The sequence below is a fragment of the Anomaloglossus baeobatrachus genome, chromosome 7, assembly GCF_048569485.1.
Source record: "Anomaloglossus baeobatrachus isolate aAnoBae1 chromosome 7, aAnoBae1.hap1, whole genome shotgun sequence".
Lineage (NCBI taxonomy): Eukaryota > Metazoa > Chordata > Amphibia > Anura > Aromobatidae > Anomaloglossus > Anomaloglossus baeobatrachus.
Genome location: NC_134359.1, coordinates 20,802,713 through 20,874,801, shown reverse-complemented (window position 1 = coordinate 20,874,801; position 72,089 = coordinate 20,802,713). Strand labels below are relative to the sequence as shown.

Sequence of the window (72,089 nt, the reverse complement as noted above, 5' to 3'; positions counted from 1 at the left end):
AGCCTGAGACGTTGACACAGTTTTTACGGTAAACCAAACGGCTGGATAGACGGTCCCACGGATGGCTGCACTTGCTCTCCCAGTAGGTGACAGTGATGTCCCTCTTCCTTGCACCTTTGTTTACTTGTTGGTTGCGATGGGTCCCCACCGGTAACCCGCTCCCCGGCTTCAAGCTGGACAGGAGGAGCTCTACTCTTTGCCCGCAGGGGCTGGCCCTAAGAAACTGGTGCCTTGGCGGTGGCGGTGTCTCTCCTACTCTGGTTGGGCTGTTGCCTTCAATCGGGACTTGGTTGTTTGGGGATCTACGTCTCCTTCACTGACGGATTTGGCAAATTATGGCGACTCCTAGCCTTGCCAGGGTCCGAGAGGCCCCTGCCCTGGTGCTGACTGTCCTTCGGAACACTGCTCCAGACCGCCGGGCCACTACCCGTCCGCGGTCCTTCCAGGAACTTCCAAACGGTCCCCCTCCAGACAGTCACCGCCGTTGCTGACCTTGCTGACCTGTCCTGCACACAGCTGGACTACTTCAGGCTCTCTTTCTGTCACCACTCTTGCTTTCCTCCTTTACCACTTTACTTCACTTCCTTAGCTCATCTTAGCTGTTTACTCCTTCACTCCCTGAGCTTATCTGCCTGGTTTCTCCCGCCTCCAGAGCTGTGTCCTCCTTGGTGGGCGGAGCCAACCACCTGGCCCACCCCCTGGTGTGAATCATCAGCCTCTGGAGGAAGGCAACAAGGATTTTTGGTTAGCTTTGGTGTTCCTAGCTGGGATGTAGGGTGTGGTGGTGTGTGACCTGTGTCCCCTGGCTTGCCCAGGGCGACACACCCACACCGGGGCTTGCACGGTCACCGGGCCGGTGGTATTCGGGGTCAGGCTGTGAGTGGCCCGACCCGGCTTCCGTGACCCCCGGCGGGTTTCAATAAAAAGGAAAGTCCGACCGTCGGTCCAGTGTTACAAGGGGGTCGGAAGGAGGGTAACGGGGGTCCCAGGAGAGGGGGGGGGGGGGGCTTGCCATCGCTCTCCCCCAGGAAACGGTACGGGACGGGGACGGGGGATGCTTGCAGCGCCACCCGTGGTTTACGGCCAGATGTTCAGCCGCTGCTGCGCGGTCTCTCTCCGGGGCAGATGTTACGGGCAGCCGGATGGAATCGCTCCCCACGAGTGGAGCAGGGGAGCCCCGGGAGGTTAGTGAGACCCAGGGCAACGGTCCTCAGGGACACAGTGCGGCGGCATTACTCACAGCAGTCACGGTGTGCGGTTCCATTTCTTTATTTAAAGTCAGTTTCACATCGCACCCGGGTGCTGGTCCTCGCCGCCTGTAGCCTTTGGTCGGTCCCGGGCAGGTAGGAGGAAGGGGTGTCTGGTGAGGTGTTCTGGGGGGGAGGGGGGGGGGGGGGGGGGGTGTCTCTCCCTTTCGGTGCGTTAGTGACGTCCCCGTGGCATAGAGCATCTTGGGAACTCGCCGCCTCTCTCATCCCCGGTAGCGGACCCACACAACCGCCACCGGGTACAACTTTCTCCAGGGATCCCCAGTCCTCAGCTCCATTCCCCTCCTCTAGGTGTTATCAGCCCTGGTCTCGTGGCATCTCCTCAACAGGAGCTGTTCTCTGGTTGTCTGCACTCCCTTGCAGCCTCTGACGTTCTGACAAACTGTGTTCTGCACTAAACTCACTCCTATTCAGGCCCCCCTCCCCTCGGTTGTCATGGGGACCTGCCTGTGTCCAGCCACCTGCTCATTAAGGCTAAGTTCACACATCCTGTGTTTTCAATCCGTCAGCAACGGATCAGTCATTTTCAAGATGTCAACTGATGCAACTGATGTGTTTTTCACAGGATTCCTTTCACAGGAATCCTGTGAAAAAACGGATCAGTTGCGTCCGTTACATCCGCTGTGCGTCCGTTTTTTGACGGATCAGTCATGATCCGTCTGTGTTTGGGACAGCCCAGTGGGCGTGCCAAGCATGCTGGGCATGCTCAGTAGAGCATGACGGAATCCTGCGCTGGATTCCGTTGTAAGACGGATTACGACGGAATCCAGCACCATAGACATGCATTACAAGCTTGACGGATGGCGACGGATTCCTGCGCGGTGCGTTAATTTTGACGGCCCGAAAAACGTTACATTCTGTGTTGCTCCCCGCTCGGCGGTCAGTCAAAAACGACGGACCGCGACGCAGCGGATGCAACGCAGTGTCATCAGTCGCAATCCGTCACTAATAGAAGTCTATGGGGAAATACAGGATTCCTGCAAAATATTTTGCAGGATTCCGTAATTCCTCAAGGCTACGGATTGTGACTGATGCAAAACACAGGATGTGTGAACTTAGCCTAAGGAGACAGGATGAGTCATGGTCTCAGAACAAACTTCATGCTGCAAAAGCCATTAACTCCTTCCTGCCAGTGTGATATTAGGGTGTGTTGTGGGGACTCTTCTTCCTCCTGCCCGGGAAAAATGGGGTAACATTTAATACCCTGCAACGACCCGTTTACAGGGGCGTTACAGCAGTACCCAAATTCAATTATATTGTGTAGTAACAGCCATCTCTGGACAGAGACCCTACCTGATTCATAGATACGGTCTCAGAATCACTGACTTTTGGGCACAGTAGCTGGGCAGCATATCCTATACCTGGGTGCAGCAGCACAGTATCACAAATATGCTTAGATGCACTGGCAAAGCAGCACTACTGTACACTGAGACATTGCATCTAATCCCATGGTGATACCTTTGCACTTCATACAGTATCATTTTATGTAAAAGTGTTTGCATTTGGCTACATGCACACGCTGCAGTTTTTTCTGCAGCCAAAACTGTACCTTGTCAGGTTGGACACACACACCGCTAAGGCTGCTTTCACACATCAGTTTTTTTTTTCACCGTGCAGCACATTCCAGCAAAAGAAACTGATGCAAATGAGCATGCGCAGTTCAGAAATACGGAACCGGTGTCCATAGACTTCCATTATAAAACACGGCGGATCTGGCGCAATGCAGTTTTTCACCAGAGACAACGTTCCCCTCAATGTTCCATCCAGCCACTGCACAAACAAATGTTGCCGGATCTGGCAAAAGCCAGATGCAACGCAACGCCAGGCGGCACAATCCAGCGCTAGTACAACTCTATGGGGGAAAGAACGGATCTGGCAGCAATAAACGCCAGATCCATTCGTTACCGGATTGTGCCGCACGGCAAAACGGTGTGAAAGCAGCCTAAGATGCAGATAAAATAAATAATCAAAATAAAATAAGTTTTTGGATAATTTCCAACCTTCGGAGGACTTGAAGTTGCAGATTAATTTATCCTATACACAGAGCAGGAGACTCTGCACAAGCAATGTGGATTTATAGCAGCAACAATCCAAGCTCAGATGGGGCTCTGCAGTTACAGGCAGATTCCACAGAAAGATTAATTGTATAAAAAGCAGGTTGTTAAAAACCTATAAACAAACACTAATAAATGCAGCCATCAATCTCTGACAGCCATATGTAACCGCTCACCAGCAGGGGGCGCAGCATGTCACACACCCAGGACATGATCAGTAGCCCCCAGTGAGAAGCTATAACAGGGAAGGGTCTGCTGCCCCCCCCCATGCTTGTCATTACAGGGGTTATGATAAAGTTAGCATAGGAGATGATGATTGTCACTATACTTAGCAGTGCATCAGCAATAGTAAAGCCTCCATGGTGTCTACTCACCGGCTGCAGCTCCCGATGTCCCAGATCATAAAACCCTCCTTCAAGCTCCACCAGTCACATGACCAAGTCTACTGCTCCACCCTTCTTATACCGCTGCTCCTCATTGGCTGATATGTGGAGCCATCTGATTGGCTGATGTAAAGATCATTTACAGATCATTACTGAACTCTGCAGCTGATTGGACGATTGCTGGGTGCGGTCTCGGTGCAGACGTCTCTTCCAATGAGATGTGGAGGGAAATCACAGCCGGAGCCTCCTGTGCAGACATTGGTCATATACAAACAGCGGCATCTGCGGCAAACGATAACGGTCTGCGAGGTGACACCATTAACCTCTTCCAGACCAGGCAATTTTTCCATTTTGCACTTTTGTTTTTTTCCTCAGCTTCTTCCAAGAATCATAACTTTTTTTTTTTTCCATTTTGTTTGTCCAAGTAGACGTCTGAGGCCCCACTCACACTTGCGATATTTTGACGCAAACGGAATCCGTCAGTAATGTAGTACAGTTCATTTATTTACAGTGGAAGCGTTACTATGGTGCGTGTGTCATGCAGTACCCGCTTGTGTCCACACGATGTCGCGCTTCCACTGTAAATAAATGAACTGTACTACATTAGTGACGGATTCCGTTTGCGTCAAAATAGCGCAAGTGTGAGTGGGGCCTGAGGACTTGTCTTTTGCAGGACGAGGCGTAGGTGTGAATGTCGCCTTTCATTTTACCAATGTGCAAGAAAATGTGAAGCTAAATTGTGAAAAACGCTGCACTTGTACATTGTTCATTGTGCGGGCAGTATGATGATGGCGAGACCAAATTTGTAGTTTTTTTTTAAAGTTAATCATGTAGTAAAAAAAATTATAAAAAAAATGTTGTGTCGCTATTTCCTGAGACCCCTCCAGTTTTCACCTTTATTCCGGGGTCGGCGCGATGATGGCGACACCAAATTCATGTGGTTTTGTTTCTATTTTGCAAAAAATACTCTGAAAAAAACAAAACCTGTTTTGTGTCCCTGGATTCTGAGCCAAAAGTGAAAGGGTTTTTCCCTGTAATGGATTTGTATCAGGGTCAGTTTTTCAGTTACCGGATGGAGCATTCATTGGTCTCATATTCAGATACATATTAGGCCTGCGACACACATCCGTGCCTCCGGTACGTGTTTGGCATTTTTTACACGTACCGGCGGCACGGAGACATGTACAGCAATGCTACCCTATGGTAGCAGGCACACACACGTAAAACCACACGGAACGTGTGTCCGTGTGCGTTTGTACGTGTGTGCGATTTTCAAAGCGCTGATGTGTCGCCCTGGGCAAGCCAGGGGACACAGGTCACAACACCACCACACCCCACACTCCAGGTAGGCACATCACAGCTAACCACAAATCCTTGTTGCCTTCCTCCAGAGGTTGATGATGCACACCAGGGGGTGGGCCAGGCGGTTGGCTCCGCCCACCGAGGAGCTCACAACTCTGGAGGCGGGAAAACCAGGCAGATAGCTCAGGGACGAGCTTGAGTGAACAGCAGAGTAGCCCAGGCAGGGCAAGAGTGAAGTGGAGTTAAGGAGAGGAGTTAAGAAAGTGAAGGTGAAGGTAGTAAAGGAGGAAAAGCAAGCAAAGTAACAGAAGAGAAAGACAGCCTGAAGGGCCCAGCTTTGTGAGGGCCAGAACAGCAAGGTCAGCAACGGCGGTGACTGTCTGGAGGGGGACCGTTTGGAAGTTCCTGGAAGGACCCCGTTGGCTGTGTGCCCGGTGGTCTGGAGCAGTGTTCCGAAGGACAGTCAGCACCAGGGCAGGGGCCTCTCGGACCCCGGCAAGGCTAGGAGTCGCCAGATTTGCCAAATCCGTCAGTGACGGGGACGCAGATCCCCCAACAACCAAGTCCCGATTGAAGGCAACAGCCCAACCCGTATTGGAGAGACACCACCACCGCCACGGCACAAGTTTCTCAGGGCCAGCGCCTGCGGGCAAAGTGTAGAGCTCCTCCGGCCCAGATTGCAGTCGGGGAGCGGGTAACCGGAGGGAATCCACCGCTACCATCAGTCAACACAGGTGCAAGGAAGAGGGACATCACCGTCACCTACCGGGAGTGCAGGTGCAGCCGTCTGTGGGACCGTCCTACCAGCCGTTGGTTTACCGTACAAACTGTGTCCGTGTGTCAGGCTGAGTGAGTACCATAGTGCCGCAAGGCACAGCGCTGCCCCCGCGTCCCTGCACCCTCCAGGCCATACACTTCACATCTCATCACCGGGCCCCGGGATCACCAACCCCTACCCACGGAGGGGCAACACAACACCTGGCTGCTCCGCATCACCATCCCCGGGATCCCCATCCAGAGCAGCGGTGGTGCAATCACCACAACCGTGGGTGGCGTCACGAACTATAACAATCCCCACACCCAACAAACACCCCCTTTCACTCACGGGCGAGGAGTGTCGCTCGAGAAACCCCGGGATCCGGCCCACGGCTCGAGCCACCAGGAGCAGCTGCCGGACCCGAGCAGAAGGGGTGAGCGCGGTGTGCTGACACCCTCCTCCCCGCCCGCGACACTGACATGTCAGTGTTTTCTCCGGCAGCACGGGTGTCACACAGCCTGCACCCGTACCACACGGGTGTAGTGTGGATGCGGTCCCGTGTGACACGCACCGGAGAAAACACACGTGTCAGTGGAAAAAAAAAACAAACATTAACTCACCTTCTCCAGCCCTCCTGTCTCTGCCGCTGCTGCCTCTTGCTGCCGACCGCCGCTCATTAATCTCATAGAATATTCACTTCACTGCCTGGCAGCAGCAGCAGCGGGGAGACGGGAGGGCTGGAGACCGAAGATCAGCACCACGGACAGCAGCGCGGACATCAGGAAGGACCAGGTGAGTATAATAATTACCGGTTCTACGTGTGCTATCGCGGATAGCACACGTAGAACACACGTGGCCCGCACGTACCAGAGACACGTACTTACCTGCACGCAACACGCAGGGAAAATACGTGTCTCTCGGCACGTGCGTGAATTTCACGTGAGTGTGGCAGAAGCCTTAGGCTGTGATCACATTGAGTCTTTTATTCAGTGTTTTTATGCAAAAACTCCAAAATCCTCCTCAAAAACCAGGAGATTTCACTAAAAAAACTCAACAAAAAAACGCAGTCTAGACTTTTCCACTAGTTTTTTTTTTCTAATCAGAAATGCTCTAAAATCCTCTTCAAAATTTGCTTCATAAACTCCTGTGAATCTATTTCAAGTCTATCCACTTTGCTGTTTAAGTAATGTTTTATTTTCTGAAGAGGATTTTTTTTAAAAAAAGCTACTCCGGGTAAAAACAAAAAAAAAATAAAAATAAAGTGCATTTCAATTCTTTGAAATGGATTTTGAAGGAAAACTCTTCAAACCTCGCAATGTCCAATCAAAAAGATGCAAAAAAAAAAAAAACTTTCAGGAAAAAAATTCTTTAAATTCGCTTCTCAGGGGACAAAAAGAAACTGCTCCAAAACGTCTCCAAAAAGTAGTTTCTGCTTCTAAACTCATGGTTTTTAAATTAATGAAATAAACTGTGTGAACATCGCCTTAATTTTTTGATGACTTTTTATTGTAATTTTTCAGTGGTGGAACAAATGAACAAAAAAAAATAAATTCAGTAATTAAAAAAAAAAATACAAGAACTCACCGTTCAGCATAATTAGTATGACATTTTTTTTCTACATGACGATATGATTATACCACATTTATTTATTTTGTTTTACTAATTTTGCTAACAAAAAAAAAGTATTAACAAGCCCTAGTGCAGCTCCATCAATGTAAAAAAACCCTGTGATAATGGGGACACTGTGTGTGTGTGTGTGTGTGTGTGTGTGTATAAAAAAATATTCACCATTTAAATAAAAAAAAAATGCACCCTGTAACGACAAAACCTTAAAAAAAATTGCAAAATGTAATGTTTTTCTTGCAATTTTCCCACAAGTGAAATGGTTTTCTAATTTTTCAGTAAATGGTAAAAAAAAAAATTATGGCTCATTCAAAAAGGAAAGGAGAAACCAAAAGGGCAAAAATGGAAAATTGCCTATTTGTGAAGGGGTTAATGGCGTCACTTCACAGACTGATGTCATCTATGTAGATGCATACGACCAATGTCTGCACATGAGGCTCCGGCTGTGATTTCCCTCCACACCTCAGGCCTCTTTCACACTTCCATGCAGTTAACGCATGTGTGTGACGGTCCATGGGGCAGGTCAGTTTGTCCTTGTGTATGTTTTCCGTGTGCTGTCTCTGTGCTAGCCGTGTGACATCCGGATAGCAGAGGGACAGCATGAGCTGGTATACTTACCTGTCTCCAGCGCTGCTGTCACTTCCGGGTCTGCGGTGAGTGCAGCGAATATGCATGAGCACAATGAGCAGACCAGGAAGCAACAGCAGCGCCGGAGACAGGTAAGTATAAAAAAATTATTATTTTTTAAGGGACAGATGTTTTCTCTGGTACATGTGTGTGTGTGCCCCGTGTGATGCCCGCGCTTCCGGAGAAAAACAGACATGTCACTGTGTGGAGCACAGGGACACATGTATGCTCCACATGGACATGTGGTGAAAACATGCACTTGTGCACAAACACTTTGATTTTAATTTTAATGGGTCTACGTGTGTCCATCTCTCCGGTATGTGTGGAAACGGACACCACACGTGCTGGAAACACGGCTGTGTGAATGCGGCAATAGGAAGAGCCGTCTCCAACATGACCGCACCCACCAATCAGCTGCAGTTTAAGGCCTCTTTCACACATCCATGTCTCCGGTACCTGTTTGGTCCTTTTCCTCACGTATCGGAGACACGGGCACACGTAGACTCATTAAAAGCAATGGGTCTGCGCTCACGTGCGTGCTCTGCCATGGACCATGTCTACGTGTGGAGCATACGTTTGTCTGTGTGCTCCACACGTCAACATGTCCGTTTTTCTCCGGCATCACGGGTGTCACATGGAACGCAAACGGACCACATGGAGGTGTTCCGTGTGGCACGCGCTGGAGAAAACACACGTGTTTGAGAGAAAAAAAAACACTTTACTCACCTTCTCCAGCCCTCCTGTCTCTGCCGCTGCTGTCACTTGCTTCCGACCGCCGCTCATTATGCTCATTGCATATTCACTTCACTGTGGCTGGAAGCAGCAGCAGCGGGGAGTCGGCAGGACCGGAGACCGAAGACCAGCACCACGGACAGCAACGCCAGGGACAGGTGAGCAGAAAATTCCTGTTCTCCGTGTGTTATCACGGATAACACACAGAGAACACACGGGTGCCATAAACACGGCTCATGGAGGGCAAAACGCACCTTTGACACGTCCATGAAAAACATGCATGATTTTCACGAACGTGTGAAAGAGGCCTAAGGCTGCTTTTACACATCAGATTTTTTTATGGCATCAGGCACAATCCGGCAAAAAAACTGATGCGACGGATCCATCGAAAAAACGGATCCATCGCACCAGTTTTTTTTATATCCCTTTCTTCTGATTTTCGACGGATCCATTGTAAAACTGAGCATGCTCAGTTTAAAAAAACGCAATCCGTCGCTGCACTGCATTTTTTGCCGTATTATGATGGATCCGGCGCCCATAGGCTTCCATTATACAACACGCCGGACTTGTTGGCGTCCGTTTTTTTTTTTTTGTTTTTCAACAAAAAAACTTTACTTTTTCACATTTTTCTTTTCCTCAGGCACAAACCGGATTATGCCTGATGCGACGGATCTGTCGCACATTGTGACAAATCAGGCAAAAAAACGGATCAGTCTCATTTTTCCCCTTCCGGCGAGAGAGTTGTTTTTTTTTTCTTTCCAGAAGTGAATTTACATATGTTGTGGTGCTGATCTTCGGTCTCCAGTCCTGCCGACTCCCCGCTGCTGCTGCTTCCGGCCCGCAGTGGAGTGAATATGCAATGAGCATAATGAGCGGTGATTGGAAGCAAGTGACAGCAGCGGCAGAGACTGCAGCGCTGGAGAAGGCGAGTATAGAAATTCTTTTTTTTTTTTTCTTCACAGACACATGTGTTTTCTCCGGTGCGTGTCACACGGATCACATCCGTGTGCGGTCCGTGTGACACCCATGATGCCGGAGAAAAACGAACATGTCTACGTGTGGAGCACACGTACACACGGTCCATGGCAAAACACGCATGTGCGCAGACCCTTTGATTTTAATGGGTCTACGTGTGCCCGTGTCTCCGGCACGTCAGGAAATGGACCAAACACGGAGACACGGACGTGTGAAGGGGGCCTAAGGGCTCACTCACACTTGCGCTATTTTGACGCAAACGGAATCCGTCACTAATGTAGTACAGTTCATTTATTTACAGTGGAAGCGCGACATCGTGTGGACACAAGCGGGTACTGCATGACACACACGCGCCATAGTAACGCGCTTCCACTGTGAATAAATGAACTGTACTACATTAGTGACGGATTCCGTTTGCGTCAAAATAGCGCAAGTGTGAAACTAGCCTAATATTGACCTATAGATAATCTTTAGAGCAGCCAATCAGATGGCTGCACATGTCAAGCCAATGAGGAGTAGTGATATAAGAAGGGTGGAGCGGTGGAGGTGCTCATGTGACTGGTGTGTTCCTTGCAGGGAGGTTTGGGGCTGAGGCAGCTGGACCTGTAGGCTGGTGAGTAGATACCTTGATTGCTGTTTGTAGTAGGGAAAGTGGAGGTGCTTCTGATCGCTTGAGACTTGGGGTAAAGGCTGGGGGTAGATGTTATTTATCTTTACCTTTTGCCTCTTATAACAAATCTTATACATTTTCTAGTGTGTATCTGCCATCTGTCCAGGCCAGTAGTGGTTGGAGTGAGCTGATTCCTGCTGTTAACCATTTAGATACTGCTTTTAATCACTTTATCTCTACTGGCTAACACGGTACAAAGATATATTTTTACTTTAATCACTGTAGTAATTATAGAGAATCGTATATATTTTTTTTTTTTTCTTTGTCACAAGGTCTGAATGCCAGTTTATAAAGCCAGTGAGGTTCCCATAGACTTGTATTACGTTGTGATCTCTGGCATGCTCCATGACACACTGGAGCTGCCGGCAGATCACAAGTCCCCCAAAGACTGACTGGAGCGACGCTAGAACACTATGGAGATGGCAGCGGGGGAATGCATTTAAAGCACCGCTCCAGTACTGAGGGGATCTAGATACTGTGTGAAGGCTCTACACCAGCACAGTCATTCTTCAGCTGCCATGGCTAACCACAATTGTGTTTTGAAGGTTCACATCAGTACATGGGATGGTTCTACCCAGACCTTGCATCTTCTGCTGTGGTTTCAGGGGTTAAAACCAGCAGTCAGAGCTCAGACCTTGTCCCAGCTGCTAAAGGCAGATACGGGCTGTGTATCACGGCTCCATACATGTGGCCCCAACACTGAACATGCACAATGTTAGGAAAGGGGGTAAATGATACCGGTGACCTGCAATTACAGCCTCAGGAGATGGGAGGTCCTTGTAGGAGAACTCTGGGCCAGTATCTATAGGTTTGAGGTGTTTCTGTGACCTACAGAGGGGAAACTGACAATGTGAATGATGAGGTTATGGATAGAACAGTGGTCAGCGGCACCGAGCTTTCTGGTGAAATGGTTGCAGCAGCCCCATACACCGTCTGAAAAATGTCTCTATCTTGGAAAATCAGATGAAGCCAGAGCCTGCTCATGGTCTGTGACCGGACGGTGGAGACACTGGTGACCCAGGATCTGGCCTGGTGGCTAATTCTTGTGAACTTTAGGAAATGTCATTGTTGCCCAGGGTTATGGGGTACTCTGTCCCAGGCGGTGTATAACTGGGGAATGTCACTTTGGTGGTCGTTGCCCGGTCCCGTGCCCTGGGTGCTTTTGAAAAGTGGGTAATATTCACAGGGGATGAATAATGTTCACACATGACGCCACTTGCGGCTATGTGGATGGAGCCGCCGCTGCAGTTTTCACTACTGGGGCTGGTGTTAGTGGCAGCCTGGATGTTAGGCCCTCCACAAGCAGGGCCAGGTCCCAGGGGATAGGTGATGCAGATGGGTGTTGAAAGAAGGTAGACCACACAAGGGGTTTCAGTGTAACTGGTTCTCTTACTCACAGTAAGCTGGTAACTGGTCACCCGAGGAAGGCTGGTCTTAACCGCAGGTCCCTGTAGTCCCAGTGCTGGTTTACTGACCTGGTGGCTTCTTTCCCCTGCACCTGTCTTTGGTTGGTGTGGGCCCCGTGGCTTGGAGCGGCTGGGGATCCCCTCCTGGTCGTCTTCTACAGCAGTCCATATGACATTAGCGTGAACCCTGTGGGGTTGGAGTCTCTGGTCCTGTCCCCGGTTCTCCTGTTGCTACAGTATCCCAAACGTCAAGCTCAGTGAGGTCCTTGATGGTCCCCTCACTGTGCAGATTTTATCAGGTCTGCCTGGAGTGTTTACCTGACCTAGGATTCTGTACCCCGTTGGTGCGTAGTTCTGGGAGTACTCCACCGACAACTAACCGCCTGGGTCACTGTTCCACTCTCGACAGTCCTTCCCTTCACCTTCACTGTCATCTCTCGACGACTACACTCTCACACTGTCTCCCCCTCCCACCTGGTGGTGGTAGTGGACTGGATTGGCTCCACCTCCTAGGTGACCATCCATTGGTCCGACTCTAGCCTTGTACCAGTCTATGGGAGGGGGGTTCAGGGATTATCTGGATTGTTTGTTACTGGCACTGGTCTTCTGGGTCCCTAGGGGGCAGGCCCTGCATCCTGGTGGGGATGCAGTACCTTGTAGCTCCCTGATGGCTTCAGGGGCGCTACATCAGGAGCTTTCTTGGTACACTAAATTATCAACTGCTGTACCTTCAAAAATAGATGTATGCTACATGCTTGATTGGGGGAGGGAGGGTTGTTGTACAGAAACTTAAGGTACCGTCACACTAAGCAACATCGCTGCTGAGGCACAACTTGCTAGCGATGTTGCTTAGTGTGACATCCAGCAACAACCTGGCCCCTGCTCTGAGGTTATTGCTGAATGTCCTGGACCCTTTTTTTAGTTGTTGCACTCCCGCTGTGAAGCGCACATGGCTGTGTGTGACAGCGAGAGAGCAACAACTAAATGTGCAGGCAGCAGGAGCCGGCTTCTGCGGACGCTGGTAACCACGTAAACAGTGGGTAACCAAGAAGCCCTTACCTTGGTTACCCGATATTTACCTTCATTACCAGCGTCCGCCGCTCTCGGCTGTCAGTGCCGGCTCCCTGCACACATAGCCAGACTACACATCGGGTAATTAACCCTATGTGTGCAGGGAACAGGGAGCCGGCACTGGCAGTGTGAGTGGTGGACGCTGGTAACTAAGGTAAACATTAGGTAACCAAGGTAAGGGCTTCTTGGTTACCCGATATTTACCTTAGTTACCAAGCGCAGCATCGCTGGGGGCTGGTCACTGGTGAGATCTGCCTGTTTGACAGCTCACCAGCAACCCGAGTAGCGACGCTCCAGCTATCCCTGCCAGGTCAGGTTGCTGGTGGGATCGCTGAAGCGTCGCTTAGTGTGACAGTAACTTTAGTGTGGTCATTCTTCTTCAAAATCTAAATGTTTTTACTTTTGTCTTTTTCCATTTCTTTCAGGATCACAATCATGAGTGGAAAAATTGTCCCCAAGAACCTGGCCAAGGGAGTGGACTTCTGTGGAGTGGACAAATATTATTACATTGTCCGCTCTGATCTTGGTTGCTACATGAGATCAACCAACTTCAACAGTGGAGATAATCTGGAGATCTTCAGCCTGCATCCTTCATGTACAGGGTGAGATCATTACTTAGCTACTAAAGACAACCTGTTCTACATAATCAAGGGAAAAGATTATCGCCGTGTGAAGGACATGACCACTGATGAAGATGCCATCGTCTACCCCTTACACAAGAACTGCCAAGGAGGAGAACACTACCTGACTGCTTTTGGTCACTTCTATATCATCTATCCAGGGAGAGGTGTCTACCGTAAAACTACAAATATGTGTGAGGATAAGGACAGTATAGAATATCCTCTGCACCCCAACTGTAGGGGTGGTCTTTACTATTTTGGTGTTTCTGATTTCTATTACTTTGTGAAGCCTCATGACAAGTGGGGGATCCAATATGTAAAAAGCACTGACTTCTCAGTTAATGAGAATTCGCACATCTTCTCCTTCCATCCCAGTGTCATCCCCTTTCTTCCAGGAGGTCTAGGCCTTAGTAAGGGGTCAGCGTACGGTGAATGGTCATGCATCAAGACCATCAGCAATGTTTCCCAGACCCCTATGGAGTGGAAGAAGAGCATCCGCAAGAAGATTGGGTATGAGAAGGAGAAGATGTCTAGCATAACGCACAACTGGAAGGTGTCCACTACTGCCTCACTAGAAACCGGTGGTTTGACTAAATTAATTGTCAAGAGTCAGTTTTCCCTGACGGCTGAATATGGTGGCTCCAGTGTCAATACTGAGAAAGAAACATGGAGTGAAGCCACTGAAATTGAGGAGACCATCTCTGCAACTCTGAAACCGGATCAGAAAATCTACGTCTGGTCCTACCAGCTTGGCCTGGGTAAAGAGCCTGTGCTGTACTGCCGGGATATGAGAATTTTGGCTAAATCAGACCCTCCAACTGACGTTCCATTACCCCCTGCTAAGAACTAGTAAAACAGGCAACAGCTTCGAGCATTTACAGATAAAGGAAATTGTCAACCATTGGTGGATGCTTAAGTGCACCCTGTATAGCAAGGGTCTAAGTGAATAACCGGTTTTGTTAACTCGTAATTTAATAAAGCAATGTTTGGATCAACATTTCTTGCTTTACAGTAGTCATACAGGACAGCTCGACCCTACTAAAACCAGGGACATGGGCACAGGGGTAACTTTCCTCTTGGGTACTGGTGGCTGGGACAAAGCACTAGTGCTGCAGATGGAGACTGCTTCATAAACAAACTGCCAGATGAGTTGTATACCCACATCAGTCTGCTTGTTCAGATTCCTCCAATATCAAAGCCTTAAGGTGGTATCACGCGATATATCGTAGCGTGTGACATGTTGTCGGGGGTCACGGATTCCGAGACGCACATTCGGCATCGTTAAACATATCGTAGCGTGTGACAGCTATGAACGACTGTGATCGAGCAAAAATACTCACCTTATTGTTGCTCGTTGACACGTCGTTCTGGGGGGGTTAACGACTTTGTGCATTACGGGCAGATTGTTGCCTGTGCCGCACAAACTATGGGAGCGGGTGCGATCGCACGATATATTGTCCCGTGTAACGCTGGCTTTAGGAGACTAAATGGTTTAGTAGGGCCTCCTATTATCCTAATTTCACACTGCACCAAAAGTGTACCTGGGATGTCACTCCAGGTGGAGGCAGGGCTTCATAGGAGATTGCTGTGTAGCTACAAGGGGCACAGGGTGTGATGGCACTGCTCAGAGGAGCTTACCTGGAGCTCCTAGCACCATATATTGGTTTATGCAACATTTTTGATATAGTTAAAGCGCACCAATCACTGGGATTTTCATATAAAAGCTACACTGGCATGATCAGGCTGATTCTCTACATACCATTAGTGGTCAACTTGGATGTTTAAGCTTTCAAATCTAACAAAGTAAAGATTAAAAAATTGTCAGGCTCTTGAGTGGCAGTTGCAATGGAGCAGATAATAGCTGGGTAAATATTTCATATGGACTCATACACACTCTTTACAAAGAGGGTGTCGAATAAGGTTCATACTGGTATGTCCTTGGTCTCCTTCTGCTTTCCGTAGGCTCCAGCAGCGAAGCCACTCTATTCCCTGCACATCTCTTTTGATCAGAGCAGAAGATGTTCATGCCTAGACAGGTGCAGGTGGATCAGAGACGGAAGATCCACCTGTGCCTGTTAACCCCTTAGATTGCGCAGTTGTCGCGGGCAGGGAGAACGCTGCTGGTCGCTCGCCAACGCTCGGGTCCGGCACTGCTGTGGCTGCTCAGTGGGCCGGATCCGGGAACTTGAGCGGCGCTCCTCGCCCGTGAGCGAAAGGGGTGGTTGGTTTGGGGGATTTAGTCCGTGACGCTACACACGGGTCGTGGTGAAGATGAGCACCACCGCTGCTGATGACTGGGATCCTGGGAGCAATGGTAGGGAGCAGCTGGAATGTTGTTTTCCCCTCTCCGTTTGTAGGGTTTGGTGGTCCCGGGGCCCGGTGGTGTGACGGGGAGGCAGGGTTGGTGAGGTGCAGAGTTGCAGGGACAGCGCGGCGCCGGATGGCACGGGTGTAATCACTCAGTAAGAGATGCACAAAATCCTCGGTAAACCAAACGGCTGGATGGACCGGTCCCGCAGCCAGCTGCAGTGTCTCTCTCTCCCCAGACAGGTGATGGCAGCTGTCTTTCCCTGCACCTTGATGTACTTGTTTGACTACTATGGATCCCCAACGGTAGTCCGCTCCCTGGTGTATGGATGCCGGAGGAGCCAGTTTGCCCGCAGGCTCTGGCCCTTGGGTCTCTAGCCTTAGGCAGTAGCTGTATACTCTCACGCCTGGTCGGGGTCCGCTGGCCCTGCCTGTGTGTGCTGGCTTTACTTTCGCTCCCCGGTCAGTACTGGCGGGTCAACGCCTGACCCCCCCCCCCCGGTCCTACACCGCTTGGCTCCGCCCCATCTGGTGTGAACATCAGCCCCTGGAGGAAGGCAACAAAGATTTTGTGTTTTGCTTCGGTGTGCCTAACCGGGGTGTGTTGGTGTTGTTCTGTGATGACCTGGCTTGTCCAGGGCGCCACATTCCCCCCCTAGTAAAATGCAGACCGTCCGCGGGCTGCCCGTCCATCACCGGTTTTAGTTTAACTGTAAAGATAAAACAAGTATTTTGCATTCTTCCCACATCGGGAGGCACATTTCTTAGAAACGTTTCTAACGGTTGTCTTTATTAACAGTACGGCTTCCGCTCTCTCCCACCCAAGCAACCTGGCCCTGATGCTGCCCCTAAGCAAATGGGCAGCACCCCTTGACCCCAGTCCAGCACCAAGTTGCCCGAGCGGGTTCCGTCCCTGTCAGGTGACCCGCGTCCATGGGGACCCCTGAACCCCCGGAGGATTGCCACCAGTTACGGTAGTGGCTGGCCTGGGCCATCACTTTCCTCCAGGCCCATCCTCCCAAATCAGCCTCTCCGGAGGCGGTAACGGTTTCAAGCCAACATTTCTATTTACATGCCACTAAGTTTGGTTGCTCTGCCAGTTCTCAGGCTTGTCCGTAGCAGTTTCTACGCATTGGTTTCAAGGGGTCCCAACGGGGACCAGTTGCCAGCAACGACCGGTTCAATCACTGTTTCCAGTCAGGTGACTTCATCGGTTAATTCACTTATCTTTCAAAAACTTTTTCAAACAACGTTGCTGGTGGTCCCAACGAGGACAACTTGCAGCGGAGCTCCGCTGCCATCACTGCTCGCTTTCATCAGCCTTTTCCTGTAATCTATATATTCTATGTTCATTCTCTACCTTTAGATTACAGGAAAATGAACATATTTTCCATATAAAAAGGTGTCTATTCTATTCAATGCGCTTCTTATGTTTTCATTTCACTAATATCTACATATAATCCTTGTTCATTCCCCACATATCTCAAACAGGTATATATTATTCTCTTTGCTTCTGTAACGCCCTGGACTTGTAAGGTTGTCCCAGGTCACACACAACACAACACCACACCCCCTCCCGATTAGGTGACATCAGTCAAACTAAAAACCTTGTCACCACCCTCCAGGTTTGATGTCCACACCAGGGGGGGCGGAGCCAGGCGGTTGGCTCTGCCCACCGAGGAGTTCACAGGCCTGGAGGCGGGGACACAAAGACACAAGTTCAAGTTGACAGTGCAGAATAGTTTTGACAGTGAAGGAGGAAGGTTGGGTCCAAGGGCAGACCTGCGCCCAGGCCTGCCATAGACTACTCTGGGCTCCGACCCAGCCACCTGTCACCTTTGGCAAGGAGGCAGACGGTGGTGGCCGCCTGCAGGAGCTGGGATTACAGCTGGTGGAACCGTAGGGGTCGGGCGGTGGCCCGCCGGTACCGAACAGGGGAACCAACTGGAAACCGGAGCACCAGTAGGGGTACTCAGACCCAGACGAAGCCCCGACCCAACAGGGCCAAGTCAAATCAATTGATTGCTGACTGGACTTAAGGACCTATCCCACACAAGACCTGTTAGAAGACAACAGCCCAACCATACAGGGTAAAGCCACCGCCAAGGTATAGAAACTCAAAGGGCCAGCGTCTGCGGGCAAACGGGCTCCTACGGCATATACAAGTCGGGGAGCGGACTACCGATGTCTAGGCATAGGAGTCAAACATTTACACACAGAGGTGCAGGAGAAAGACGGAAACCACCAACCTATACCGGGAGAAGCTGCAGCCGGCTGCGGGCCCCGTTCATCACTCAGTTTGGTTTACCAGGGACTCCAGTGTATGGTGTCAGAGTGAGTACACCAGTGCCTTCGGGCCGCGCCCCGCACCAGCGTCCAACACGCATCACCCGCTCCCCCGCCTCAGCACCTCCCTCGGGTCCCCGGGACCATCGCTCCCCTACCCATGGAGGTGTCAACACCAAGCTGCGCAACACCGTCCCCGGGAGGCCTAGTTAACAGCAGCGGTGGTGTCTATCCATTCACCACAACCCGTGGGTAGCGTCACGAACTTACAAACCAAACAACCGCGGCTCTGGCCATGGAACTCCTCACCCAAGTTCTCACGTGTAGCGCCAACTCCCTTGCAGAGCGACATGACCCCCGGGTCCGTGAGAGGCTCGAGCCACCACCCGCAGTACGAGCACAGATCCGAGCGGATCGGCGGTTGCAGCCGAGCCCGCGGGGCGGTACACTTCGGTGAACAATGAATGTATGTAGATTACAGTGGAATGAACGTTTATCCATACTTCCCAACTTTTCAAGAAAGTAAAGAGGGGGCAAATTGTGACCACGCCCCTAGCCACACCCTTAGCCATTTGGCAGTAAGGGTCATTCAGCAGATGTCCCGCACTGTTCATTCATATTCATAGCAGTCAGATTTTTTTTTATATTTCTGTGTCACTATATGACATGTTGCTTATTTGTGCCTATCAATCCGTGTTTACACATTGCATAAATTCTGTTTCTTTTTGTTTCTGTCTGCACCAAACTACACAATAACAATCTTCTCTGTTTTTTTCCATTCTTGCTGCATTTTTTCTGCCTTTTCTCCATTATTTAATGTGTTTTTGGTTCAGATGTGAATCTGCGTTTTTAAGTGTTTTTTATCGTATAGAGAAGCTTTTTCCTGCATTTTTTTAAGCTCCACATAGAAACCTCCAGAGAATCCCCCCCCCCCCCCCCCGAAAACCGCAGAATTCAGCGGCGTCTTTTCATGGAATCACATCCACTTTACTTGGACAATTAAACACAGCAGAATAAATGTGCAAAGAAACAGCAGAAAAAAATGCAGCATTTACACTACATGTGAATATGGACTAATTGTCCAAGCAAAGTGGATGACACATCATGAAATCTCCGCACCTGGTGCGTGTAAAGACGCCGCTGAACTGTGCGGATTTGGTGTTTCTTTCTTTATAAGCTTCAGGATTCACATCAGCAACAAACATGTATCAAATAAGAGGACAATGCATAAAAAATACCGCAAACACGCAATAATCAGAGAACATTGTTATTGCACTCGTGGCGCGGACACCTGCAGAAAAAATGCAGCATTTACGCTACGTGTGAACACGGCCTCAGTGATCCATTTTTATTACATTTTTTATGGGTTTTAATAAAGAAAAATAATAAATTGCGCCTTTTTTTTCCCGCCATTTACCGATCCCCATAAATAATCTGATCGCTATGTTGTTCAGGTCATTAAGATTACAGGGACACCAAATATGTCCATGTTATTTGCTGATTTGTGATGTTTATTATTTTATAAAAAAGTGCAATAAAATTACATTATTCTATTTTTTTTATTATTTTTAGTAACTTTATTAGAAGAAAAAAAAAATCCTCTTTTCCTCTCCCTCTATAATACAGGACATAGAGATGCTGCTCTGTACAATGTAGCTGTGTCCTGTGTAATAGGCTGTATTGTAGGTTCATTTATGTGAAATCCACCCTCTGACATCATCAATCCTAGTGGCTCAACAGCTAGAGCAGCTAGGAAAGCCAGGAGGTTGCTGGATACAAGTTTTGAACGTTGCTAGTTTGAATCCAAGGTGGTGAAAATAAAAAAATAAAAAAAAAATTGTATTTGTATTTTTTACCTCATTTCTTTATAGTAGTTTTATGGGAACAAATGAATCTGACTCTTTCACCAACATTGAGATACAGTCAGGGCCGTATTTACCACTAGGCACCCGTGGTCCGGTGCCTAGGGCGGCAGATTGTGAGGGGCGGCACCCTCTGGCAGCAAAAAAAAAAAAAAAAAAAAAAATTTTTTTTTTTTTTTTTTTTTTTTACATTTTTTTTTTTTGTGGCCGCCGAGCACAGGGAGCTGATTGACCCCGGAACTGCCGGCGCCTGCACTTCCGGGGTCACAGGCGCGCGCCAATCAGCTCCTTCCTCTGTGCTGCGTCCACTGCTGTGTGGACGTCACATGCAGAGCTCGCAGCAGGACGCCGCGGAGGACGCCGTGATGGAAGCCGGTGTCAGAAGAGGATACTCACGTGAGCCAGGAAGATGGCGGCGGGCACTGGAGCAGGTAAGTGGATTCATAAGGAGCGTGGGAGTGTCTCTAATGCAGACCAGAGATCTGCGCATGCGGGGGGGAGGCGGCAAAGGCAGATACTGGAGGGAGGCAGAGGCTGAGACTGGGGGGAGGCTGGAGGGAGGCAGAGGCTGAGACTGGGGGGAGGCTGGAGGGAGGCAGAGGCTGAGACTGGGGGGAGGCTGGAGGTAGGCAGAGGCTGAGACTGGAGGGAGGCAGTGGCTGAGACTGGAGGGAGGCTGGAGGGAGGCAGAGGCTGAGACTGGAGAGAGGCAGAGGCTGAGACTGGGGGGAGGCTGGAGGGAGGCAGAGGCTGAGACTGGAGGGAGGCAGAGGCTGAGACTGTGGGGAGGCTGGAGGGAGGCAGAGGCTGAGACTGGGGGAGGCTGGAGGGAGGCAGAGGCAGAGACTGGGGGGGAGGCTGGAGGGAGGCAGAGACTGGGGGGAGGCTGGAGGGAGGCAGAGGCTGAGACTGGGGGAGGCTGGAGAGAGGCAGAAGCTGAGACTGGGGGGAGGCTGGAGGGAGGCAGAGGCAGAGACTGGGGGGAGGCTGGAGGGAGGCAGAGGCTGAGACTGGGGGGAGACTGGAGGGAGGCAGAGGGAGAGACTGTGGGGAGGCTGGAGGGAGGCAGAGGCAGAGACTGGGGGGAGGCTGGAGGGAGGCAGAGGCAGAGACTGGGTGGAGGCTGGAGGGAGGCAGAGGCAGAGACTGGAGGGAGGCAGAGGCTGAGACTGGAGGGAGGCAGAGGCTGAGACTGGGGGGAGGCTGGAGGGAGGCAGAGGCTGAGACTGGAGAGAGGCAGAGGCTGAGACTGGGGGGAGGTTGGAGGGAGGCAGAGGCTGAGACTGGAGGGAGCCTGGAGGGAGGCAGAGGCAGAGACTGGGGGGAGGCTGAGGCAGAGACTGGGGGGAGGCTGGAGGGAGGCAGAGACTGGAGGGAGGCAGAGGCTGAGACTGGAGGGAGGCAGAGGCTGAGACTGGGGGGAGGCTGGAGGGAGGCAGAGGCTGAGACTGGAGAGAGGCAGAGGCTGAGACTGGGGAGAGGTTGGAGGGAGGCAGAGGCTGAGACTGGAGGGAGGCAGAGGCTGAGACTGTGGGGAGGCTGGAGGGAGGCAGAGGCTGAGACTGGGGGAGGCTGGAGGGAGGCAGAGGCAGAGACTGGGGGGAGGCTGGAGGGAGGCAGAGTCAGAGACTGGGGGGAGGCTGGAGGGAGGCAGAGGCAGAGACTGGGGGGAGGCTGGAGGGAGGCAGAGGCTGAGACTGGAGGGAGGCTGAGACTGGGGGGAGGCTGGAGGGAGACTGAGGCTGAGACTGGGGGGAGGCTGGAGGGAGGCTGAGGCTGAGACTGGAGGGAGGCTGAGGCTGAGACTGGGGGGAGGCTGGAGGGAGGCAGAGGCAGAGACTGGGGGGAGGCTGGAGGGAGGCAGAGGCAGAGACTGGGGGGAGGCTGGAGGGAGGCTGAGACTGGAGGGAGGCTGAGGCTGAGACTTGAGGGAGGCTGAGGCTGAGACTGGAGGGAGGCTGGAGGGAGGCTGAGGCGGAGACTGGGGCAGGCTGAGGCTGGGGGGAGGCAAAGGCTGAGACTGGGGAAGAGAGGCTGATGCTGAGGGAAGATAGAGGCTGATGCTGGGGGAGAGAGGCTGATGCTGGGGGAGTGGGAGAGAGGGGCTAATGCTAGAGACAAAGGACAAGGGATGAGGGATAGTGCAATGACAAAATCGATTGGGTGGGGGGAGTGTAAGGACTCAGAATAAGAGGGGGCAGCATTGGGAGCTCATTGTGAAGAAGGGGCAGCATGTGTGGGATCAGTATGGAGTGGAGCAATGTAGGGGAGTCAATATCAAGAGTGGGGTAGTGTGTGTGTGGGGGGTCTCAGCATAAGCGTTAGTGTGGTGGTCTTAGCATGAGTGGGGCAACATGAAGGTCTCATTATGGAAAAGAGGAAGGCAGCATTAGGAGCTCATGGAGAGGGACAGCATGCATGGGACATTGTGAGAAGGGGGCAGCATGCATGGGACACTGAGGAGGGGGCAGCATGCATGAGACATTGTGAGGAGGGGGCAGCATGCATGGGACATTGTGAGAAGGGGGCAGCATGCATGGGACACTGAGGAGGGGGCAGCATGCATGAGACATTGTGAGGAGGGAGCAGCATGCATGGGACATTGTGAGGAAGGAGCAGCATGCATGGGACATTGTGAGGAGGGAGCATCAAGCATGAGACATTGTGCGGAGGGAGCAGCATGCATGGGACATTGTGAGGAGGGAGCAGCATGCATGGGACATTGTGAGGCGGGAGCAGCATACATGAGACATTGTGAGGAGGGGGCAGCATGCATGAGACATTGTGAGGAGGGAGCAGCATTCATGGGACATTGTGAGGAGGGAGCAGCATGCATGGGACATTGTGAGGAGGGGCAGCATGCATGGGACATTGTGAGGAGGGAGCAGCATGCATGGGACATTGTGAAGAGGGGGCAGCATGCATGGGACATTGTGAGGAGAGAGCAGCATGCATGGGACATTGTGAGGAGGGGGCAGCATGCATGGGACATTGTGAGGAGGGGGCAGCATGCATGGGACATTGTGAGGAGGGGGCAGCATGCATGGGACATTGTGAGGAGGGGGCAGCATGCAAGGGACATTGTGAGGAGGGGGCAGCATGCAAGGGACATTGTGAGGAGGGAGCAGCATGCATGGGACATTGTGAGGAGGGGGCAGCATGCATGGGACATTGTGAGGAGGGGGCAGCATGCAAGGGACATTGTGAGGAGGGGGCAGCATTCATGGGACATTGTGAGGAGGGGGCAGCATGCATGGGACATTGTGAGGAGGGGGCAGAAAGCATGGGACATTGTGAGGAGGGAGCAGCATGCATGGGACATTGTGACGAGGGAGCAGCATGCATGGGACATTGTGAGGAGGGGGCAGCATGCATGGGACATTGTGAGGAGGGGGCAGCATGCATGGGACATTGTGAGGAGGGGGCAGCATGCAAGGGACATTGTGAGGAGGGGGCAGCATTCATGGGACATTGTGAGGAGGGGGCAGCATGCATGGGACATTGTGAGGAGGGGGCAGAAAGCATGGGACATTGTGAGGAGGGAGCAGCATGCATGGGACATTGTGACGAGGGAGCAGCATGCATGGGACATTGTGAGGAGGGGGCAGCATGCATGGGACATTGTGAGGAGGGGGCAGCATGCATGGGACATTGTGAGGAGGGGGCAGCATGCATGGGACATTGTGAGGAGGGGGCAGCATGCATAGGACATTGTGAGGAGGGGGCAGCATGCATGGGACATTGTCCTCACATCATGCTGCTCCCTCCTCACAATGTACAGATCATATTTCATAATCGAGGAAGGTGTGGTGGATATACAGTAGTTTATAAGGGAGGGCAGTGTGTAGTTTATTAGGGGCAGTGTGACAGTCACAGTATATAAGTGGGGACGGTGTGGTGGGAATATTTTATACTCATGCTATGTTTTGATGTGCCTGTGGTGATTCCCATTGGGGGGGGGTTCGTTTCTTATTGATACTTTTTAAAGTGTGCTACAGAGTAGATCTGCCTTAAACAGATGTCGTGTGCGAAAACTCAGTTTTACGTTGTCACTAAGGGGTGCGACCACTTAAAGTGCCTAGGGCAGCACGAAGGCAAAATACAGCCCTGGATACAGTATTTATCTATCTATCTCTATCCCTCTATCTATGATTCTATTGCTCTATGATTCTATCTCTATCTATCTATTATCTGTCGTGTTTCTATATATCCCTCTATCATCCATCCCTCTATCATCCATCCATCAAACTATCATCCATCCCTCCCTCTATCCCTCCATTCATCCCTCTATCCCTCCCTCTATCCCTCCATTCATCCCTCCATTCATCCCGCTATCATCCATCCATCCCTCCCTCTATCCCTCCATTCATCCCTCCATCATCCATCCATCCCTCCCTTTATCCCTCCCTCTATCCCTCCATTCATCCCTCTATCATCCATCCATCCATCCCTCTATCCCTCCATTCATCCCTCTATCATCCATCCATCCCTGCCTCTATCCCTCCATTCATCCCTCCCTCTATCCCTCCATTCATCCCTCTATCATCCATCCCTCCCTCTATCCCTCCCTCTATCCCTCCATTCATCCCTCTATCATCCATCCATCCATCTATCCCTCCATTCATCTCTCTATCATCCATCCATCCCTCCCTCTATTCATCCCTCTATCATTCATCCATCCATCCCTGCCTCTATCCCTCCATTCATCCCTCCCTCTATCCCTCCATTCATCCCTCTATCATCCATCCCTCCCTCTATCCCTCCCTCTATCCCTCCATTCATCCCTCTATCATCCATCCATCCATCTATCCCTCCATTCATCTCTCTATCATCCATCCATCCCTCCCTCTATTCATCCCTCTATCATTCATCCATCCATCCCTCTATCCCTCCATTCATCCCTCTATCATCCATGCATCCATCCCTCCCTCTATCCCTCCTTTCATCCCTCTATCCCTCCATTCATCCCTCCTTCTATCCCTCCATTCATCCCTCCCTCTATCCCTCCATTCATCCCTCCCTCTATCCCTCCTTTCATCCCTCTATCCCTCCATTCATCCCTCTATCATCCATCCCTGCCTCTATCCCTCCATTCATCCCTCCCTCTATCCCTCCATTCATCCCTCTATCATCCATCCATCCCTCTATCATCCATCCATCCATCCCTCTATTCATCCCTCTATCATCCATGCATCCATCCCTCCCTCTATCCCTCCCTCTATCCCTCCATTCATCCCTCTATCATCCATCCATCCCTCCCTCTATCCCTCCTTTCATCCCTCTATCATCCATTCATCCCTCCCTCTATCCCTCCATTCATCCCTCCATCATCCATCCATCCCTGCCTCTATCCCTCTATTCATCCCTCCCTCTATCCCTCCATTCATCCCTCTATCATCCATCCATCCATCCCTCCCTCTATCTCTCCATTCATCCATCCCTCCATCCATCTTTGCAGCTGAATAATCTGCTTCTGGTGTCTCACCTGCAGTATAGAGGTCAAGATAACAATCTTCCCATTGCTTTCAATACAGGCAGTAGCTCAGTGGTTAGAGCTGCTGCCTTTGAAACAATGAACTCACAGTCCCACGAGTTCGAGTCCCGGCCGCCGATGATAATTTAATTTATTCACTTCACTGAGGGGAAAAGCCGGGACATCAGCTGTGAGCCGCGGGAGTGCGGGACAGCCCTGATAAATCGTGCAAGTCCCGCAGAATCCGGGACGGTTGGGAGGTATCCATAACATATATTCCATGTTCTTTCCCAACTTATCTAACACAGGAAATAAAATTACACCTGTTTATATGGAATTTGTGGACATTTCCCTATTTACATTTATTCCATATTCATTCCCCACATGAGCAGCTCAGGGAATAAAATATACACCTGTTTATGGGATATGTGGACACTTCCCTATTATCTAGATATATGCCATTTCTATGATGTCTAACAAACCTATTATTTATCTCTATAATTTGGAACCAAAAGTTATGTTCATTCCTTTTCTTCATTCGTTTTAGAATGTTCCCATCGTGGGCTGCATTTTGAACATGCCCCCCCCCCCCCCATCACATGACAAATTACATCATACCTGGAAGGAGCCCATACATTCTAGCATTCTCATTTACTTTTAGTGCACGATCCAGTCTAAGGCTATATGCGCACTTTGCGTTTTGGCTGCGTTTACAACTGCACTGTGTCATTGACAAAATGCATGCGTTCTGATTCCCCAGCAAAATCTATGAGAATCATGCAACATCTGTGCACACAATGCTTTTTGAAACGCAGCATTTAGTCAAATACCCATGCGTTTGTAGAAGCAACATGTCAATTGTTTTTGCCATTTTGGCTGCATTCACCCATTAAAATCAATGAGTATTAAAAAAAAAAATAAAGTTGCCAAAATGTTAATGTGCTTGCATGTTTTTTTTAACATAACAAAGGCAGGTCTTTCGTCTGTCGGTCTCTATCTCAATGTCTATCTCTCTTTCTGTCCATGTCGGTCTCTCCCTCCCACCCCCTCTCTCATACTCACCGATCCACAATCACCAGCGCTGCGCTGTGCGGCATTCACTGTGGCGGCTTCTCTTTTGAAAATGCTGGCCGCTCCTTAATCCATTACGTAACCCCTGCTTCCCCCGCCTATGATTGGGGGGAGTGTCTGACTGCAACTACGCTGAGTGACAGCTGTCTCACTGCAACCAATCACAGCCACAGGTGGACATGTCTATAGAGCAGTATAAAAAAAAAAAGTGCAGTCCCCCCAATTTTGATACCAGCCAGGGTAAAGCAACACTGCTGAAGGCTGGTATTCTCAGGATGGGAAGCTCCACGTTATGGAGAGCCCCCCAGCCTAACAATATCAGCCAGCAAACCCCCAGAATTGCCACATCCATTAGATGCGACAGTCCCAGGACTTTACCCGGCTCATCCCGAATTGCCCTGGTGTGGTGGCAAACAGTGTAATAAGAAGTTAATGGCAGAAGCCCATAGCTTCCACTATTAATCCCTCAAACACACCTCCAGGTCCGACGTAATCCACGCAAAGTCCCACGACGCTTTCAGCTCTGCTACATCAGAAGCAGCAGTAGAACACCGCCACTCCTTTCAGCTCCATGCATCAACTGAAGTGAATAACGCGATCAGCTGTGCTGTCACTGGTTACTCACGGCCACCACTCTCGTGGAGAACTGCAGCTGTGGCCGCGAGTAACCTGAGTGTAAGCACAGCTGATCGCCCGGCTCACTGCAGTCACTCAGGGGATTTGCGATTACAGGTGAGTCCTTCACATGTGACCACAAATCAAGACACGGCAAACTATGCATGTGTCGTGGCTTGATTTGTGGTCACACGTGAAGGACTCACCTATAATAGCAAATCCCGGGGTCGTGCAGCCACTCAAATAAAAAAAAAAAAAAAAAATATGGGTATTTACAGGGGGATTGTGTCTTTAAAGTTCGTAACGCCACCTGTGGTGTTGGGTAATATGGAGTACCACTGCTGCAGTTAGGAGTACCCGGGTGCAATGGAATGGGGCAGCCATGAGGGGAGCTTAGTTTAGGCCCCATCCCCATTGGTGCTGCCTGGTGATCCGTGACCTTCCTCCTGGCACTAAAGGGGGCTTTACACACTACAATATCGTTAATGTTTGGTCGCCGGGGTCAAGTTGTTAGTGACGCACATCCGGCGTCATTAACGATATCGCAGCGTGTAATACTTACCAGCGACCTCAAAAATGGTGAAAATCGTTCACCATGGAGAGGTCATCCCAAAGTCAAAAATCGGTAAGGGTTGTTTAGCGTTGTGGTTCATCGCTCATGCGGCAGCACACATCGCTATGTGTGACACCGCATGAGCGAGGAACGTCTCCTTACCTGCCGCCGGCCCCAATGAGGAAGGAAGGAGGTGGGCTGGATGTTTTGTCCTACTCATCTCCGCCCCTCTGCTTTGATTGGCCGGCCGCTTAGTGACGTTACAGTGACGTCGCTGTGATGCCGAACATCCCTCCTCCTTGAAGGAGGGATTGTTCGGCAGTCACAGCGATGCCGCCGACCAGGTAAGTTTGTGTGACGCTGCGTAGCGATAATGTGCGCTACGGCAGCGATCAAAAACAATCGCATGCGCGACGGGGTGGGTACTTACACGGTCGCTATCGCTAGAAATTGATAGCGATATCGCTACCGTGTAAAGCCCCCTTAAGTTTACTTCTGTTGGTCCCAGTAGTATGGAACTAGTCAGGTCCCACTCCCCACTATGGCTAAAACTGTGGGAGCTTGCTCTCAGGGTTAATGCTTTGAATTTTCTAGACCATTTGAGTGGATAGTCCTATCCCCCTTGTTGTGCTAGTACTCCGATTTTGGAGCGGGTGGAGAGCGGATCTTGAAGGCTGTTCTGGTCGGGTAAATTGTCAGGTTGCCTAAAGCTACTCCCTGACCTAGGGTCCATGTACCCCGTCAAGCCCTAGTCCCAGCCTGGTGATTGTACAAGGCTGCTGGCTGTCCTCAACAGTTCCGTGCCGCCTGTCACAATCCCCTGTGATTGGGGATCCAGCTCCTCTAGGCCCAGACCACTGTCTGCTACCTAAATTGTTCCTAGGAGCCCTGCTCCTGACCTACACTTCCAGTCTACTTCCCTCGACTGACTGACACTCCTGACTTCCCCTAACCCCACCCCCCAAGTGGGCAACCCTATTCCACTCAGGCCATCCACTGGTGTGTCTGGTGCAGAGTATACCTAGGATTTTATTAGCTGTTGTAGGCAACACCATGTAGTTGGGGACCCATAACCAAGAAGGAGGTGGATATTGCACGGGAGGGCAGATTGTCCGGGGGCGTCACATATGGAGTACGTCCAGTGTCAAGAACAGGGTGGAAGAGAACACAACTAGTTTTTATTGATTACAGATTCTCAAAATGGAGAATTGACAGCAACTATTCTGGCAGAAGAATAAGCAAAATTTGCCCATTCTCATGCACATTACTGATTTATGAACAAAAAACAGTTACTCTTTAATCTCAGAGCCAATGTCCACTGATGTCATTACATTGAGGGGGGGGAAGCAGCTTAGTCACCCACAGACTGGAGCAGGCTGTGTAATGTAATGTCCCAGCAGGAATGTTACCTCTGTCCCCCCTGTAGTCATCTCCCTGGTTTTAGACATATTGACCTCATTACAATAAATTCACAACTGTTGATTCAAACATTATTTCTTTATTGATTTACCAATTAACAAATCTTGTGACAGAGGCAGAGCCCCTTAGTGCCGGTCCCACCCAATGGAGGACAATTTTCATGCTCTACAAGATCTCAGGAAGCCATCGCCTGTGCCTGGTTCTCAGCAGGGGGTAAAGGAACATCAGTTGGGGGGTTGGAGGTATCTAATATTTTCATATCCCGGCAGTACAGCACAGGCTCTTTACCCAGGCCAAGCTGGTAGGACCAGACGTAGATTTTCTGATGAGGTTGCAGAGTCACGGCAATTGTCTCCTCAATTTCAGTGGCTTCACTCCATGTTTCCTTCTCAGTATTGACACTGGATCCACCATATTCAGCCGTCAGGGAAAACTGACTCTTGCAAATTTAGTCAAAGCACCGGTTTCTAGTGAGGCAGTAGTGGACACCTTCCAGTTGTGTGTTATGCTAGACATCTTCTCCTTCTCATACCCAATCTTCTTGCGGATGCTCTTCTTCCACTCAATAGGGGTCTGGGAATCATTGCTGATGGTCTTGATGCATGCCCATTCACCGTACGCTGACCCCTTACTAAGGCCTAAACCCCCTGGGAGAAAGGGGATGACGCTGGGATGGAAGGAGAAGGTCTGCGAATTCTCATTCTGGCTGAAGTCAGAACATCTTAGATATTGGACCCCCCACTCATCATGAGGCTTCACAAAGTAATAGTCATCAGAGATACCAAAATAGTACAGTCCATTCCTACAGTCGGGGTGCAGAGGATGGTCTATACTGTCGTTATCCTCACACATGTTTGTGGTTTTATGGTAGATGCCTCGGCTCTGATAGATGATATAGAAGTGACCAAAAGCTGACAGGTAGTGGTCTCCTCCTTGGCAGTTCTTGTGTAGGGGGTAGACTATTGATTCTTCATCTGTATTCATGTTTTTCACACGGCGATATTGATTTCCCTTGATTATGTAGAACAGGTCATCTTCATGAGCCAAGTAATGATCTCCTCCACTACATGAAGGATGCAGGCTGAAGACATTCAGATCCTCTCCTTTGTTGAAGTTGGTTGATCTCATGTAGCATCCAAGATCGGAGCGGACAATGTAATAATATTCAGCCACACCACAGAAGTCCACTCCCTTGGCCAAATTCTTGGGGACAATTTTTCTACTCATGATTGTGATCCTGAAAGAAGTAAAAGACAAAGTTAATGCAAATTTTGAAGAATGAATTACATGAAATACTAATTGAAAAAGCCCCAGATACAAATGCACAAAAAGTGCATAATTCTTTGGGGTTGTGTTTGCATGGTGTTAGGAACAACCCTAAAGGCCATGTGCCCACGCTGCGGAAAATGCGTGGATTTCTCGCGGAAAAGCCGCTGATTTTCTGAAAATCTGCAGCAGCGGCACTTCCCAGCCATTTCTATGGCATTTTGGAAATGCTGTGCCCATGCTGCGGCTTTTTCCACGGCGGATTTGCGCGGATTTTGATCCGGAAAAATCTGCAACATGTCAATTATTGTTGCGGATTTTGATCCGGATTTTGGCTTCAGAATTGGAAAAAAAAAAAAAAAAAAAAAAAAATAATCCGCACCTTTGAAAAGGTGCGGATTTTGCGGGAAAGCCGCGGATTTTCATGCAGAAAAATCCGCAGCAACATTCTACCGTGGACACAGCCTAAAGCTTCAATCAAGAGCAGAAATCATGTTTTATATTCCATTTCTATCTTCATAGATGACATTGTTGGACAGGCTTACAGACATTCATAACCAACAAATTGTAAAGGGTTTATTTATATCACTTCTTGAGATAAGACTTGTTTAAAACCCATGATGCCCCCCACAGACTGACCACCGCTGCCCTCTGGAGCCTTTGTGCTCTGAATGCTTGCAAATCTAGCACTACTGGAACACTTTTTCCAGACTAACAGTACCCAGTTTTGTACTGATCAGCTGTAAATTAAACATTTACAAGCACAGTCCAATGCTCCCGATACAAAATCGTTTCTATCAGTCAGATCTGCAGTTACAGAGAAGATCCCATCCAAGGTTTCCAGGGACGGACCAGGCCCAGACTCTTGGAAAGATTGTCATCTTCCTACTGGTCAGGAGCTTTTATAGACTAATATAAAGCTTTGCATCTGGGCATCAATAACCTGAAGGCACCAAATACAACAAGGGAGAGCAGCTAGGAGAGTCACTTGAGGACCTGGGAGTATTTTTGGATCACAGACTAGACACCATACAATGTCAGGCAGCGGCTTTACAACTTACTGAACAGTCGTAGTGAAACGCCCATGTCGCGGGCGGGGAGGAGGGTGTCAGCACACTACGCTCACCCCTTCTGCTCGGGTCCGGCGGCTGCTGCTCAGTGGTGGCTCGAGCGGTGGGCCGGATCCCGGGGGTTTCTCGAGCGGCGCTCCTCGCCCGTGAGTGAAAGGGGGTTGTTGGGTGTGGGGATTGTTTATTGTCCGTGACGCCACCCACGGTTGTGGTGATTTCACCACCGCTGCTCAATATGGGGATCCCAGGGATGGTGATGCGGAGCAGCCAGGTGTTGTGTTGCCCCTCCGTGGGTAGGGGTTGGTGATCCCGGGGCCCGGTGATGGTTTGGGAGGTGCAGGGCCTGGTGGGCGCAGGGACGCGGGGGCAGCGCTGTGCCTTGCGGCACTGTGGTACTCACTCAGCCTGAGACGTTGACACAGTTTTTACGGTAAACCAAACGGCTGGATAGACGGTCCCACGGATGGCTGCACTTGCTCTCCCAGTAGGTGACGGTGATGTCCCTCTTCCTTGCACCTTTGTTTACTTGTTGGTTGCGATGGGTCCCCACCGGTAACCCGCTCCCCGGCTTCAAGCTGGACCGGAGGAGCTCTACTCTTTGCCCGCAGGCGCTGGCCCTAAGAAACTGGTGCCTTGGCGGTGGCGGTGTCTCTCCTACTCTGGTTGGGCTGTTGCCTTCAATCGGGACTTGGTTGTTGGGGGATCTACGTCTCCTTCACTGACGGATTTGGCAAATTATGGCGACTCCTAGCCTTGCCAGGGTCCGAGAGGCCCCTGCCCTGGTGCTGACTGTCCTTCGGAACACTGCTCCAGACCGCCGGGCCACTACCCGTCCGCGGTCCTTCCAGGAACTTCCAAACGGTCCCCCTCCAGACAGTCACCGCCGTTGCTGACCTTGCTGACCTGTCCTGCACACAGCTGGACTACTTCAGGCTCTCTTTCTGTCACCACTCTTGCTTTCCTCCTTTACCACTTTACTTCACTTCCTTAGCTCATCTTAGCTGTTTACTCCTTCACTCCCTGAGCTTATCTGCCTGGTTTCTCCCGCCTCCAGAGCTGTGTCCTCCTTGGTGGGCGGAGCCAACCACCTGGCCCACCCCCTGGTGTGAATCATCAGCCTTTGGAGGAAGGCAACAAGGATTTTTGGTTAGCTTTGGTGTTCCTAGCTGGGATGTAGGGTGTGGTGGTGTGTGACCTGTGTCCCCTGGCTTGCCCAGGGCGACACACCCACACCGGGGCTTGCACGGTCACCGGGCCGGTGGTATTCGGGGTCAGGCTGTGAGTGGCCCGACCCGGTTTCCGTGACCCCCGGCGGGTTTCAATAAAAAGGAAAGTCCGACCGTCGGTCCAGTGTTACAAGGGGGTCGGAAGGAGGGTAACGGGGTCCCTGGAGAGGGGGGGGGGGGCTTGCCATCGCTCTCCCCCAGGAAACGGTACGGGACGGGGGATGCTTGCAGCGCCACCCGTGGTTTACGGCCAGATGTTCAGCCGCTGCTGAGCGGGCTCTCTCCGGGGCAGATGTTACGGGCAGCCGGATGGAATCGCTCCCCACGGGTGGAGCCCCGGGAGGTTAATGAGACCCAGGGCAACAGTCCTCAGGGACACCAGGGGCACAGTGCGGCGGCATTACTCACAGCAGTCACGGTGTGCGGTTCCAGTTCTTTATTTAAAGTCAGTTTCACATCGCACCCGGGTGCTGGTCCTCGCCGCCTGTAGCCTTTGGTCGGTCCCGGGCAGGTAGGAGGAAGGGGTGTCTGGTGAGGTGTTCTGGGGGGGGTGGGGGGGGGGGTGTCTCTCCCTTTCGGTGCGTTAGTGACGTCCCCGTGGCATAGAGCATCTTGGGAACTCGCCGCCTCTCTCATCCCCGGTAGCGGACCCACACAACCGCCACCGGGTACAACTTTCTCCAGGGATCCCCAGTCCTCAGCTCCATTCCCCTCCTCTAGGTGTTATCAGCCCTGGTCTCGTGGCATCTCCTCAACAGGAGCTGTTCTCTGGACGTCTGCACTCCCTTGCAGCCTCTGACGTTCTGACAAACTGTGTGTTCTGCACTAAACTCACTCCTATTCAGGCCCCCCTCCCCTCGGTTGTCATGGGGACCTGCCTGTGTCCAGCCACCTGCTCATTAAGGAGACAGGATGAGTCATGGACTCAGAACAAACTTCATGCTGCAAAATCTATTAACTCCTTCCTGCCAGTGTGATATTAGGGTGTGTTGTGGGGACTCTTCCTCCTGCCCGGGAAAAATGGGGTAACATTTAATACCCTATAATGACCCGTTTACAGGGGCGTTACAGCAGTACCCAAATTCAATTATATTGTGTAGTAACAGCCATCTCTGGACAGAGACCCTACCTGATTCATAGATACGGTCTCAGAATCACTGACTTTTGGGCACAGTAGCTGGGCAGCATATCCTATACCTGGGTGCAGCAGCACAGTATCACAAATATGCTTAGATGCACTGGCAAAGCAGCAGTACTGTACACTGAGACATTGCATCTAATCCCATGGTGATACTGTATGAAGTGCAAAGGTATCATTTTATGTAAAAGTGTTTGCATTTGGCTACATGCACACGCTGCAGTTTTTTCTGCAGCCAAAACTGTACCTTGTCAGAGGTTGGAAAAAAAAACAACAAAAAAAAAAAAAAAACACACAGCTAAGGCGGCTTTCACACATCCGTTTTTTTTTTTCACCGTGCAGCACATTCCAGCAAAAGAAACTGATGCAACTGAGCATGCGCAGTTCAGAAATACGGAACCGGTGTCCATAGACTTCCATTATAAAACACGGCGGATCTGGCGCAATGCAGTTTTTCACCAGAGACAACGTTCCCCTCAATGTTCCATCCAGCCACTGCACAATCAAATGTTGCCGGATCCGGCAAAAGCCAGATGCAACGCAACGCCAGGCGGCACAATCCAGCGCTAGTACAACTCTATGGGGGAAAGAACGGATCTGGCAGCAATAAACGCCAGATCCATTCTTTACCGGATTGTGCCGCACGGCAAAACGGTGTGAAAGCAGCCTAAGATGCAGATCAAAATAAATAATCAAAATAAAAGTAATACGTTTTTGGATGATTTCCAACCTTAGGAGGACTTGAAGTTGCAAATTAATTTATCCTATACACAGAGCAGGAGACTCTGCACAAGCAATGGATTTATAGCAGCAACAATCCAAGCTCAGATGGGGCTCTGCAGTTACAGGCAGATTCCACAGAGAGTTTAATTGTATAAAAAAGCAGGTTGTTAAACGTATAAACAAACACTAATAAACGCAGCCATCAATCTCTGACAGCCATATGTAACCGCTCACCAGCAGGGGGCGCAGCATGTCACACACCCAGGACATGATCAGTAGCCCCCAATGAGTAGCTATAACAGGGAAGGGTCTGCTGCCGCCCCCGTGCTTGTCATTACAGGGGTTATGTCACAGTTAGCATAGGAGATGATGATTGTCACTATACTTAGCAGTGCATCAGCAATAGTAAAGCCTCCATGGAGTCTACTCACCGGCTGCAGCTCCCGATGTCCCAGATCATAAAACCCTCCTTCAAGCTCCACCAGTCACATGACCAAGTCCACTGCTCCACCCTTCTTATACCGCTGCTCCTCATTGGCTGATATGTGGAGCCATCTGATTGGCTGATGTAAAGATCATTTACAGATCATTACTGAACTCTGCAGCTGATTGGACGATTGCTGGGTGCGGTCTCGGTGCAGACGTCACTTCCAATGAGATGTGGAGGGAAATCACAGCCGGAGCCTCCTGTGCAGACATTGGTCATATACAAACAGCGGCATCTGCGGCAAACGATAACGGTCTGCGAGGTGACACCATTAACCTCTTCCTGACCGGGCGATTTTTCCATTTTGCACTTTTGTTTTTTTCCTCAGCTTCTTCCAAGAATCATAACTTTTTTTTTTCCATTTTGTTTGTCCAAGTAGACGTCTGATGCCCCACTCACACTTGCGCTATTTTGACGCAAACGGAATCCATCAGTAATGTAGTACAGTTCATTTATTTACAGTGGAAGCGCGTTAATATGCCGCGTGAGTGTGTCATGCAGTACCCGCTTGTGTCCACATGGTGTCACGCTTCAACTGTAAATAAATGAACTGTACTACATTAGTGACGGATTCCGTTTGCGTCAAAATAGCGCAAGTGTGAGTGGGGCCTGAGGACTTGTCTTTTGCAGGACGAGGCGTAGGTGTGAATGTCGCCTTTCATTTTACCAATGTGCAAGAAAATGTGAAGCTAAATTGTGAAAAACGCTGCACTTGTACATTGTTTTCTTTGTTTTTGTTTTTACATTGTTCATTGTGCGGGCAGTATGATGATGGCGAGACCAAATTTGTAGTTTTTTTTTTAAAGTTAATCATGTAGTAAAAAAAATTATAAAAAAAATGTTGTGTGGCTATTTCCGGAGACCCCTCCAGTTTTCACCTTTATTCCGGGGTCGGCGCGATGATGGCGACACCAAATTCATGTGGTTTTGTTTCTATTTTGCAAAAAATACTCTGAAAAAAACAAAACCTGTTTTGTGTCACCGGATTCTGAGCCAAAAGTGAAAGGGTTTTTCCCTGTAATGGATTTGTATCAGGGTCAGTTTTTCAGTTACCGGATGGAGCGTTCATTGGTCTCATATTCAGATACATATTAGGCTGTGATCACATTCAGTCTTTTATTCAGTGTTTTTATGCAAAAACTCCAAAATCCTCCTCAAAAACCAGGAGATTTCACTAAAAAAACTCAACAAAAAAACGCAGTCTAGACTTTTCCACTAGTTTTTTTTTTCTAATCAGAAATGCTCTAAAATCCTCTTCAAAATTTGCTTCATAAACTCCTGTGAATCTATTTCAAGTCTATCCACTTAGCTGTTTAAGTAATGTTTTATTTTCTGAAGAGGATTTTTTTTAAAAAAAGCTCCTCCGGGTAAAAACAAAAAAAAAAAAAAAAATAAAGTGCATTTCAATTCTTCGAAATGGATTTTGAAGGAAAACTCTTCAAACCTCGCAATGTCCAATCAAAAAGATGCAAAAAAAAAAAAAACTTTCAGGAAAAAAATTCTTTAAATTCGCTTCTCAGGGGACAAAAAGAAACTGCTCCAAAACGTCTCCAAAAAGTAGTTTCTGCTTCTAAACTCATGGTTTTTAAATTAATGAAAAAAACTGTGTGAACATCGCCTTAATTTTTTGATGACTTTTTATTGTAATTTTTCAGTGGTGGAACAAATGAACAAAAAAAAATAAATTCAGTAATTAAAAAAAAAAATACAAGAACTCACCGTTCAGCATAATTAGCATGACATTTTTTTTCTACATGACGATATGATTATACCACATTTATTTATTTTGTTTTACTAATTTTGCTAACAAAAAAAAAGTATTAACAAGCCCTAGTGAAGCTCCATCAATGTAAAAAAAACCCTGTGATAATGGGGACACTGTGTGTGTGTGTGTGTGTGTGTGTGTGTGTGTGTGTGTGTGTGTCTGTGTGTGTGTGTCTGTGTGCGTGTGTGTGTATAAAAAAATATTCACCTCTTAAATAAAAAAAAAATGCACCCTGTAACGACAAAACCTTAAAAAAAATTGCAAAATGTAATGTTTTTCTTGCAATTTTCCCACAAGTGAAATGGTTTTCTAATTTTTCACTAAATGGTAAAACAAAAAATTATGGCTCATTCAAAAAGGAAAGGAGAAACCAAAAGGGCAAAAATGGAAAATTGCCCATTTGTGAAGGGGTTAATGGCGTCACTTCACAGACTGATGTCATCTCTGTAGATGCATACGACCAATGTCTGCACATGAGGCTCCGGCTGTGATTTCCCTCCACACCTCAGGCCTCTTTCACACTTCCATGCAGTTAACGCATGTGTGTGACGGTCCATGGGGCAGGTCAGTTTGTCCTTGTGTATGTTTTCCGTGTGCTGTCCCTGTGCTAGCCGTGTGACATCCGGGTAGCAGAGAGACAGCATGAGCTGGTATACTTACCTGTCTCCAGCGCTGCTGTCACTTCCGGGTCTGCGGTAAGTGCAGCGAATATGCATGAGCACAATGAGCAGACCAGGAAGCAACAGCAGCGCTGGAGACAGGTAAGTATAAAAAAATTATTATTTTTTAAGGGACAGGTGTTTTCTCTGGTACATGTGTGTGTGTGTGTGTGTGTGTGTGTGTGTGCCCCGTGTGATGCCCGTGCTTCCGGAGAAAAACAGACATGTCACTGTGTGGAGCACAGGGACACATGTATGCTCCACATGGACACGTGGTGAAAACATGCACTTGTGCACAAACCCTTTGATTTTAATTTTAATGGGTCTACGTGTGTCCATCTCTCTTGTATGTGTGGAAACGGACACCACACGTGCTGGAAACACGGCTGTGTGAATGCGGCAATAGGAAGAGCCGTCTCCAACATGACCGCACCCACCAATCAGCTGCAGTTTAAGGCCTCTTTCACACATCCATGTCTCTGGTACCTGTTTGGTCTTTTTCCTCACGTATCGGAGACACGGGCACACGTAGACTCATTAAAAGCAATGGGTCTGCGCTCACGTGCGTGCTCTGCCATGGACCGTGTCTACGTGTGGAGCATACGTGTGTCTGTGTGCTCCACACGTCAACATGTCCGTTTTTCTCCGGCATCACGGGTGTCACATGGAACGCAAACGGACCACACGGAGGTGTTCCGTGTGGCACGCGCTGGAGAAAACACACGTGTTTGAGAGAAAAAAAAAAACACTTTACTCACCTTCTCCAGCCCTCCTGTCTCTGCCGCTGCTGTCACTTGCTTCCGACCGCCGCTCATTATGCTCATTGCATATTCACTTCACTGCGGCCGGAAGCAGCAGCAGCGGGGAGTCGGCAGGACCGGAGACCGAAGATCAGCACCACGGACAGCAACGCCAGGGACAGGTGAGCAGAAAGTTCCCATTCTCCGTGTGTTATCACGGATAACACACAGAGAACACACGGGTGCCATAAACACAGCTCATGGAGGGCAAAACGCACCTTTGACACGTCCATGAAAAACATGCATGATTTTCACGAACGTGTGAAAGAGGCCTAAGGCTGCTTTTACACATCAGATTTTTTTATGGCATCAGGCACAATCCGGCAAAAAAACTGATGCGACGGATCCATCGAAAAAACGGATCCATCGCACCAGGTTTTTTTATATCCCTTTCTTCCGTTTTTCGACGGATCCATTGTAAAACTGAGCATGCTCAGTTTAAAAAAACGCAATCCGTCGCTGCACTGCATTTTTTGCCGTATTATGATGGATCCGGCGCCCATAGGCTTCCATTATACAACACGCCGGACTTGTTGGCATCCGTTTTTTTTTTTTGTTTTTCAACAAAAAAACTTTACTTTTTCACATTTTTCTTTTCCTCAGGTGCAAACCGGATTATGCCTGATGCGACGGATCTGTCGCAGATTGTGACGAATCAGGCAAAAAAATGGATCAGTCTCATTTTTCCCCTTCCGGCAAGAGAGTTGTTTTTTTTTTCTTTCCAGAAGTGAATTTACATATGCTGTGGTGCTGATCTTCGGTCTCCGGTCCTGCCGACTCCCCGCTGCTGCTGCTTCCGGCCCGCAGTGGAGTGAATATGCAATGAGCATAATGAGCGGTGATTGGAAGCAAGTGACAGCAGCGGCAGAGACTGCAGCGCTGGAGAAGGAGAGTATAGAAATTCTTTTTTTTTTTCGCAGACACATGTGTTTTCTCCGGTGCGTGTCACACGGATCACATCCGTGCGGTCCGTGTGCGGTCCGTGTGACACCCGTGATGCCGGAGAAAAACAAACATGTCTACGTGTGGAGCACATGTACACACGGTCCATGGCAAAACACGCATGGGTGCGCAGACCCTTTAATTTTAATGGGTCTACGTGTGCCCGTGTCTCCGGCACGTCAGGAAATGGACCAAACGGAGACACGGACGTGTAAAGGTGGCCTAAGGGCTCACTCACACTTGCGCTATTTTGACGCAAACGGAATCCCTCACTAATGTAGTACAGTTCATTTATTTATAGTGGAAGCGCGACATCATGTGGACACAAGCGGGTACTGCATGACACACACGCGCGCCATAGTAACGCGCTTCTACTGTAAATAAATGAACTGTACTACATTAGTGACGGATTCCGTGTGCGTCAAAATAGCGCAAGTGTGAAACTAGCCTAATATTGACCTATAGATAATCTTTAGAGCAGCCAATCAGATGGCTGCACATGTCAAGCCAATGAGGAGTAGTGATATAAGAAGGGTGGAGCGGTGGAGGTGGTCATGTGACTGGTGTGTTCCTTGCAGGGAGGTTTGGGGCTGAGGCAGCTGGACCTGTAGGCTGGTGAGTAGACACCTTGATTGCTTTACTATTGTTGTTTGTAGTAGGGAAAGTCGAGGGGCTTCTGATCGCTTGAGACTTGGGGGTAAAGGCTGGTGGTGGATGTTACTTATCTATTGCCTCATAACAAACCTTATACATTTTCTAGAGTGTATCTGCCATCTGTCCAGGCCAGTAGTGGTTGGAGTGAGCTGATTCCTGCTATTAACCATTTAGATACTGCTTTTAATCACTTTATCTCTACTGGCTAACAAGGTGCAAAGATATATTTTACTTTAATCACTGTAGTAATTATAGAGAATCGTATATATTATTATTATTTTTTTTTTTTTTTTTTTCTTTGACACAAGGTCTGAATGCCAGTTTATAAAGCCAGTGAGGTTCCCATAGACTTGTATTACGTTGTGGCCTCTGGCATGCTCCATGACACTCTGGAGCTGCCGGCAGATCACAACTCACCAGACTGACTGGAGCGATGCTAGAACACTATGGAGATGGCAGCGGGGGAATGCATTTAAAGCACCGCTCCAGTACTGAGGGGATCTAGATACTGTGTGAAGGCTCTACACCAGCACAGTCATTCTTCAGCTGCCATGGCTAACCACAATTGTGTTTTGAAGGTTCACATCAGTACATGGGATGGTTCTACCCAGGCCTTGCATCTTCTGCTGTGGTTTCAGGGGTTAAAACCAGCAGTCAGAGCTCAGACCTTGTCCCAGCTCCTAGAGGCAGATACGGGCTGTGTAACACGGCTCCATGTAGATGTGGCCCCAACACTGAACATGCACAATGTTAGGAAAGGGGGTAAATACTGGTGACCTGCAACTACAGCGTCAGGAGATGGGAGGTCCTTGTAGGAGACCTCTGGGCCGGTATCTATAGGTTTCAGGTGGTTCTGTGACCTACAGATGGGAAACTGACAATGTGAATGATGAGGTTATGGATAAAACAGTGGTCGGCAGCACAGAGCTTTCTGGTGAAATGGTTGCAGCAGCCCCATACACCGTCCAAAAAAATGTCTCTATCTTGTAAAATCACAGATGAAGCCAGAGCCTGCTCATGGTCTGTGACCGGACGGTGCAGACACTGGTGACCCAGGATCTGGCCTGGTGGCTAATTCTTGTGAACTTTAGGAAATGTCATTGTTGCCCAGGGTTATGGGGTACTCTGTCCCAGGCGGTGTATAACTGGGGAATGTCACTTTGGTGGTCGTTGCCCGGTCCCGTGGCCTGGGTGCTTTTTAAAAAAGGGTAATATTCACAGGGGATGAATAATGTTCACACATGACGCCACTTGCGGCTATGTGGATGGAGCCGCCGCTGCAGTTTTCACTACTGGGACTGGTGTTAGTGGCAGCCTGGATGTTAGGCCCTCCACAAGCAGGGCCGGGTCCCAGGGGATAGGTGATGCAGATGGGTGTTGAAAGAAGGTAGACCACACAAGGGGTTTCAGTGTAACTGGTTCTTTTACTCACAGTAAGCTGGTAACTGTCACCTGAGGAAGGCTGGTCTTAACCCCAGGTCCCTGTAGTCCCAGTGCTGGTTTAGTGACCTGGTGGCTTCTTTCCCCTGCACCTGTCTTTGGTTGGTGTGGGCCCCGTGGCTTGGAGCGGCTGGGGGTCCCCTCCTGGTCGTCTTCTACAGCAGTCCATATGACATTAGCGTGAACCCTGTGGGGTTGGAGTCTCTGGTCCTGTATCCGGTTCTCCTGTTGCTACTGTATACCAAACGTCAAGCTCAGTGAGGTCCTTGATGGTCCCCTCACTGTGCAGATTTTATCAGGTCTGCCTGGAGTGTTTGCCTGACCTAGGATTCTGTACCCCGTTGGTGCGTAGTTCTGGGAGTACTCCACCGACAACTAACCGCCTGGGTCACTGTTCCACTCTCGACAGTCCTTCCCTTCACCTTCACTGTAATCTCTCGACGACTACACTCTCACACTGTCTCCCCCTCCCACCTGGTGGTGGTAGTGGACTGGATTGGCTCCACCTCCTAGGTGACCATCCATTGGTCCGACCCTAGCCTTGTACCAGTCTATGGGAGGGGGTTCAGGGATTATCTGGATTGTTTGTGTTACTGGCACTGGTCTTCTGGGTCCCTAGTGGGTAGGCCCTGCATCCTGGTGGGGATGCAGTACCTTGTAGCTCCCTGATGGCTTCAGGGGCGCTACATCAGGAGCTTTCTTGGTACACTAAATTATCAACTGCTGTACCTTCAAAAATAGATGTATGCTACATGCTTGGTGGGGGAGGGGGGAGGAGGGTTGTACAGAAACTTAAGGTACCGTCACACTAAGCAACATCGCTGCTGAGGCACAACTTGCTAGCGATGTTGCTTAGTGTGACATCCAGCAACAACCTGGCCCCTGCTGTGAGGTTGTTGCTGAATGTCCTGGACCATTTTTTTTAGTTGTTGCACTCCCGCTGTGAAGCGCACATCGCTGTGTGTGACAGCGACAGAGCAACAACTAAATGTGCAGGCAGCAGGAGCCGGCTTCTGCGGACGCTGGTAACCACGTAAACAGCAGGTAACCAAGAAGCCCTTACCTTGGTTACCCGATATTTACCTTCGTTACCAGCGTCCGCCGCTCTCGGCTGTCAGTGCCGGCTCCCTGCACACATGGGGTTAATTACCCGATGTGTAGTCTGGCTATGTGTGCAGGGAGCCGGCACTGACAGCCGAGAGCGGTGGACGCTGGTAACTAAGGTAAACATTGGGTAACCAAGGTAAGAGCTTCTTGGTTACCCGATATTTACCTTAGTTACCAAGCGCAGCATCGCTTCCATGCATCGCTGGGGGCTGGTCACTGGTGAGATCTGCCTGTTTGACAGCTCACCAGCAACCCGAGTAGCGACGCTCCAGCTATCCCTGCCAGGTCAGGTTGCTGGTGGGATCGCTGAAGCGTCGCTTGTGTGTGACGGTAACTTTAGTGTGGTCATTCTTCTTCAAAATCTAAATGTTTAACTTTGGCTTTTAATTTCTTTCAGGATCACAATCATGAGTGGAAAAATTGTCCCCAAGAACCTGGCCAAGGGAGTGGACTTCTGTGGAGTGGACAAATATTATTACATTGTCCGCTCTGATCTTGGTTGCTACATGAGATCAACCAACTTCAACAGTGGAGATAATCTGGAGATCTTCAGCCTGCATCCTTCATGTACAGGAGGAGATCATTACTTGGCTACTGAAGACCACCTATTCTACATAATCAAGGGAAAAGATTATCGCCGTGTGAAGGACATGACCACTGATGAAGATGCCATCGTCTACCCCTTACACAAGAACTGCCAAGGAGGAGAACACTACCTGACGGCTTTTGGTCACTTCTATATCATCTATCCAGGGAGAGGTGTCTACCGTAAAACTACAAACATGTGTGAGGATAAGGACAGTATAGAATATCCCCTGCACCCCAACTGTAGGGGTGGTCTTTACTATTTTGGTGTTGCTGATTTCTATTACTTTGTGAAGCCTCATGACAAGTGGGGGATCCAATATGTAAAAAGCACTGACTTCTCAATTAATGAGAATTCACACATCTTCTCCTTCCATCCCAGTGTCATCCCCTTTCTTCAGGAGGTCTAGGCATTAGTAAGGGGTCAGCGTACGGTGAATGGTCATGCATCAAGACCATCAGCAATGTTTCCCAGACCCCTATGGAGTGGAAGAAGAGCATCCGCAAGAAGATTGGGTATGAGAAGGAGAAGATGTCTAGCATAACACACAACTGGAAGGTGTCCACTACTGCCTCACTAGAAACCGGTGCTTTGACTAAATTAATTGTCAAGAGTCAGTTTTCCCTGACGGCTGAATATGGTGGCTCCAGTCTCAACACTGAGAAAGAAACATGGAGTGAAGCCACTGAAATTGAGGAGACCATCTCTGCAACTCTGAAACCGGATCAGAAAATCTACGTCTGGTCCTACCAGCTTGGCCTGGGTAAAGAGCCTGTGCTGTACTGCCGGGATATGAGAATTTTGGCTACATCAGACCCTCCAACTGACGTTCCATTACCCCCTGCTAAAAACTAGTAAAACAGGCAACAGCTTCGAGCATTTACAGATAAAGGAAATTGTCAACCATTGGTGGATGCTTAAGTGCACCCTGTATAGCAAGGGTCTAAGTGAATAACCGGTTTTGTTTACTCGTAATTTAATAAAGCAATGTTTGGATCAACATTTCTTGCTTTACTGTAGTCATACAGGGCAGCTGAACCCTACTAAAACCAGGGACATGGGCACAGGGGTAACTTTCCTCTTGGGTACTGGTGGCTGGGACAAAGCACTAGTGCTGCAGATGGAGACTGCTTCATAAACAAACTGCCAGATGAGTTGTACATCCACATCTACTTCAGACTGCTTGTTCAGATTCCTCCAATATCAAAGCCTTAAGGTGGTATCACGCGATATATCGTAGCGTGTGACATGTTGTCGGGGGTCACGGATTCCAAGACGCACATCCAGCATCGTTTGACATATCGTAGCGTGTGACAGCTATGAACGACTGATCGAGCAAAAATACTCACCTTATCGTTGCTCGTTGACACGTCGTTCTGGGGGGGTTAACGACTTTGTGCATTACGGGCAGATTGTTGCCTGTGCCGCACAAACTATGGGAGCGGGTGCGATCGCACGATATATTGTCCCGTGTAACGCTGGCTTTAGGAGACTAAATGGTTTAGTAGGGCCTCCTATTATCCTAATTTCACACTGCACCAAAAGTGTACCTGGGATGTCACTCCAGGTGGAGGCAGGGCTTCATAGGAGATTGCTGTGTAGCTACAAGGGACACAGGATGTTATGGCACTGTGCTCAGATGAGCTTACCTGGAGCTACTAACACCATATATTGGTTTATGCAACATTTTTGATATAGTTAAAGCGCACCAATCACTGGGATTTTCATATAAAAGCTACACTGGCATGATCAGGCTAACTCTATACATACCATTAGTGGTCAACTTGGATGTTTAAGCTTTCAAATCTAACAAAGTAAAGATTAAAAAATTGTCAGGCTCTTGAGTGGCAGTGGCAATGGAGCAGATAATAGCTGGGTAAATATTTCATATGGACTCGTACACACTCTTTACAAAGAGGGTGTCGAATAAGGTCCATACTGGTATGTCCTTGGTCTCCTTCTGCTTTCCGTAGGCTCCAGCAGCGAAGCCACACTATTCCCTGCACATCTCTTTTGATCAGAGCACAAGATGTTCATGCCTAGACAGGTGCAGGTGGATCAGAGACGGAAAATCCACCTGTGCCTGTTAACCCCTTAGATTGCGCTGTTGTCGCGGGCGGGGAGGACGCTGCTGGTCGCTCGGGTCCGGCACTGCTGCGGCTGCTCAGTGGGCCGGATCTGGGAACTCGAGCAGCGCTCCTCGCCCGTGAGTGAAAGGGGTGGTTGGTTTGGGGGATTTAGTCCGTGATGCTACACACGGGTCGTGGTGAAGATGGGCACCACCGCTGCTGGTGACAGGGTGACCCCCCCCCCCCCCCCCCTTGGTCCTACGGTTCCGCGTTGCTTCACCACTCCTGCAGATGGCCACCACCATCTGCCAACCTTGCTGTCAGTGCCTGGGCCACAAACCCAGACACCCAAGTGTTTACTCCTCACTCTCTTCAAACTCCTAAACTGACACTTTTCTGGCCTCCAGGCCTGTGAACTCGGTGGGTGGGGCCAACTGCTTGGCTCCGCCCCATCTGGTGTGGACATCAGCCCATGGAGGAAGGCAACAAGGATTTTGTGTTTTGCTTCGGTGTGCCTAACCGGGGTGTGTTGGTGTTGTTCTGTGACGACCTGGCTTGTCCAAGGCGCCACATTCCTCCCCCCCTAGTAAAATGCAGACCGTCCGCGGGCTACCCGTCCCGTCCATCACCGGTTTTAGTTTAACTGTAAAGATAAAACAAGTATTTTGCATTCTTCCCACCTCGGGAGGCACATTTCTTAGTAACGTTTCTAACGGTTGTCTTTATTAACGGTACGGCTTCCGCTCTCTCCCACCCAAGCAACCTGGCCCTGATGCTGCCCCTAAGCAAATGGGCAACACCCCTTGACCCCAGTCCAGCACCAAGTTGCCCGAGCGGGTTCCGTCCTTGTCAGGTGACCCGCGTCTATGGGGACCCCTGAAACCCCGGAGGATTGCCACCGATTACGGTAGTGGCTGGCCCTGGCCATCACTTTCCTCCAGGCCCATCCTCCCAAATCAGCCTCTCCGGAGGCGGTAACGGTTTCAAGCCAACATTTCTATTTACATGCCACTAAGTTTGGTTGCTCTGCCAGTTCTCAGGCTTGTCCGTAGCAGTTTCTACGCATTGGTTTCAAGGGCTCCAAGGGGTCCCAATGGGGACCAGTTGCCAGCAACGACCGGTTCAATCACTGTTTCCAGTCAGGTGACTTCATCGGTTAATTCACTTAACTTTCAAAAACTTTTTCAAACAACGTTGCTGGTGGTCCCAACGGGGACAACTTGCAGCGGAGCTCCGCTGCCATCACTGCTCGCTTTCATCAGCCTTTTCCTGTAATCTATATATTCCATGTTCATTCTCTACCTTAGATTACAGGAAAATGAACATATCTTCCATATAAACAGGTGTCTATTCTATTCCATGCGCTTCTTATGTGGGGGAATGAACAAGGATATGTAGATATTAGTGAAATGAAAACATATCTCAAACAGGTATATATTATTCTCTTTGCTTCTGTAACGCCCTGGACTAGTCAGGTCGTCCCAGGTCACACACAACAACACACCCCCTCCCGATTAGGTGACATCAGTCAAACAAAACCTTGTCACCACCCTCCAGGTTTGATGTCCACACCAGGGGGGGCGGAGCCAGGTGGTTGGCTCTGCCCACCGATGAGTTCACAGGCCTGAAGGCGGAGACACAAGTTCAAGTTGACAGTGCAGAATAATTTTGACAGTGAAGGAGGAAGGTTGGGTCCAAGGGCAGACCTGCGCCCAGGCCTGCCATAGACTATTCTGGGCTCCGACCCAGCCACCTGTCACCTTTGGCAAGGAGGCAGACGGTGGTGGCCGCCTGCAGGAGCTGGGATTACAGCCGGTGGAACCGAAGGGGTCGGGCGGTGGCCTGCCGGTACCGAACATGGGAACCAATTGGAAACCGGAGCACCAGGAGGGGTACTCAGACCCAGACGAAGCCCCGACCCAACAGGGCCGAGTCAAATCAATTGATTGCGGACTGAACTCAAGGACCTATCCCACACAAGACCTGTTAGAAGACAACAGCCCAACCATACAGGGTAAAGCCACCGCCAAGGCATAGAAACTCAAAGGGCCAGCGTCTGCGGGCAAACGGGCTCCTATGGCATATACAAGTCGGGGAGCGGACTAGCGATGTCTAGGCATAGGAGTCAAACATTTACACACAGAGGTGCAGGAGAAAGACGGAAACCACCAACCTATACCGGGAGAAGCTGCAGCCGGCTGCAGGCCCCGTTGATCACTCCGTTTGGTTTACCAGGAACTCCAGTGTATTGTGTCAGAGTGAGTACACCAGTGCCTTCGGGCCACGCCCCTCACCAGCGTCCAACACGCATCACCCGCTCCAGCATCCAACACGCATCACCCGCTCCCCCGCCTCAGCACCTCCCTCGGGCCCCCGGGACCATCGCTCCCCTACCCATGGAGGTGTCAACACCAAGCTGCGCAACACCGTCCCCGGGAGGCCTAGTTAACAGCAGCGGTGGTGTCTATCCATTTACTACAACCCGTGGGTAGCGTCACGAACTTACAAACCAAACAACCGCGGCCCCGGCCATGGAACTCCTCACCTAAGTTCTCGCGTGTAGCGCCAACTCCCTTGCAGAGCGACGTGACCCCCGGGTCCGTGAGAGGCTTGATCCACCACCTGCAGTACAAGCACAGATCCGAGCGGCTCGGCGGTTGCAGCCGAGCCCGCGGGGCGGTACACTTCAGTGAACAATGAATGTATGTAGATTACAGTGGAATGAACGTTTAGCCATAACATATTCCATATTCTTTCCCAACTTAACACAGGAAATAAAATTACACCTGTTTATATGGAATTTGTGGACATTTCCCTATTTACATTTATTCCATGTTCATTCCCCACCTGAGCAGCTCAGGGAATAAAATATACACCTGTTTATGGGATACGTGGACACTTCACTATTATCTAGATATATGCCACTTCTATGATGTCTAATAAACCTATTATTTATCTCTATAATTTGGAACCAAAAGTTATGTTCATTCCTTTTCTTCATTCGTTTTAGAATGTTCCCATCGTGGGCTGCATTTTGAACATGCCCCCCCCCATCACATGACAAATTACATCATACCTGGAAGGAGCCCATACTTTCTATCTTTCTCATTTACTTTTAGTGCACGATCCAGTCTAAGGCTATGTGCGCACTTTGCGTTTTGGCTGCGTTTACAACTGCACTGTGTCATTGACAAAATGCATGCGTTCTGATTCCCCAGCAAAATCTATGAGAATCATGCAAAATCTGTGCGCACAATGCTTTTTGAAACGCAGCATTTTGTCAAAAACCCATGCGTTTGTAGAAGCAACATGTCAATTGTTTTTGCCATTTTGGCTGCATTCACCCATTAAAATCAATGAGTAAAAAAAAAAAAAAAAAAAAAAATAAAGCTGCCAAAATGTTAATGTGCTTGCATGTTTTTTTTTTTTTTAACATAACAAAGGCAGGTCTTTCGTCTGTCGGTCTCTATCTCTGTGTCTATCTCTCTTTCTGTCCATGTCGGGCTCTCCCTCCCACCCCCTCTCTCATACTCACTGATCCACAATCACCAGCGCTGCGCTGCATGGCGTTCACTGTGGCGGCTTCTCTTTTGAAAATGCTGGCCGCTCCTTAATCCATTACGTAACCCCTGCTTCCCCCGCCTATGATTGGGGGGAGTGTCTGACTGAAACTACGCTGAGTGACAGCTGTCTCACTGCAACCAATCACAGCCACAGGTGGACATGTCTATAGAGCAGTATAAAAAAAAAAAAAGTGCAGTCCCCCCAATTTTGATACCAGCCAGGGTAAAGTAACACTGCTGAAGGCTGGTATTCTCAGGATGGGGAGCTCCACATTATGGAGAGCTCCCCAGCCTAACAATATCAGCCAGCAAACACCCAGAATTGCCGCATCCATTAGATGCGACAGTCCCAGGACTTTACCCGGCTCATCCCAAATTGCCCTGGTGTGGTGGCAAACAGTCTAATAAGGAGTTAATGGCAGAAGCCCATAGCTTCCACTATTAATCCCTCAAACACACCTCCAGGTCCGACGTAATCCACGCAAAGTCCCACGACGCTTTCAGCTCTGCGACATCAGAAGCAGCAGTAGAACACCGCCACTCCTTTCAGCTCCATGCATCAACTGAAGTGAATAACGCGATCAGCTGTGCTGTCACTGGTTACTCACGGCCACCACTCTCGTGGAGAACTGCAGCTGTGGCCGCAAGTAACCTGAGTGTAAGCACAGCTGATCGCCCGGCTCACTGCAGTCACTCAGGGGATTTGCGATTTCCGGGCGAATCCTTCACATGTGACCACAAATCAAGACACTGCACACTATGCGTGTGTCGTGGCTTGATTTGTGGTCACACGTGAAGGACTCACCTATAATCGCAAATCCCGGGGTCGTGCAGCCACTCAAATAAAAAAAAGTGGGTATTTACAGGGGGAGTGTGTCTTTAAAGTTCATAACGCCACCTGTGGTGTTGGGTAATATGGAGTACCACTGCTGCAGTTAGGAGTACCCGGGTGCAATGGAATGGGGCAGCCATGAGGGGAGCTTAGTTTAGGCCCAGTCCCCATTGGTGCTGCCTGGTGATCCGTGACCTTCCTCCTGGCACTAAAGGGGGCTTTACACGCTACGATATCGTTAATGTTTGGTCGCCAGGGTCAAGTTGTTAGTGACGCACATCCGGCATCATTAACGATATCGCAGCGTGTAATACTTACCAGTGACCTTAAAAATGGTGAAAAATCGTTCACCATGGAGAGGTCATCCCAAAGTCAAAAATCGGTAAGGGTTATTTAGCGTTGTGGTTCATCGCTCATGCGGCAGCACACATCGCTATGTGTGACACCGCATGAGCGAGGAATGTCTCCTTACCTGCCGCCGGCCCCAATGAGGAAGGAAGGAGGTGGGCGGGATGTTATGTCCTGCTCATCTCCGCCCCTCTGCTTTGATTGGCCGGCCGCATAGTGACGTTGCGGTGACGTCGCTGTGATGCCGAACGTCCCTCCCCCTTGAATGAGGGATTGTTCGGCAGTCAGCGACGTCACCGCAACGTCACTAAGCAGCCGGCCAATCGTCCCTCCCACTTGAAGGAGGGATTGTTCAGCAGTCACAGCGACGCCGCCGACCAGGCAAGTATGTGTGACGCTGCGTAGCGATAATGTTCAACAATCGCATGCGCGACGGGGTGGGTACTTACACGGTCGCTATCGCTAGAAATTGATAGCGATATCGCTACCGTGTAAAGCCCCCTTAAGTATACTTCTGTTGGTCCCAGTAGTATGGAACTAGTCAGGTCCCGCTCCCCACTATGGCTAAAACTGTGGGAGCTTGCTCTCAGGGTTAATGCTTTGAATTTTCTAGACCATGTGAGTGGAAAGTCCTATCCCCCTTGTTGCGCTAGTATCCCGATTTTGGAGCGGGTGAAGAGCGGATCTTGAAGGCTGTTCTCGGCGGGTAAATTGTCAGGTTGCCTGAAGCTACTCCCTGACCTAGGGTCCATGTACCCCGTCAAGCCCTAGTCCCAGCCCGGTGATTGTACAAGGCTGCCGGCTGTCCTCAACAGTTCCGTGCCGCCTGTCACAATCCCCTGGGATTGGGGATCCAGCTCCTCTAGGCCCAGACCACTGTCTGCTCCTGACCTACACTTCCAGTCTACTTCCCTCGACTGACTGACACTCCTGACTTCCCCTAACCCCACCCCCCAAGTGGGCAACCCTATTCCACTCAGGCCATCCACTGGTGTGTCTGGTGCAGAGTATACCTAGGATTTTATTAGCTGTTGTAGGCAACACCATGTAGTTGGGGACCCATAACCAAGAAGGAGGTGGATATTGCACGGGAGGGCAGATTGTCCAGGGGCGCCACATATGGAGTACGTCCAGTGTCAAGAACAGGGTTGAAGAGAACACAACTAGTTTTTATTGATTACAGATTCTCAAAATGGAGAATTGACAGCAACTATTCTGGCAAAAGAATAAGCAAAATTTGCCCATTCTCATGCACATTACTGATTTATGAACAAAAAACAATTACTCTTTAATCTCAGAGCCAATGTCCACTGATGTCATTACATTGAGGGGGGTGAGCAGCTTAGGCTGCTTTCACACTACGTCTTTTTAACATGCGTCCTGAACGTTTTTTGCTGCAAAAGCGGATCCTGCTTTTACAGCAAAAACCGCATGTGTTACTTTGCAGGAGCCTGCCACTGGATGTTTAGGGGCGGGCATTGGAGTCATGTGATCGGGAGTGATGGGAACTAAACGTGCTAGACTGGGAGCCGGCTTCTTACAACTGCGGAGGTTCGTAACCAAGGTAAACATCGGGTATACTTGCTTGGATACCCGATATTTACTTTGGTTACGAGCGTCTGCAGCTGCTAGGAGCCGGGCTCCCTGCACACACAACCAACGTAAAGATCGGGTAACTAAGATAAGTGGTTACCCGATATTTACCTTGGTTACGAGTGTCCGCAGCTCTCAGGTGGAGGCTAGGGAGGGGGAGAGACAGAGGTAGGAGAGAGAGGGACTGATCACGTGAGACTGGTTCTGGGCATGCTCAGTAGAGCAAGCAGGATCCTGTCTATCAGCATGCCAGCGTTCACATGCTGTTTAGTCAGGATCCAGCGATTTCCAGTTTTTGGACGCAGCTCAAAAACGCTACATGTAGCGTTTTTGAAAGATGTTTAAAAACTGCAAGTCGCTGGATCCTCACTATAACGCACGCAAACGCATGTTAACGCAAGTCCATTGCAAATGCATTGAAATGAAAACGCATTTGCACTGGATCAGTTTTTGCGTTAAAAAACGTTCAGGACGCATGTTAAAAAAAAACGTAGTGTGAAAGCCGCCTTAGTCACCCACAGACTGGAGCAGGCTGTGTAATGTAATGTCCCAGGGCAATGTTACCTCTGTCCCCCCTGTAGTCATCTCCCTGGTTTTAGACATATTGACCTCATTACAATAAATTCACAACTGTTGATTCAAACATTATTTCTTTATTGATTTACCAATTTACAAATCTTGTGACAGAGGCAGAGCCCCTTAGTGCCAGTCCCACCCAATGGAGGACAAATTTCATGCTCTACAAGATCTCAGGAAGCCATCGCCTGTGCCTGGTTCTCAGCAGGGGGTAATGGAACATCAGTTGGGGGGTTGGAGGTATCTAATATTTTCATATCCCGGCAGTACAGCACAGGCTCTTTACCCAGGCCAAGCTGGTAGGACCAGACGTAGATTTTCTGATGAGGTTGCAGAGTCACGGCAATTGTCTCCTCAATTTCAGTGGCTTCACTCCATGTTTCCTTCTCAGTATTGACACTGGAGCCACCATATTCAGCCGTCAGGGAAAACTGGCTCTTGCAAATTAATTTAGTCAAAGCACCGGTTTCTAGTGAGGCAGTAGTGGACACCTTCCAGTTGTGTGTTATACTAGACATCTTCTCCTTCTCATACCCAATCTTCTTGCGGATGCTCTTCTTCCACTCAATAGGGGTCTGGGAATCATTGCTGATGGTCTTGATGCATGCCCATTCACCATATGCAGACCCCTTACTAATGCCTAAACCCCCTGGGAGAAAGTTGACCACACTGGGATGGAAGGAGAAGGTCTGCGAATTCTCATTCTGGCTGAAGTCAGTACATCTTAGATATTGGACCCCCCACTCATCATGAGGCTTCACAAAGTAATAGTAATCAGAAATACCAAAATAGTACAGTCCATTCCTACAGTCGGGGTGCAGAGGATGGTCTATACTGTCGTTATCCTCACACATGTTTGTGGTTTTATGGTAGATGCCTCGGCTCTGATAGATGATATAGAAGTTACCAAAAGCAGACAGGTAGTGGTCTCCTCCTTGGCAGTTCTTGTGTAGGGGGTAGACTATTGATTCTTCATCTGTATTCATGTTTTTCACACGGCGATATTGATTTCCCTTGATTATGTAGAACAGGTCATCTTCATGAGCCAAGTAATGATCTCCTCCACTACATGCAGGATGCAGGCTGAAGACATTCAGATCCTCTCCTTTGTTGAAGTTGGTTGATCTCATGTAGCATCCAAGATCGGAGCGGACAATGTAATAATATTCAGCCACACCACAGAAGTCCACTCCCTTGGCCAAATTCTTGGGGACAATTTTTCCACTCATGATTGTGATCCTGAAAGAAGCAAAAGACAAAGTTAATGTAAATTTTGAAGAATGAATTACATGAAATACTAATTGAAAAAGCCCCAGATACAAATGCACAAAAAGTGCATAATTCTTTGGGGTTGTGTTTGCATGGTGTTAGGAACAACCCTTAAGGCCATGTGCCCACGCTGCGGAAAATGCGTGGATTTCTCACGGAAAAGCCGCGGATTTTCCGAAAATCTACAGCAGCGGCACTTCCCAGCCATTTCTATGGCATTTTGGAAATGCTGTTCCCATGCTGCGGATTTCTCCACGGCGGAGTTACCGCGGATTTTGATCCGGAAAAATCTGCAACATGTCAATTATTGTTGCAGATTTTGATCTGGATTTTGGCTTCAGAATTGGGAAAAAAAAAAAAAAAAATAATAATCCGCACCAAAATCCGCACCTTTGAAAAGGTGCGGATTTTGCGGGAAAGCCGCGGATTTTCATGCAGAAAATTCCGCAGCAACATTCTACCGTGGACACAGCCTAAAACTTCAAACAAGAGAAGAAATCATGTTTTATATTCCATTTCTATCTTCATAGATGACATTGTTGGACAGGCTTACAGACATTCATAACCAACAAATTGTAAAGTGTTTAGATCACTTCTTGAGATAAGACTTGTTTAAAACCCATGATGCCCCCCACAGACTGACCACCGCTGCCCTCTGGAGCCTTTGTGCGCTGAATGATGCAAATCTAGCACTACTGGAACACTTTTTCCAAACTAACAGTACCCAGTTTTGTACTGATCAGCTGTAAATTAAACATTTACAAGCACTGTCCAATGCTCTCGATACAATATCGTTTCTATCGGTCAGATCTGCAGTTACAGACAAGATCCCATCCAAGGTTTCCAGGGACGGACCAGGCCCAGACTCTTGGAAAGATTGTCATCTTCCTACTGGTCAGGAGCTTTTATAGACTAATATAAAGCTTTGCATCTGGGCATCAATAACCTGAAGGCACCAAATACAACAAGGGAGAGCAGCTAGGAGAGTCAATTGAGGACCTGGGAGTATTTTTGGATCACAGACTAGACACCATACAATGTCAGGCAGCGGCTTTACAACTTACTGAACAGTCGCAGTGAAACGCCCACGCCGGGGCTTGCACTGTCACCGGGCCGGTGGTATTCGGGGTCAGGCTGTGAGTGGCCCGACCCGGCTTCCGTGACCCCCGGCGGGTTTCAATAAAAAGGAAAGTCCGACCGTCGGTCCGGTGTTACAAGGGGGACGGAAAGAGGGTAACGGGGTCCCTGGAGGGGGGGGGGGGGGGACGGGGCGCTTGCCATCGCTCTCCCCCAGGAAACGGTACGGGACGGGGAATGCTTGCAGCGCCACCCGTGGTTTACGGCCAGATGTTCAGCCGCTGCTGCGCGGTCTCTCCGGGGCAGATGTTACGGGCAGCCGGATGGAATCGCTCCCCACGGGTGGAACCCCGGGAGGTTAATGAGACCCAGGGCATCAGTTCTCAGGGACACCGGGGGCACAGTGCGGCGGCATTACTCACAGCAGTCATGGTGTGCGGTTCCAGTTCTTTATTTAAAGTCAGTTTCACATCGCACCCGGGTGCTGGTCCTCGCCGGCTGTAGCCTTTGGTCGGTCCCGGGCAGGTAGGAGGAAGGGGTGTCCGGTGAGGTGTTCTGGGGGGGGGGGGGGGGCTCCCTTTCGGTGCGTTAGTGACGTCCCCGTGGCATAGAGCATCTTGGGAACTCGCCGCCTCTGTCTCTCTCATCCCCGGTAGTGGACCCACACAACCGCCACAACTTTCTCCAGGGATCCCCAGTCCTCAGCTCCATTCCCCTCCTCTAGGTGTTATCAGCCCTGGTCTCGTGGCATCTCCTCAACAGGAGCTGTTCTCTGGATGTCTGCACTCCCTTGCAGCCTCTGACGTTCTGACAAACTGTGTGTTCTGCACTAAACTCACTCCTATTCAGGCCCCCCTCCCCTCGGTTGTCATGGGGACCTGCCTGTGTCCAGCCACCTGCTCATTAAGGAGACAGGATGAGTCATGGACTCAGAACAAACTTCATGCTGCAAAATCTATTAACTCCTTCCTGCCAGTGTGATATTAGGGTGTGTTGTGGGGACTCTTCTTCCTCCTGCCCGGGAAAAATGGGGTAACATTTAATACCCTATAATGACCCGTTACAGGGGCGTTACAGCAGTACCCAAATTCAATTATATTGTGTAGTAACAGCCATCTCTGGACAGAGACCCTACCTGATTCATAGATACAGTCTCAGAATCACTGACTTTTGGGCACAGTAGCTGGGCAGCATATCCTATACCTGGGTGCAGCAGCACAGTATCACAAATATGCTTAGATGCACTGGCAAAGCAGCAGTACTGTACACTGAGATATTGCATCTAATCCCATGGTGATACCTTTGCACTTCATACAGTATCATTTTATGTAAAAGTGTTTGCATTTGGCTACATGCACACGCTGCAGTTTTTTCTGCAGCCAAAACTGTACCACGTCAGGTTGGGGGGGGGAAAAAAAAAAAAAAAACACCACACACACACACACACACCACACACAGCTAAGGCTGCTTTCACACATCCGTTTTTTTTTTCACCATGCAGCACATTCCAGCAAAAGAAACTGATGCAACTGAGCATGCGCAGTTAAGAAATACGGAACCGGTGTCCATAGACTTCCATTATAAAACACGGCGGATCTGGCGCAATGCAGTTTTTCACCAGAGACAACGTTCCCCCTCAATGTTCCATCCGGCCACTGCACAATCAAATGTTGCCGGATCTGGCAAAAGCCAGATGCAACGCCAGGCAGCACAATCCAGCGCTAGTACAACTCTATGGGGGAAAGAACGGATCTGGCGCAATGCAGTTTTTCACCAGAGACAACGTTCCCCCTCAATGTTCCATCCAGCCACTGCACAATCAAATGTTGCCGGATCTGGCATAAGCCAGATGCAACGCAACGCCAGGCGGCACAATCCAGCGCTAGTACAACTCTATGGGGGAAAGAACGGATCTGGCAGCAATAAACGCCAGATCCATTCTTAACCGGATTGTGCCGCACGGCAAAAAAACGGTTGTGTGAAAGCAGCCTAAGATGCAGATAAAAATAAATAATCAAAATAAAATAAGTTTTTGGATAATTTCCAACCTTAGGAGGACTTGAAGTTGCAGATTAATTTATCCTATACACAGAGCAGGAGACTCTGCACAAGCAATGTGGATTTATAGCAGCAACAATCCAAGCTCAGATGGGGCTCTGCAGTTACAGGCAGATTCCACAGAAAGTTTAATTGTATAAAAAGCAGGTTGTTAAAAACCTACAAATAAACACTAATAAATGCAGCCATCAATCTCTGACAGCCATATGTAACCGCTCACCAGCAGGGGGCGCAGCATGTCACACACCCAGGACATGATCAGTAGCCCCCAGTGAGAAGCTATAACAGGGAAGGGTGTGCTTCCCCCCCATGCTTGTCATTACAGGGGTTATGTCACAGTTAGCATAGGAGATGATGATTGTCACTATACTTAGCAGTGCATCAGCAATAGTAAAGCCTCCATGGTGTCTACTCACCGGCTGCAGCTCCCGATGTCCCAGATCATAAAACACTCCTTCAAGCTCCACCAGTCACATAACCAAGTCCACTGCTCCACCCTTCTTATACCGCTGCTCCTCATTGGCTGATATGTGGAGCCATCTGATTGGCTGATGTAAAGATCATTTACAGATCATTACTGACCTCTGCAGCTGATTGGACAATTGCTGGGTGCGGTCTCGGTGCAGACGTCTCTTCCAATGAGATGTGGAGGGAAATCACAGCCGGAGCCTCCTGTGCAGACATTGGTCATATACAAACAGCGGCATCGGCTGCAAACGATAACGGTCTGCGAGGTGACACCATTAACCTCTTCCTGACCGGGCGATTTTTCCATTTTGCACTTTTGTTTTTTTCCTCAGCTTCTTCCAAGAATCATAACTTTTTTTTTTTCCATTTTGTTTGTCCAAGTAAACGTCTGAGGCCCCACTCACACTTGCGCTATTTTGACGCAAACGGAATCCGTCAGTAATGTAGTACAGTTCATTTATTTACAGTGGAAGCGCGTTAATATGCCGCGTGAGTGTGTCATGCAGTACCCGCTTGTGTCCACATGGTGTCGCGCTTCCACTGTAAATAAATGAACTCTACTACATTAGTGACGGATTCCATTTGCGTCAAAATAGCGCAAGTGTGAGTGGCGCCTGAGGACTTGTCTTTTGCAGGACGAGGCGTAGGTATGAATGTCGCCTTTCATTTTACCAATGTGCAAGAAAATGTGAAGCTAAATTGTGAAAAACGCTGCACTTGTACATTGTGCATTGTGCGGGCAGTATGATGATGGCGAGACCAAATTTGTAGTTTTTTTTTAAAGTTAATCATGTAGTAAAAAAAATTATAAAAAAAATGTTGTGTGGCTATTTCCAGAGACCCCTCCAGTTTTCACCTTTATTCCGGGGTCGGCGCGATGATGGCGACACCAAATTCATGTGGTTTTGTTTCTATTTTGCAAAAAATACTCTGAAAAAAACAAAACCTGTTTTGCGTCACCGGATTCTGAGCCAAAAGTGAAAGGTTTTTCCCTGTAATGGATTTGTATCAGGGTCAGTTTTTCAGTTACCGGATGGAGCATTCATTGGTCTCATTTTCAGATACATATTAGGCTGTGATCACATTCAGTCTTTTATTCAGTGTTTTTATGCAAAAACTCCAAAATCCTCCTCAAAAACCAGGAGATTTCACTAAAAAAACTCAACAAAAAAACGCAGTCTAGACTTTTCCACTAGTTTTTTTTTTCTAATCAGAAATGCTCTAAAATCCTCTTCAAAATTTGCTTCATAAACTCCTGTGAATCTATTTCAAGTCTATCCACTTAGCTGTTTAAGTAATGTTTTATTTTCTGAAGAGGATTTTTTTTAAAAAAAGCTCCTCCGGGTAAAAACAAAAAAAAAATAAAAATAAAGTGCATTTCAATTCTTTGAAATGGATTTTGAAGGAAAACTCTTCAAACCTCGCAATGTCCAATCAAAAAGATGCAAAAAAAAAAAAAAACTTTCAGGAAAAAAATTCTTTAAATTCGCTTCTCAGGGGACAAAAAGAAACTGCTCCAAAACGTCTCCAAAAAGTAGTTTCTGCTTCTAAACTCATGGTTTTTAAAATAATGAAAAAAACTGTGAACATCGCCTTAATTTTTTGATAAATTTTTATTGTCATTTTTCAGTGGTGGAACAAATGAACAAAAAAAAATAAATTCAGTAATTAAAAAAAAAAAAATACAAGAACTCACCGTTCAGCATAATTAGCATGACATTTTTTTTCTACATGACGATATGATTATACCACATTTATTTATTTTGTTTTACTAATTTTGCTAACAAAAAAAAAGTATTAACAAGCCCTAGTGCAGCTCCATCAATGTAAAAAAAACCCTGTGATAATGGGGACACTGTGTGTGTGTGTGTGTGTGTGTGTGTGTGTGTGTGTGTGTGTGTGTGTGTGTGTGTCTGTGTGTGTGTCTGTGTGTGTGTCTGTGTGTCTGTGTGTGTGTGTGTGTGTGTGTATATGTGTGTGTGTGTGTGTCTGTGTGCGTGTGTGTGTATAAAAAAATATTCACCTCTTAAATAAAAAAAAAAAATGCACCCTGTAACGACAAAACCTTAAAAAAAAATTACAAAATGTAATGTTTTTCTTGCAATTTTCCCACAAGTGAAATGGTTTTCTAAGTTTTCAGTAAATGGTAAAAAAAAAAATTATGGCTCATTCAAAAAGGAAAGGAGAAACCAAAAGGGCAAAAATGGAAAATTGCCCATTTGTGAAGGGGTTAATGGCGTCACTTCACAGACTGATGTCATCTCTGTAGATGCATACGACCGATGTCTGCACATGAGGCTCCGGCTGTGATTTCCCTCCACACCTCAGGCCTCTTTCACACTTCCATGCAGTTAACGCATGTGTGTGACGGTCCATGGGGCAGGTCAGTTTGTCCTTGTGTATGTTTTCCGTGTGCTGTCCCTGTGCTAGCCGTGTGACATCCGGGTAGCAGAGAGACAGCATGAGCTGGTATACTTACCTGTCTCCAGCGCTGCTGTCACTTCCGGGTCTGCGGTGAGTGCAGCGAATATGCATGAGCACAATGAGCAGACCAGGAAGCAACAGCAGCGCTGGAGACAGGTAAGTATAAAAAAATTATTATTTTTTAAGAGACAGGTGTTTTCTCTGGTACATGTGTGTGTGTGTGTGTGTGTGTGTGTGCCCCGTGTGATGCCCGCGCTTCCGGAGAAAAACAGACATGTCACTGTGTGGAGCACAGGGACACATGTATGCTCCACATGGACACGTGGTGAAAACATGCACTTGTGCACAAACCCTTTGATTTTAATTTTAATGGGTCTACGTGTGTCCATCTCTCTGGTATGTGTGGAAACGGACACCACACATACCGGAAACACGGCTGTGTGAACGCGGCAATAGGAAGAGCCGTCTCCAACATGACCGCACCCACCAATCAGCTGCAGTTTAAGGCCTCTATCACACATCCATGTCTCCGGTACCTGTTTGGTCCTTTTCCTCACGTATCGGAGACACGGGCACACGTAGACTCATTAAAAGCAATGGGTCTGCACTCACGTGCGTGCTCTGCCATGGACCGTGTCTACGTGTGGAGCATACGTGTGTCTGTGTGCTCCACACGTTAACATGTCCGTTTTTCTCCGGCATCACGGGTGTCACATGGAACGCAAACGGACCACACGGAGGTGTTCCGTGTGGCACGCGCTGGAGAAAACACACGTGTTTGAGAGGAAAAAAAAAAAACACTTTACTCACCTTCTCCAGCCCTCCTGTCTCTGCCGCTGCTGTCACTTGCTTCCGACCGCCGCTCATTATGCTCATTACATATTCACTTCACTGCGGCTGGAAGCAGCAGCAGCGGGGAGTCGACAGGACCGGAGACCGAAGATCAGCACCACGGACAGCAACGCCAGGGACAGGTGAGCAGAAAGTTCCCGTTCTCCGTGTGTTATCACGGATAACACACAGAGAACACACGGATGCCATAAACACGGCTCATGGAGGGCAAAACGCACCTTTGACACGTCCATGAAAAACATGCATGATTTTCACGAACGTGTGAAAGAGGCCTAAGGCTGCTTTTACACATCAGATTTTTTTATGGCATCAGGCACAATCCGGCAAAAAAACTGATGCGACGGATCCATCGAAAAAACGGATCCATCGCACCAGTTTTTTTTATATCCCTTTCTTCCGTTTTTCGACGGATCCATTGTAAAACTGAGCATGCTCAGTTTAAAAAAACGCAATCCGTCGCTGCACTGCATTTTTTGCCGTATTATGATGGATCCGGCGCCCATAGGCTTCCATTATACAACACGCCGGACTTGTTGGCGTCCGTTTTTTTTTTTTGTTTTTCAACAAAAAAACTTTACTTTTTCACATTTTTCTTTTCCTCAGGCACAAACCGGATTATGCCTGATGCGACGGATCTGTCGCACATTGTGACAAATCAGGCAAAAAAACGGATCAGTCTCATTTTTCCCCTTCCGGCGAGAGAGTTGTATTTTTTTTCTTTCCAGAAGTGAATTTACATATGTTGTGGTGCTGATCTTCGGTCTCCGGTCCTGCCGACTCCCCGCTGCTGCTGCTTCCGGCCCGCAGTGGAGTGAATATGCAATGAGCATAATGAGCGGTGATTGGAAACAAGTGACAGCAGCGGCAGAGACTGCAGCGCTGGAGAAGGCAAGTATAGAAATTAATTTTTTCACATGTGTTTTCTCCGGTGCGTGTCACACGGATCACATCCGTGCGGTCCGTGTGCGGTCCGTGTGACACCCGTGATGCCGGAGAAAAACGAACATGTCTATGTGTGGAGCACACGTACACACGGTCCATGGCAAAATATGCATGTGTGCGCAGACCCTTTGATTTTAATGGGTCTACGTGTGCCCGTGTATCCGGCACGTCAAGAAATGGACCAAACACGGAGACACGGACGTGTGAAGGGGGCCTAAGGGCTCACTCACACTTGCGCTATTTTGACGCAAACGGAATCCGTCACTAATGTAGTACAGTTCATTTATTTACAGTGGAAGTGCGACATCGTGTGGACACAAGCGGGTACTGCATGACACACGCACCATAGTAACGCGCTTCCACTGTAAATAAATGAACTGTACTACATTAGTGACGGATTCCGTTTGCGTCAAAATAGCGCAAGTGTGAAACTAGCCTAATATTGACCTATAGATAATCTTTAGAGCAGCCAATCAGATGGCTGCACATGTCAAGCCAATGAGGAGTAGTGATATAAGAAGGGTGGAGCGGTGGAGGTGGTCATGTGACTGGTGTGTTCCTTGCAGGGAGGTTTGGGGCTGAGGCAGCTGGATCGGTAGGCTGGTGAGTAGACACCTTGATTGCTTTACTATTGTTGTTTGTAGTAGGGAAAGTGGAGGGGCTTCTGATCGCTTGAGACTTGGGGGTAAAGGCTGGGGGTAGATGTTATTTATCTATTGCCTCATAACAAACCTTATACATTTTCTAGTGTGTATCTGCCATCTGTCCAGGCCAGTAGTGGTTGGAGTGAGCTGATTCCTGCTGTTAACCATTTAGATACTGCTTTTAATCACTTTATCTCTACTGGCTAACACGGTGCAAAGATATATTTTACTTTAATCACTGTAGTAATTATAGAGAATCGTATATATTATTATTATTATTTTTTTTTTTTTTTTTTTCTTTGACACAAGGTCTGAATGCCAGTTTATAAAGCCAGTGAGGTTCCCGTAGACTTGTATTACGTTGTGGCCTCTGGCATGCTCCATGACACTCTGGAGCTGCCGGCAGATCACAAGTCCCCACAGACTGACTGGAGCGACGCTAGAACACTATGGAGATGGCAGCGGGGGAAGGCATTTAAAGCACCACTCCAGTACTGAGGGGATCTAGATACTGTGTGAAGGCTCTACAGCAGCAGTCATTCTTCAGCTGCCATGGCTAACCACAATTGTGTTTTGAAGGGTCACATCAGTAGAGTTGAGCGCGGTTCGTGGTTCGTGGTTCTCCAGTTCGCGGCTCGAGTGATTTTGGGGCATGTTCTAGATCGAACTAGAACTCGAGCTTTTTGCAAAAGCTCGATAGTTCTAGAAACGTTCGAGAACGGTTCTAGCAGCCAAAAAACAGCTAAATCCTAGCTTGGTTTCTGCTGTAATAGTGTAAGTCACTCTGTGAATCAAACTATTATCACATTTCAGTGTATAGTGTGCGTGAACAGCGCCTTCAGATCACTGCTGTTTCTATAATGGCGATCGCCATTTTTTTTTTTTTTTTTTCTTGTCTTCCTTCCCTAAGCGCGCGCGTCTTGTGGGGCGGGCCAGCATGTCAGCCAATCCCAGACACACACACAGCTAAGTGGACTTTGAGCCAGAGAAGCAACGGCATGTGTGATAGGATCTGCATGTCACATGTCCCTGCATTATAAAACCGGACATTTTCTTCACGGACGCCATTATCTGCCTTCTGCGTCTTTGGTGTCAGACATCACTGTCGCAGCTCCGTCTTCCTGAGTCCTATAGCCGATACAGCTGTATGCGCTGCATACACAGCGTTAGACAGCTTAGGGAGAGCACTTTATAGCAGTCCTTTTAAGGGCTCCAACCGGCAGGGTCAGAGAGCCATAGGTGACAGGTCCTGCAAACAGCAACAGCGTCTGTGTAGCCCAGGTCAGGGATTTCCTACCTGCATTTCACCATTAGGAGGGAATAGAAAGGCAGGCTTCCATTCCTCTACCCAGAGCACCACAATCCTGCCACTGTACCCTCTTGTCCTCTGCACACTCCAACTGATAACTAAGCCATTATACTAGCAAACACTCAGTGTACCTAGTGGCATCCTATACGTGGCTATTGGACTTTGCTATAGTCCCACTAGTGCAAAGACATTTGCAGAGCGCGTCTGCCTGCGTTGCACACTACAACTCATTCTAACCAAGCCATTATACTAGCAAACACTCAGTGTACCTAGTGGCATCCTATACGTGGCTATTGGACTTTGCTATAGTCCCACTAGTGCAAAGACATTTGCAGAGCGCGTCTGCCTGCATTGCACACTACAACTCATTCTAACCAAGCCATTATACTAGCAAACACTCAGTGTACCTAGTGGCATCCTATACGTGGCTATTGGACTTTGCTATAGTCCCACTAGTGCAAAGACATTTGCAGAGCGCGTCTGCCTGCATTGCACACTCCAACTCATTAAAACCAAGCCATTATACTAGCAAACACTCAGTGTACCTAGTGGCATCCTATACGTGGCTATTGGACTTTGCTATAGTCCCACTAGTGCAAAGACATTAGCAGAGCACATCTGCCTGCATTGCACACTACAACTCATTCTAACCAAGCCATTATACTAGCAAACACTCAGTGTACCTAGTGGCATCCTATACGTGGCTATTGGACTTTGCTATAGTCCCACTAGTGCAAAGACATTTGCAGAGCGCGTCTGCCTGCATTGCACACTACAACTCATTCTAACCAAGCCATTATACTAGCAAACACTCAGTGTACCTAGTGGCATCCTATACGTGGCTATTGGACTTTGCTATAGTCCCACTAGTGCAAAGACATTTGCAGAGCGCGTCTGCCTGCATTGCACACTCCAACTCATTAAAACCAAGCCATTATACTAGCAAACACTCAGTGTACCTAGTGGCATCCTATACGTGGCTATTGGACTTTGCTATAGTCCCACTAGTGCAAAGACATTTGCATAGCGCGTCTGCCGGCATTGCACACTCAAACTCATTTTAACTAAGCCATTATACTAGCAAACACTCAGTGTACCTAGTGGCATCCTATACGTGGCTATTGGACTTTGCTATAGTCCCACTAGTGCAAAGACATTAGCAGAGCACATCTGCCTGCATTGCACACTACAACTCATTCTAACCAAGCCATTATACTAGCAAACACTCAGTGTACCTAGTGGCATCCTATACGTGGCTATTGGACTTTGCTATAGTCCCACTAGTGCAAAGACATTTGCAGAGCGCGTCTGCCTGCATTGCACACTCAAACTCATTTTAACTAAGCCATTATACTAGCAAACACTCAGTGTACCTAGTGGCATCCTATACGTGGCTATTGGACTTTGCTATAGTCCCACTAGTGCAAAGACATTAGCAGAGCACATCTGCCTGCATTGCACACTACAACTCATTCTAACCAAGCCATTATACTAGCAAACACTCAGTGTACCTAGTGGCATCCTATACGTGGCTATTGGACTTTGCTATAGTCCCACTAGTGCAAAGACATTTGCAGAGCGCGTCTGCCTGCGTTGCACACTACAACTCATTCTAACCAAGCCATTATACTAGCAAACACTCAGTGTACCTAGTGGCATCCTATACGTGGCTATTGGACTTTGCTATAGTCCCACTAGTGCAAAGACATTTGCAGAGCGCGTCTGCCTGCGTTGCACACTACAACTCATTGTAACCAAGCCATTATACTAGCAAACACTCAGTGTACCTAGTGGCATCCTATACGTGGCTATTGGACTTTGCTATAGTCCCACTAGTGCAAAGACATTTGCAGAGCGCGTCTGCCTGCGTTGCACACTACAACTCATTGTAACCAAGCCATTATACTAGCAAACACTCAGTGTACCTAGTGGCATCCTATACGTGGCTATTGGACTTTGCTATAGTCCCACTAGTGCAAAGACATTTGCAGAGCGCGTCTGCCTGCGTTGCACACTACAACTCATTGTAACCAAGCCATTATACTAGCAAACACTCAGTGTACCTAGTGGCATCCTATACGTGGCTATTGGACTTTGCTATAGTCCCACTAGTGCAAAGACATTTGCAGAGCGCGTCTGCCTGCGTTGCACACTACAACTCATTGTAACCAAGCCATTATACTAGCAAACACTCAGTGTACCTAGTGGCATCCTATACGTGGCTATTGGACTTTGCTATAGTCCCACTAGTGCAAAGACATTTGCAGAGCGCGTCTGCCTGCGTTGCACACTACAACTCATTCTAACCAAGCCATTATACTAGCAAACACTCAGTGTACCTAGTGGCATCCTATACGTGGCTATTGGACTTTGCTATAGTCCCACTAGTGCAAAGACATTTGCAGAGCGCGTCTGCCTGCGTTGCACACTACAACTCATTCTAACCAAGCCATTATACTAGCAAACACTCAGTGTACCTAGTGGCATCCTATACGTGGCTATTGGACTTTGCTATAGTCCCACTAGTGCAAAGACATTTGCAGAGCGCGTCTGCCTGCGTTGCACACTACAACTCATTCTAACCAAGCCATTATACTAGCAAACACTCAGTGTACCTAGTGGCATCCTATACGTGGCTATTGGACTTTGCTATAGTCCCACTAGTGCAAAGACATTTGCAGAGCGCGTCTGCCTGCGTTGCACACTACAACTCATTCTAACCAAGCCATTATACTAGCAAACACTCAGTGTACCTAGTGGCATCCTATACGTGGCTATTGGACTTTGCTATAGTCCCACTAGTGCAAAGACATTTGCAGAGCGCGTCTGCCTGCGTTGCACACTACAACTCATTCTAACCAAGCCATTATACTAGCAAACACTCAGTGTACCTAGTGGCATCCTATACGTGGCTATTGGACTTTGCTATAGTCCCACTAGTGCAAAGACATTTGCAGCACGTCTGCCTGCGTTGCACACTCCAACTAATTATAACTAAGTTGCATTGTCAGGGATATTTATTCTTTATTATTCTGCTGTTAATAAAGCTAGACCACCACTGCAATCTTCACCACCTCTCAATTTTTACTACCACATTTTCAGTCCACAATCTTGTCGCAATCAACATGAGTGGCAAAATGACAGATGCTGGTGGAAAGGGGAAGAGGCGTGGTGGAAAAGGCAAAAAAGGTTTTGTCCGTGGGGAAGGTGGCAAAGCTCCATTATCATCTGCTGAAGATAGACCATCTACCAGCAAAAGTAAGATGTCTACTACTTACCGTGGACAATCCGATGTGCTCCCTTTTTTACGGACACGAACAACAGGAAGAAAGGTAGATGATGGGCAAAAAAGGAAAATGCTTGAATGGATCTCAAGTGGTCCAACAAGTGCCCTCTCAGCCACTTCAAGTACCGCATCCAAAAAACACCAGTCCTCTGAGTTGTCATCCCAATCACACTTGATTTCTCCCAGCTCTGAAGTCTCCATCAGCCCTGCACAGTATGGTGGAACTGAGATGGCTGAGTCTGCAGAGCTGTTCAGTCACACTATAGCCTGGGAATCAGAGGTCTGCTCCCAAGCTACAGTGAGTACAGAACAGGAAATGGTCTGCAGTGATGCCCAGAACCTTTGTGACTCAGATTCAGGCCGTGAGGACCAAGTTTCTGAGCATAATGTTGACCCTTTGTCACAAACTGTAACACCTGTGGTTATAGACAATGAGGAACATACTGATGAAGATGAGACGCAGATACCCGATTGGGATGACAACTTAAATATTCCGTCAGGGCAAGAAGAGGCTCGGTCTGAGGGGGAGGGGAGTGCAAACACAACAATTGATGATGACGTTCTAGATCCCACCTACTGTCAACCCCCAGTCAGGCACTCGAGGAGGTCAACAGAGGCGGTGGAGGAGGATGCAACCGACGACGAAGTTACCTTGCGCCTTCCTGGACAGAGTCGGAGCACTGGTAGCACGTCTACAACTGCATCCTCAGCCACCACTCTGCCTATGAGCATTATTCGGGGTGGATCAACAGGTCGCATGGCCTCTAAGCCTTGCCTAGCCTGGTCCTTTTTTCACATCGAAAAAGATCGCCCAACTCATGTGATATGTAACATTTGTCATGATTCTCTTAGTAGAGGTCAAAAGCTCAGCAGTTTGACAACTTCTTCCATGAATCGTCACATGAATAAATATCATAAGTCCCGGTGGGAAGCTCACCGTGCTGCAATGCGGCCTAGCGGAGCGAACCATCCACCGCCCGCCCCTTCCACTGCATCCGCGCGCTCTTCATCTTCTAGGACTGTGGGGACAGCTGCCACACCTGTTTTTCCACGCAAAACTTCCACCACTGTAACCGCAACAGGCAGTTTGCTTGTAAGGTCGTCAGTTGGTTTGGAAGGGGAAACAAGTGAGTGTGTACAGCTCTCTCAGACATCGATAGCACCAACGTTGGATGAAGGCAACATCATGTCTCCGCCTGCACTTTCCTCACAAACCTGCATTTTTCCAGGGACACCCTACTCAACACCGTCTACACACAGCAGCCAGATCTCTGTCCCTCAGATGTGGTCAAATAAAAGGCCACTTCCTCCGACCCATGACAAAGCTAAGAGGTTGACTCTATCCCTCTGTAAGCTGTTGGCTACCGAAATGCTGCCTTTCCGCCTAGTGGACACACAGGATTTTAGAGACCTTATGTCTGTCGCTGTGCCCCAGTACCAGATGCCTAGTCGCCACTACTTCTCTAAGAAAGGTGTGCCCGCGCTACACCAGCATGTCGCACACAACATCACCGCTTCCTTGAGAAACTCTGTGTGTGAACGGGTGCATTTCACCACCGATACTTGGACCAGTAAGCATGGACAGGGACGTTACATGTCGCTGACTGGGCACTGGGTAACTATGGTGATAGATGGTGAAGGGTCTGCTGCACAAGTCTTGCCGTCCCCACGACTTGTGTGTCAATCCTCTGTCTGTCCAAGTTCCGCCACTGCTTCTGCATCCTCCACCTCATCTGGGTCCTCCACCTCCGCCCCAAGCCTGCCTGGTCAGGCCACCAGCGTTCTCACTGCGCAGAAGGAATCACGCACCCCTCATTACTATGCTGGCAGCAGAGCGCAACGGCATCAGGCGGTCTTTAGCTTGACATGTCTTGGTAATAAGAGTCACACAGCTGAGGAGTTGTGGTCAGCTTTGCGGTCCGAGTTTAATAAATGGTTGTCTCCACTCAAACTGCAGCCTGGTAAGGCCGTGTGCGACAATGCTGCAAACCTGGGTGCGGCACTTCGCCTGGGCAAGGTGACACACGTACCTTGTATGGCTCACGTGTTGAACCTTGTCGTGCAGCAATTTTTAACACACTATCCCGGCCTAGATGGCCTTCTGAACAGGGCACGAAAACTGTCAGCTCACTTCCGCCGTTCAAGCGCCGCAGCAGAGCGACTTGCATCGCTCCAGAAGTCTTTCGGCCTGCCGGTTCATCGCCTGAAATGCGATGTGGCGACACGCTGGAATTCAACTCTCCACATGTTACAGCGACTGTGGCAGCACCGCAGAGCCCTGGTGCAATACGTCATGACGTATAGCCTGGGCCAACGAGATGCAGAGGTGGGGCAGATCACCCTGATGGAGTGGTCTCAGATCAAGGACCTATGCACCCTTCTGCACAGTTTCGACATGGCGACGAATATGTTTAGCGCTGACAATGCCATTATCAGCATGACGATTCCAGTCATTTACATGCTGGAGCACACGCTAAACACTATTCGGAGTCAGGGGGTGGGACAACATGAAGGGGAGGAACTACAGGAGGATTCATATGCGCAAGGGACAACAACATCACCAAGGTCCAGACGTTCATAATCACCAACGCAGCAGGCATGGGACCATGGGGGACAGGGATCGACAAGGGCGCATAGTAGCAGGCGAAATGTTGAGCAAGGTGCAGGAGAACATGAAGAAATGGAGGACGAACTGTCCATGGACATGGAAGACTCAGCGGATGAGGGAGACCTTGGTCAAATTTCAGTTGAAAGAGGTTGGGGTCAGATGTCAGAGGAAGAAAGAACGGGTAGCACCTCTATGCCACAAACACAGCATGGACTTGGTCCGCATGGCTGCGCAAGACACATGAGTGCCTTTTTGTTGCACTACCTCCAACATGACAGTCGTATTGTCAAAATTAGAAGTGATGATGACTACTGGATTGCCACACTATTAGATCCCCGGTACAAGTCCAAATTTTGTGACATAATTCCAGCCATAGAAAGGGACGCACGTATGCAGGAGTATCAGCAGAAGCTGTTACTAGATCTTAGCTCGGCTTTTCCACCAAACAACCGTGCAGGTGCAGGGAGTGAATCTCCCAGTTGTAACTTGACAAACATGGGACGGTCTCGTCATCTTCAACAGTCTACCCGTACCAGTAGGACCTTTTCTGGTGCCGGTAACAGCAATTTTATGGAATCTTTTCATAATTTTTTTAGACCCTCTTTTGCAAGGCCACCAGAGACAACAAGTCTGACACATAGTCAACGGCTGGAGAGGATGATACAGGAGTATCTCCAAATGAACATCGATGCCATGACTGTGCAACTGGAGCCTTGCTCCTTTTGGGCTTCAAACCTACAAAAATGGCCAGAGCTCGCAACTTACGCCTTGGAGATTTTGTCGTGTCCAGCTGCCAGCGTTGTCTCTGAACGTGTATTCAGTGCTGCTGGGTGTGTGCTGACAGATAAGCGCACGCGTCTGTCCAGTGACAATGTGGACAGACTGACGTTCATCAAAATGAACAAGTCATGGATCCAGAAGGAATTTACTACCCCTGTGTCATCCTGGGGAGAGTAAATGCTTGTGGATTTGGAATGTGCTTGATGCAAATCAAAACATCCTGTTTGCAACTAGGGCCCAAGTGCTGCCACTGATGGGGTGGGTGTCTGTGTGGCCCAATTTTTGGAAAAAAGGGAGACTCCGCTTGGAGTAACCCTTGCTTGCTGTGTTTTTAAAAGAAGCCAAGATGAACAGAGCTGGGATCAGGAAAGACTTTGCTACCTACCCCGGTGTCATCCTGTGGACGGCTAAGAATAGCGTATTTTTGAATGTGCTTGATGCAAATCAAAACATCCTGTTTGCAACTAGGGCCCAAGTGCTGCCACTGATGGGGTGGGTGTCTGTGTGGCCCAATTTTTGGAAAAAAGGGAGACTCCGCTTGGAGTAACCCTTGCTTACATTGTTTTTAAAAGAAGCCAAGATGAACAAGTCATGGGTCAGCAAAGACTTTGCTACCTACCCCGGTGTCATCCTGGGGACGGCTAAGAATAGCGTATTTTTGAATGTGCTTGATGCAAATCAAAACATCCTGTTTGCAACTAGGGCCCAAGTGCTGCCACTGATGGGGTGGGTGTCTGTGTGGCCCAATTTTTGGAAAAAAGGGAGACTCCGCTTGGAGTAACCCTTGCTTGCTGTGTTTTTAAAAGAAGCCAAGATGAACAGAGCTGGGATCAGGAAAGACTTTGCTACCTACCCCGGTGTCATCCTGTGGACGGCTAAGAATAGCGTATTTTTGAATGTGCTTGATGCAAATCAAAACATCCTGTTTGCAACTAGGGCCCAAGTGCTGCCACTGATGGGGTGGGTGTCTGTGTGGCCCAATTTTTGGAAAAAAGGGAGACTCCGCTTGGAGTAACCCTTGCTTACATTGTTTTTAAAAGAAGCCAAGATGAACAAGTCATGGGTCAGCAAAGACTTTGCTACCTACCCCGGTGTCATCCTGTGGACGGCTAAGAATAGCGTATTTTTGAATGTGCTTGATGCAAATCAAAACATCCTGTTTGCAACTAGGGCCCAAGTGCTGCCACTGATGGGGTGGGTGTCTGTGTGGCCCAATTTTTGGAAAAAAGGGAGACTCCGCTTGGAGTAACCCTTGCTTACATTGTTTTTAAAAGAAGCCAAGATGAACAAGTCATGGGTCAGCAAAGACTTTGCTACCTACCCCGGTGTCATCCTGGGGACGGCTAAGAATAGCGTATTTTTGAATGTGCTTGATGCAAATCAAAACATCCTGTTTGCAACTAGGGCCCAAGTGCTGCCACTGATGGGGTGGGTGTCTGTGTGGCCCAATTTTTGGAAAAAAGGGAGACTCCGCTTGGAGTAACCCTTGCTTGCTGTGTTTTTAAAAGAAGCCAAGATGAACAGAGCTGGGATCAGGAAAGACTTTGCTACCTACCCCGGTGTCATCCTGTGGACGGCTAAGAATAGCGTATTTTTGAATGTGCTTGATGCAAATCAAAACATCCTGTTTGCAACTAGGGCCCAAGTGCTGCCACTGATGGGGTGGGTGTCTGTGTGGCCCAATTTTTGGAAAAAAGGGAGACTCCGCTTGGAGTAACCCTTGCTTGCTGTGTTTTTAAAAGAAGCCAAGATGAACAGAGCTGGGATCAGGAAAGACTTTGCTACCTACCCCGGTGTCATCCTGTGGACGGCTAAGAATAGCGTATTTTTGAATGTGCTTGATGCAAATCAAAACATCCTGTTTGCAACTAGGGCCCAAGTGCTGCCACTGATGGGGTGGGTGTCTGTGTGGCCCAATTTTTGGAAAAAAGGGAGACTCCGCTTGGAGTAACCCTTGCTTGCTGTGTTTTTAAAAGAAGCCAAGATGAACAGAGCTGGGATCAGGAAAGACTTTGCTACCTACCCCGGTGTCATCCTGGGGACGGTTAAGAATAGCGTATTTTTGAATGTGCTTGATGCAAATCTAGCTGTGAAGTGTACAACTGGGGCCCAAGTGCTGCCACTGAAGGGGTGTGTGTGGGGCCCAATTTTTGGAAAAAAGGGAGACTCCGCTTGGAGTAACCCTTGCTTGCTGTGTTTTTAAAAGAAGCCAAGATGAACAGAGCTGGGATCAGGAAAGACTTTGCTACCTACCCCGGTGTCATCCTGGGGACGGATAAGAATGGCGTATTTTTGAATGTGCTTGATGCAAATCTAGCTGTGAAGTGTACAACTGGGGCACAACTGCTGCCACTGAAGGGGTGGGTGTGTGGGGCCCAATTTTTGGAAAAAAGGGAGACTCCGCTTGGAGTCACCTTGCGGTGTTTTACATGACTTTAGAAGGGCGTGCCATGC

The 72,089-nt window shown here is 48.9% G+C and overlaps 1 protein-coding gene across 1 annotated transcript; it reads right to left on the bottom strand.

Moving 5' to 3' along the window:
• Positions 1-52,055: 52,055 nt before the first annotated feature.
• Positions 52,056-55,056, bottom strand: LOC142245827 (uncharacterized). The gene is made up of 2 exons (XM_075318800.1): positions 54,687-55,056; positions 52,056-53,157 (listed from the first exon to the last, which is right to left on the bottom strand). Exon 2 carries the CDS (start codon positions 53,145-53,147, stop codon positions 52,092-52,094), a length of 1,056 nt encoding a protein of 351 aa, XP_075174915.1. The 5' UTR covers positions 53,148-53,157; positions 54,687-55,056; the 3' UTR covers positions 52,056-52,091.
• Positions 55,057-72,089: the final 17,033 nt, after the last annotated feature.

Excerpts from the sequence above, each read along its gene's own strand:
- LOC142245827 (XM_075318800.1), bottom strand. The coding sequence starts at position 53,147 with ATGAGTGGAAAAATTGTCCCCAAGAATTTGGCCAAGGGAGTGGACTTC.